The sequence below is a fragment of the Bufo gargarizans genome, chromosome 3 (genome assembly GCF_014858855.1).
Source record: "Bufo gargarizans isolate SCDJY-AF-19 chromosome 3, ASM1485885v1, whole genome shotgun sequence".
In the NCBI taxonomy this organism is placed as follows: Eukaryota; Metazoa; Chordata; class Amphibia; order Anura; family Bufonidae; genus Bufo; species Bufo gargarizans.
The window spans coordinates 543,790,037-543,862,125 of record NC_058082.1 but is presented as its reverse complement, the minus strand read 5'-3'; the positions used below and the strand labels follow the sequence as shown (position 1 = coordinate 543,862,125).

The 72,089-nt window shown below is 43.2% G+C and overlaps 2 pseudogenes; both read left to right on the top strand.

Annotated features, from left to right (window-relative positions):
- The first annotated feature begins 14,882 nt into the window (after window positions 1-14,882).
- On the top strand, window positions 14,883-22,788 carry LOC122931753 (annotated as a pseudogene).
- A 15,614-nt stretch (window positions 22,789-38,402) lies between these two features.
- LOC122931752 lies at window positions 38,403-57,261 on the top strand (annotated as a pseudogene).
- The last annotated feature ends 14,828 nt before the right edge of the window (window positions 57,262-72,089 follow it).

Below are 72,089 nucleotides of genomic sequence, written 5' to 3'. Positions count from 1 at the left end.
GGCACGGCTCTCTTGGAGAAGTAGTGCCGGCTGGGAACTACATACTGTGGGACAGCAAGCGACATGAGCTGTTTGAAGCTGTCTGTGTCCACCAGCCTAAATGACAGCATTTCATAGGCCAGTAGTTTAGAAATGCTGGCATTCAGGGCCAGGGATCGAGGGTGGCTAGGTGGGAATTTACGCTTTCTCTCAAATGTTTGTGAGATGGAGAGCTGAACGCGGCCATGTGACATGGTTGAGATGCTTGGTGACGGAGGTGGTGGTGTTGGTGGTACATCCCCTATTTGCTGGGCGGCAGGTGCCAACGTTCCTCCAGAGGCGGAGGAAGAGGCTGCGGCGGCTGCAGCAGAAGAGGCCGAGGCGGCAGCAGCAGAAGAGGCCGAGGCGGCAGCAGCAGAAGATGTAGCAGGGGGAGCCTGAGTGACTTCCTTGTTTTTAAGGTGTTTACTCCACTGCAGTTCATGCTTTGCATGCAGGTGCCTGGTCATGCAGGTTGTGCTAAGGTTCAGAACGTTAATGCCTCGCTTCAGGCTCTGATGGCACAGCGTGCAAACCACTCGGGTCTTGTCGTCAGCACATTGTTTGAAGAAGTGCCATGCCAGGGAACTCCTTGAAGCTGCCTTTGGGGTGCTCGGTCCCAGATGGCGGCGGTCAGTAGCAGGCAGAGTCTCTTGGCGGCGGGTGTTCTGCTTTTGCCCACTGCTCCCTCTTTTGCTATGCTGTTGGCTCGGTCTCACCACTGCCTCTTCCTCCGAACTGTGAAAGTCAGTGGCACGACCTTCATTCCATGTGGGGTCTAGGACCTCATCGTCCCCTGCATCGTCTTCCACCCAGTCTTGATCCCTGACCTCCTGTTCAGTCTGCACACTGCAGAAAGACGCAGCAGTTGGCACCTGTGTTTCGTCATCATCAGAGACGTGCTGAGGTGGTATTCCCATGTCCTCATCATCAGGAAACATAAGTGGTTGTGCGTCAGTGCATTCTATGTCTTCCACCGCTGGGGAAGGGCTAGGTGGATGCCCTTGGGAAACCCTGCCAGCAGAGTCTTCAAACAGCATAAGAGACTGCTGCATAATTTGAGGCTCAGACAGTTTCCCTGATATGCATGGGGGTGATGTGACAGACTGATGGGGTTGGTTTTCAGGCGCCATCTGTGCGCTTTCTGCAGAAGACTGGGTGGGAGATAATGTGAACGTGCTGGATCCACTGTCGGCCACCCAATTGACTAATGCCTGTACCTGCTCAGGCCTTACCATCCTTAGAACGGCATTGGGCCCCACCAAATATCGCTGTAAATTATGGCGGCTACTGGGACCTGAGGTAGTTGGTACACTAGGACGTGTGGCTGTGGCAGAACGGCCACGTCCTCTCCCAGCACCAGAGGGTCCACTAACACCACCACGACCATGTCCGCGTCCTTTACTAGATGTTTTCCTCATTGTTATCGTTCACCACAACAACAAAAATATTATTTGGCCCAATGTATTGAATTCAAATTCAGACCTTTTTTAAAGACACCTAACACTATCTGGCTATCTATTTAGGTACCGTATTACACTAATACAGGCTCAGCAGTAACCACAGATTTAGCTGACTATAAATTTGAGGCCTATTATTTAGGCGCTGGGTGACAGGTATACGTTTACAGACAGAATTAGACTGGGATATGCACAGTAGCGTGTGTGTGAAGTTATTGAGAATGACCCTATCTGCACCTTGAATCTAATATACCCCTTTAGGGATAAATTTAAAGTAGGCCTGATACAGCAGAAACCACTAATTTAGAGAATTGCTAAATTGGGAATTGTATTTCAACCCAGAACAAAAACTGTGCTTTGACGGACACTAAAAAACTTGACCAGCTACAGCAATAACGACAGATTTGGATGACTATAAATTTGAGGCCTATTATTTAGGCGCTGGGTGACAGGTATATGTTTACAGACAGAATTAGACTGGGATATGTACAGTAGCGTGTGTGTGAAGTTATTGAGAATGACCCTATCAGCACCTTGAACCTAATATTCCCTTTTAGGGATAAATTTAAAGTAGGCCTGATACAGCAGAAACCACTAATTTAGAGAATTGCTAAATTGGGAATTGTATTTCAACCCAGAAAAAAAACTGTGCTTTGACGGACACTAAATAACTCGCCCAGCCACAGCAATAACCACAGATTTAGCTGACTACAAATTTGAGGCCTATTATTTAGGCGCTGGGTGACAGGTATACGTTTACGGACAGAATTAGACTGGGATATGGCCAAAAAATAACCACACTATTGATGGTTAAATGCACTTGGTGTGACAGCTTGACCAACCACACTATTGAGGGTTAAATGCACTTGGTGACAGGCTCAGCTTGCCCCTGATGTAGTATATGGCCAAAAAATAAACAGACTATTGCTGGTTAAATGCACTTGGTGTGACAGCTTGACCCTGATGTAGGATTTAGCCAAAAAACAACCACACTACTGAGGGTTAAATGCACTTGTTGGCAGCTTGTGCTGGCGCACCACAAGACACAAAATGGCCGCCGATCACCCCAGAAAAAAGTGACAGAAAAACTGTCTGGGCAGCCTAAAAACAGTGAGCAATTCTATAGCAGCAGTTCAATGATCCACAGCTGCAGATCGATCTCTGAATGAAGTCTTTTGGAGGAGTTAATCACTGCCTAATCTCGCCCTAACGTCGCAGCTGCAACCTCTCCCTACGCTAATCAGAGCAGAGTGACGGGCGGCGCTATGTGACTCCAGCTTAAATAGAGGCTGGGTCACATGCTGCACTGGCCAATCACAGCCATGCCAATAGTAGGCATGGCTGTGACGGCCTCTTGGGGCAAGTAGTATGACGCTTGTTGATTGGCTGCTTTGCAGCCTTTCAAAAAGCGCCAAGAAAGCGACGAACACAGAACCCGAACCCGGACTTTTACGAAAATGTCCGGGTTCGGGTCCGTGTCACGGACACCCCAAAATTCGGTACGAACCCAAACTATACAGTTCAGGTTCGCTCATCCCTACTTGAAATCAATCTAGAAGAGCAATTGAAGAAATGAATGGGAACATCATTGGATCCACCTGATCTACAGGCTGGTTTTATCTTTGTTAGAAAGAGACTATCGTGTATTGTGTGAAGTCCAATTTTCATTTTTTTATAATTATTAGATATTTCATTGTAGAGTAAGAATAGTTAAATGTGAGTTGATTGGAGCAGTGTCAGAAGTGGAGCAAAAGTATATAAAGAATCATCATAAAGTAAAATATTAAAATGGAAGACCATGACAGAATAAATGACTGAGTAGGTTACCCCGGAAAACTTCTGGCTGAGTTAGTTTATAAAAGTAAATCGTTTATAAATGATCTGATAGGAACTATGAAGGAATTTGCAAAATTGCTTGGGACAGACACGGCAGAAGGTGTGTGTGCGCTGTTTAGGAGGATAGTTGTAGTAGTAGTAGTGGCAGCTAAGTAGCAGGTAACGGAAGTGGCAGTAGGGGAAATATCAGCAGAAACATGATAGTAGGAAGGCAGACAGTGGCATGATGGTGGCAGCAGCTGTACAGCACACAACATGGTGGTAGGCAGGCAGACAGGAGCAGTGGCATAATAGGGCACCCTCTGAGCAGATCTAGTCATCGGCCTCAGCCGGAGGATTGTGAAAATCCACATGGATCCATGCCTCATTCTTTTGACAAAAGCTTGGTTTTCTTGGGTGTCATGCCTCCTGCCATGCTGAAAATCCTCTCTGAGATGACACTGGAGGCTGGGCAAGAGAGAACAGACAGCGCATACTGGGCGAGTTCAGGCCACTGTTCCAGTCATCCTGTTGGCAAACAAGGGTGGCCACCAGCATCCGCAACAAGTGTTTCTTCCTTCTCCTGGTCTCTCTTGTGGCAGCTAGGAGACATCCACGGGTGCTACAGTGTCACATTTTCGTCATCACTTTCTGCTTCTTCTGCTCAGATTCCTCCTTTGTCGTCAGCCATTAAAAAATGGAATGCATGGCCATTAGTGTTGATCGAGCATGCTCGGCCGAACACCAGTTCAGCTCGAGCATCTCGATGCCCGGCACATGGCGGTACTCGCAGCCAATAAACGTGTAGGAAAGTACTGCCCAAACTGTGATGCCAATAGCTATGTTGGCTACTGGCATTACAGTGATTGGCTGGCCAAAACACATCATCGGATGCTAAAAAACAGTGTTTCCCAACCTGTGTGCCTATGGCTGTCCAGGCATGCTGGGAGTTGTAGTTTTGCAACAGCTGGAGGCACACTGGTTGGAAAACACTGCTATAAAGCACCCGATGACACGTGCTCGGCTCAGTAAAAGGCCTCGTGCACACAACCGTTTTTATTTACGGTCCGCAAAAACGGGGTCCGTAGGTCCGTGATCCGTGACCGTTTTTTCGTCCATGGGTCTTCCTTGATTTTTGGAGGATCCACGGACATGAAAAAAAAGTCGTTTTGGTGTCCGCCAGGCCGTCCGGAGCCAAATGGATCCGTCCTGACTTACAATGCAAGTCAATGGAGACGGATCCGTTTGACGTTGACACAATATGGTGAAATTGCAAACGGATCCGTCCCCCATTGACTTTCAATGTAAAGTCAGGAGTCCCTTTTATACCATCGGATCAGAGTTTTCTCCAATCCGATGGTATATTTTAACTTGAAGCGTCCCCATCACCATGGGAACGCCTCTATGTTAGAATATACTGTCTGATATGAGTTAGATCGTGAAACTTAAATCCGACAGTATATTCTAACACAGAGGCGTTCCCATGGTGATGGGGACACTTCTGGTTAGAATATACTAAAAGAACTGTGTACATGACTGCCCCCTGCTGCCTGGCAAGTGCTGCCAGGCAGCAGGGGGCAGACCCCCCTCCCTGTTTTTAACTCATTGGTGGCCAGTGCGGCTGGCCCCCCCCCCTCTCTCCCCTGTAGTTAACTCATTGGTGGCCAGTGGGCCCCCCTCCCTCCCCTGTAGTTAACTCATTGGTGGCCAGTGGGCCCCCCTCCCTCCCCTGTAGTTAACTCATTGGTGGCCAGTGGGCCCCCCTCCCTCCCCTGTAGTTAACTCATTGGTGGCCAGTGGGCCCCCCCTCCCTCCCCTGTAGTTAACTCATTGGTGGCCAGTGGGGTCCCCCCTCCCTCCCCCTTCTAATTAAAATCTCCCCCCCTAACATTGGTTGAAGCAGAGAGTACCGATCGGAGTCCCAGTTTAATCGCTGGGGCTCCGATCTGTAACCATGGCAACCAGGACGCTACTGCAGTCCCGGTTGCCATGGTTACTTAGCAATTTGTAGAAGCATTATACTTACCTGCGAGCAGCGATGTCTGTGTCCGGCCGGGAGCTCCTCCTACTGGTAAGTGACAGGTCTGTGCGGCGCATTGCTTAATGATCTGTCACTTACCAGTAGGAGGAGCTCCTGGCCACCAACGAGTTAACTACAGGGGAGGGAGGGGGGGCCGGCCGCACTGGACAACAATGAGTTAACTACAGGGGAAGGAGGGTTGCCCACTGGCCACCAACAAGTTAACTACAGGTGAGGGAGGGGGGCCGGTCGCACTGGACAACAAAGAGTTAACTACAGGGGAGGGAGGGACGGCCGCACAGGCCACCAATGTGTTTACTAAAGGGGGGGCCTCCAGGCAGCAGGGGGCAGTCATGTACACAGTTCTTTCAGTATATTCTAACTAGAAGTGTCCCCATCACTATGGGAACGCCTCTGTGTTAGATTATACTGTCGGATCTGAGTTTTCACAAAGTGAAAACTCAGCTCTGAAAAAGCTTTTATGCAGACGGATCTTCGGATCCGTCTGTATAAAAGTAACCTACGGCCACGGATCACGGATACGGATGCCAATCTTGTGTGCATCCGTCTTCTTTCACGGACCCGTTGACTTGAATGGGTCCGTGAACCGTTGTCCGTCAAAAAAATAGGACAGGTCATATTTTTTTGACGGACAGGATACACGGATCACGATCTCGTCTGCAAAACAGTGCATTTTTCAGATTTTTCCATGGACCCAGTGAAAGTCAATAGGTCCACGAAAAAATACGGAAAACGGCACAACGGCCACGGATGCACACAACGGTCGTGTGCATTAGGCCTTAGTCAGGGAGAGCTGTGCAAAGGAAGGGACAGAGAGTGTAGGAATAGAAATTATTTTTGTACAAAAAACGTTTCAGAGACCCAAAAGTCCTTGTAAGGACTATTCTGTGTGACAGTAGCAATATACGTTTATAGTGCAACCTGCGATAAATTGCTCAGTGTTAGGGAGAGCTCTGCATAGGAAGGGATAGACAGTGTAGGGAGTGTAATTGGAAGATTTTTATACAAACTTTTTTTAGAGACCCAAAAGTCCTTTTAAAGACTATTGTGTGTGACGTAGCAATATATATTTTTAACGCATTCTGAGCTAAATACCGTGTAATATGTTGCTGCGGACAGTTAAATTATTCGCGCCACATCTCCTGTGTAACGTATGCGCATCCCTAAAATATCTGTGACATCCAGTGCACTTTTTCCGTAGACGGTGTCCGCTGAGGACAATGACATTAGCTGCGCCATATCTGCAGTGTAACGTGTGCGCTGAAAAAATGTATCTGTGACATACAGTGTACTTTTTCAATAGACGGTGGCCATTACCAGGCCTACATCTACAGTGTAAGGTGTGCGTCTAATCTTTTTTTTTATCAGTGACATACAGTGTACTTTATCCGTAGACGCTGCGAACAGTGACATTACCTGTGGTACCTGTCCTGTATAACGTTACCTCATCCCAAATACTTTTTGACTTTTGCGCATACACTCCCAAATCCTACGCTACTGTACGTGTGACATACTTTCAAGCATATATAACATTTAAAATCAAGATGGCAAGTAAGGGACGTCGAAGTGGCCGTGATGCTGATGGTGCACGCAGAGGCCGCGGCCCTGGGCGCGTAGAAACTGTGCATGCTGCCAGAGCACAAATAAAACAATCATCCACCATACCTAGCTTCATGTCCCAGTTTGCTGGGCGGCGCAGGACACCACTCTTGAAGTCAGACCAGTGTGACCAGGTGGTCGGTTGGATTGCAGCAGATAATGCTTCCAGTCGGTTAAGCACCACCCTGTCTTCCACCAAGTCCAGTGAGTCCAGGAGTCTGGTCAACACAATCCTCACCCTAATCCTCCTTCCTCCCACCATGGAGAGTCTGGCCAAACAAGTGATCCCACACTCAGATATTCCCAGGACCTCTTTTCATCGCCATTACTTGATTTGGCCCTCTCGCCATGCACGCTTGAAGAGGGACATGAGATCTTGTGCCCTGATTCCCAACCTCTTGAGCATCCACAGTCACAAGAAGATGACGGTGGGGAACAGCAAGTAGTGTTTAATGAGGTGGATGATGATGAGATACAGTTGCCAATAAGTCAACCGGAATTACTGTTTCAAGAGGTTGATGAACAGGATGAGACACAGTTGTCAATCATTGAGGCTGTGGTTAGGTCACCAACTCAGGAGGATGACCAGAGTGAGCAAGTGAAAGAGGAGTTGGTGGACAATGAGGTCACTGAACCAACCTAAGAAGGTAAAAAGACGAGCAAGGACAGCAGTACAGTGGAGGAGGGATCTGCAGCACCGCAATAGGCTGGAAGAGGCAGTGGGTGGCAAAAAGGGAGAAGGCAGGCCACACCAAAAAGGGCTGCAACTGTTCCACGGAGCATCCACTTGTGGAAATCTCCCTTGCCAAGGGGGAGGTGTTCAGCAGTATGACGCTTTTTTAAGGAAAGTGCAGATGACAAAAGAATAGCAATTTGCAACCTGTGCCGTTCCAAAATGAGCCGGGTCGTGAATACTAGCTACCTCACCACCACCAGCATGATCCGCCACATGGCATCCAAGCACCCTAATAAGTGGGACGAACGCCTAGATCCACAATCTTTGTCTGCGGGTCACACCACTGCCTCCTCTTCCCCTAGGTTATGTGCTGCTAGACAATACCCTGTAAAAGGCGTAGGCCTGGATGCCTGCCGCCCTGCACCTGGACCTTCGCAAGCACCATCAGCGACCAAATCCACTTTCCAGTCTCAGCGCAGCGTCCAAATGTCCTTACCCCAGACATTTTAACGCAAGCGCAAATACCCAGCCACCCACCCACAGGCCATAGCACTAAATGAGCAGCTTTCCAAATTAATAGCCCTGAAAAATATTGCCATTTAGGCATGTGGACACTGAGGCCTTCCGCAGCCTGATGTTGCTTTACGCAGTCCTTAGCCGCCACTATTTTTCAATGCGTGCCTGCCTTACACCAACATGTGTCCCGAAACATTCCACGTGCCCTAACCAACGCAGTTATTGGGAAGGTCGACTTAACCACGGACACATGGACGCGGACACACGGACACAAGTGCTTTCAGCCAGGGACGCTACATTTCCCTGATGGCACACTGGGTGAACGTTGTGGAGGCTGGGAGCTAGTCGTACCCTGGGATTGCACAGGTGCTACCGACGCCGAGGATTGCGGGCCCTACGTCGATCAGTGTTTCCACCAGCACCTACGTTAGTGGCTCCAACCCCCACTTCTCCTCCTCCGCCTCCTCCTCCACTAAGGGGACTTATTTTCTCAAAAAGGGTGGGAATTGGGTAATAAATGTATTTAGATCACTAACAGATTTAACAGTGATCATTCTGATGGGAATACCCCTTTATGAACTGACTATAAGGGATTGATCTTTTGACACCGTGAATATGAAAGCAAAGAGTTTGTAGCAGTTGTTTTTTTTTTATAGCCTTCTGTAATAATGTCACCATCTTCTATAGCCACCGGGACAAATCCATCTTAATTCTCAAATTTACACGTGAACTTCATATTCATCTCATTGATGTTATTTAAATAAGTAACAAAATCTAGAAACTGCACTTCCTCCTCTGAATATATGATGAACACGTAATGGATGTATCTAAAAGAAGCTTTGATCTACTGTACAAAAGGATTTTTTACTGTTAACGCATAAGAGTCTTCAAAAACTGGTAAAAATATATACGCCAAGGCATCGGTCCCCAACCACCGGGCTGCGGCCCAGGACTGGGCCCTGGAAGATTGTTTGCCGTGCTACGGCAATACAGAGGAGGGGAGACGCCAGGTGCATGCGCGCCCGACACGCACATCACACACAACAAGCGGCCATACAGTGGGAAGGAAGGAGAGCGTTCCTTCCTTCTCACTGTGATGCCGGCCAGCCACTGCGACCAATGAAAATGCTTGAAAAGGGCTAGTGAGGCAGGGATTGGTTAGGTCACGTTGCCCCACCAATGGAGATGCTGAAAAGAGCTTGTGAGGGGAGGGATTAGTTAGGTCTTACTGCCACACCAATGGAAATAAACATGACAGCCCGAGGGGGGTTGTCGGCATCTAGTTTCAGCTAGTATCTGAGGGAGTGAGATTTAGATATTTGTTTCAGTTGTTTCTGTGATGTAGTGAACTATAATTACACGCACTTCATACGTTTCAGAGGCTTTTATCGACAATTACATGACATTTATGCAAAGAGTCAGTATTTGCAGTGTTGGCCCTTCTTTTTCAAGACCTCTGCAATTCGACTGGGCATGCTCTCAATCAACTTCTGGGCCAATTCCTGACTGATAGCAACCCATTCTTTCATAATCACTCCTTGGAGTTTGTCAGAACTAGTTGGTTTTTGTTTGTCCACTCGCCTCTTGAGGATTGACCACAAGTTCTCAATGGGATTAAGATCTGGGGAGTTTCCAGGCCATGGACCCAAAATGTCAATGTTTTGGTCCCCGAGCCACTTAGTTATCACTTTTGCCTTATAACACGGTGCTCCATCGTGCTGGAAAATGCATTGTTCTTCACCAAACTGTTGTTGGATTGTTGGAAGAAGTTGCTGTTGGAGGGTGTTTTGGTACCATTCTTTATTCATGGCTGTGTTTTTGGGCATAAATTGTGAGTAAGCCCACTCCCTTGGATGAGAAGCAATCCCACACATGAATGGTTTCAGGATGCTTTACTGTTGGCATGACACAGGACTGATGGTAGCGCTCACCTTTTCTTCTCCGGACAAGCCTTCTTCCTGATGCCCCAAACAATCGGAAAGAGGCTTCATCGTAGAATATGACTTTGCCCCAGTCCTCAGCAGTCCATTCACCATATTTTCTGCAGAAGATCAATCTGTCCCTGATGTTTTTTTTGGAGAGAAGGGGCTTTTTTGCTGCCCTTCTTGACACTAGGCCATCTTCCAAAAGTCTTCGCCTCACTGTGCGTGCAGATGCGCTCACACCTGCCTGCTGCCATTCCTGAGCAAGCTCTGCACTGGTGGCACTCCAAACCCGCAGCTGAATGCTCTTTAGGAGACGATCCTGGCGCTTGCTGGACTTTCTTGGACGCCCTGAAGCCTTCTTAACAAGAATTGAACCTCTTACCTTGAAGTTCTTGATGATTCTATTTATTGTTGATTGAGGTGCAATCTTAGTAGCCACAATATCCTTGCCTGTGAAGCCATTTTTATGCAACGCAATGACGGCTGCACGTGTTTATTTGCAGGTCACCATGGTTAACAATGGAAGAACAATGATTTCAAGCATCACCCTCCTTTTAACAGGTCAAGTCTGCCATTTTAACCCAATCAGCCTGACATAATGATCTCCAGCCTTGTGCTCGTCAACATTCTCACCTGAGTTACCAAGACGATTACTGAAATGATCTCAGCAGGTCCTTTAATGAAAGCAATGAAATGCAGTGGAAAGGTTTTTTGGGATTAAGTTAATTTTCATGGCAAAGAAGGACTATGCAATTCATCTGATCACTCTTCATAACCTTCTGGAGTATATGCAAATTGCTATTATAAAAACTTAAGCAGCAACTTTTCCAATTTCCAATATTTATGTAATTCTCAAAACTTTTGGCCACGACAGTAGTATTATATATTTTAATATCCACCTTGTGTTTTTTTATGCACGTGAATCGGGCAGCGCCGACCAGCACCCCCTAAGCCCTGCCCCAGAACCCCCCACCCCCACCCCACCCGGTCCCTGGGAAAATTGTCTTGCATTAAACTGGGTTTTGGTGCAAAAAAGATTGGGGACCACTGAGCCAAAATACATAGGACAGGAGTGTCCATCATCATAGCAATTTCTGATGCTAGAAAAACCAAAGCATTGCGAGACCAAACAAAAAATTATGTCACACTCTGGATTTTTGTTTTACTCTGTTATGTCTTTGTCTTCTATATTTGGTTTTAATGTGTGTCTCAGAAAATTCATAGATCGGCCAAGAGCTAATTTTTTGTTCTTAAATTGATCAATTGTTATGATGCATCATATATTTGTTTTAAAAGGCTGTAAAATATAGGTGAAACACAAAAAATTAGAATATCATGCAAAAATTCTTTTATTTCAGTAATGCAACTTAAAATTTGAATTTTGTGAAAAGGTTCAATATTCTAGGCTCAAAGTGTCACACTCTAGTCAGCTAATTAATCCATACCCCCTGAGCAAAGGGTACTTCAAAATTGAGACTTTGGGGTTTCATAAGCTGCAAGCCATAATCATCCTAATTATAACAAATAAAGGCTGGAAATATCTCGCTTTGCATGTAATGAGTCTCATATGTTAGTTTCACCTTTTAAGTTGTATTACGGAAATAAATGAACTTTGCACAATATTCTAATTTTTCAAGTTTCACCTGTAGACTGAATTATAGATGGAGAGTCATGTGGTTATATGTCTGGATGGAATGTATCTCATCAGGATGTAAAATGCTCATTATTTACACTGATTCTCATATGAAAAGGTCTCGGAGTATCCCAGGAATCTCTTACAGATGCTAAATAGGAGTGTGAACAATAGGTCTCTACCCTCAAATACAATGTGTAAATGAAGGATCATCTCAGGAGGCCAGAAAATGCTAAATCGGTTGATGAGGAGGTGGCACAATTCTTCTTCTATTGTATATGGTAATGAGGGAAGCCAGATCTGATGATGAAAGGTTTCATTGATAATGAAGGTGGGACTGGGCGTCTCCTGGGGGAAGAAGAGGAGCAGATAGCTATAGCTACCAAAGGGGTATAAAAGACCCAAGCATTACTTGGATCACTGACTTGCTGAGGAGAAGACACAGACTAGAGATCAAGTCCTGAATGTGTGGAGGGTCCATGTCTGGTAAGTGTCACTGAACTGACTGTAAGTGGAAGGAATTATAAGATATTGCAATCTATTTTCACATAAGATGTCGGAGACAGCACACCAGGTGAAGTTGCTATTTGGGCTTTATTCGTACAGTAGTACACACGATTACATTTACGGCTAATGCAACATTTTAGGCCCTGATACTGTGCCCTTTATCAAGCTTAATCTTGGATTGTGGTGGACATAATGGACACACCATGTCCGCCATAATCCAGGCTTAAGCTTGATAAAAAAACACTGTATCGGGGCCGAAACGTAGCATTAGCCGTAAATGTAATCGTGTGTACTACTGTACGAATAAAGCCCAAATAGCAACTTCACCTGGTGTGCTGTGTCCGACATCTTTTGTGAAAATTGTATACAAGACTCCTTGGGTGGGAGGAATTGATAGGAGACGTGCATCCACAAAAGCCTTATATACTAGTGCTGTGGCCACCCTTGATTGGAAGATTTTGCAATCTGTGCTGTGTATAAGGACAATGTGTCTCTGTAATTTCTCTTGTGTCTCCATGTAGATCTCCATATAACTCCCATCATAACTGGACACTGATTTTCCACCGTTTACAATACACATTTTCTACACTTCTTGTATTCCATTTCTTTCTCTGAATAAGACCCAGTAAGAGGGAGGAAATTCTTACAATGGGAATAACTCTTTCCTGGAGGTTCAGTGATGGCAGCGGTGACTGGTGATTGTCCGCACAGTAGTGTGTAAGTGATTGTACACGCAGTGTCCATACATGTGGTAGTACATACCTGTAACTGTGCCGGGAACACGGACAATCACCGATCCTGACTGCCATCACTGGACCGCTCCAAAGCATCAATAATAGGAGAAAAGAAGGGGAATCTTTAATTGGTGTCTGATTTGTCAATACGTTATTTTCCCTGTAGACACTTTTATTTCAAGCACCTCTATAGATATCTGTACATAGTAATATAATAAAGGTCTCTATACAGAAAGCAGTCAGTACAGTATATAGTAAATATCACCCCAAAGTCATCTATTACACACACACTTAGAAATGTCATAAAGCCGCCCAGAATGTCTTTTGAAGGTTTTTTCGTGCCCTTATGACTTGAATAAATCCATCATTAGGAACATGAGCGACTGGAGGACAATTTGCTACTATTTAAACTTCATTTAGATTTCATCATATTCCAGGCACTAGACCAATCTGATATAAAATGTGTATAAAATGCCAGACAGAAACAATGTCAATCAGAAAACAGATTCTACTGATTTTACCATAAGAAATATGTGTCAAAGCCTCACTTCTCCACCTGGGTCAATGTGCCAGTCTCTAGGGGCTGTTGGGATCCATGTACCAATCTGTAACTCCTCATCTCCCACATTGAATTAAATAAAATGGTAGAGAATACTGAAATATTACTTTATTATAAATGCATTACCAGATTCCTCATTATTTATAATGGTAGTGTCATGGTGTGGCTCACTGTGACACGGGTTGCCATGTTTCCTCACATTGGTTGCTCTCGCATACTGGCTACAATGGATGCCGTGTAGGCTGGTTGCCATAGGCAACAGGTATTTTTACGGCGGCCTGTGTGTATATACTGTTCTCCTTGTATTTTCTTTCTCCTCTCCCTGTTGTCTGGTTCTTGGGAGGTTAATGTCTTGGTCTGGCTGTGGTTACTAGGTGCTATACTGTATATTCCTGTTAGCTGTGGACCCGGAGGTCAGTCTGTCTCCAGCTCTGCTGGGTGCAGGAACTATGCACCCGACCTGGGGTTCTTCTATCTGTCCTGTCTGTGTGGTCACCTACTGAGACATAAAAGGTCACCTTGTCCAGTTCCATGTGTTTTGTGCAGCTCTGCCTGTTCTCCCATGAACTAACTCCGAATGGGGAACAGGCATCTGCTAGTCTGGTTCTTTGCCTTTGTGCAGAGGCCTCCTGGGTTCTCCAGAGACCACCATGCATCCGTTCCATATGGGGTGCAGGCATTTGTCTTGTTTTCTGGTTCCTACTATGACTTGTCTAAACAGTGTCCTGAGTTTGTTTGGGTTCCTGTTTGTGTGCCTGGCTTGCAGTCCGTCCTGTGTCTGTCTGGTATGCTGGTGATTGCACCAACATCTGTCTCTGCTTCTAAGTGGCCAATTGTACCTGGACTATCCTGGAAGTGCGACCAGTGAGCCCTTGGCTAAGTTCGTCCCCACCATCAGAGGCTCTGTGAAAAACAGGGATCAGCGAGTTTCCACCCTCTGGGTTTGTCCCAAAGTCAAACCAGTGCACTTGGGTCCAGTGATATGACCTGACACTCTACCCTTACCCTGGTCCAGCTTACTGTCATGTCCTGATCTCTGTTATTAAAGTTTTCATTATGGACCTTGTCTGTCTGCTTGCTTTGGTGTGTTATGCCTGATAGATGTTCTAGGGGTCCGTATGACCCTCACTAGAACATGACAGGCAGTCTGTGTGCCGCCGTCCTCTCTGCACTTCTCTCATCTCTTCATGAGTAGTGTTGAGCGGCATGTCCCATATTCGAATTCGCGAAATTTCGCGAATATTTGAAAGAATATTCGTAAAATATTCGCGAATATTCGAATTTGTTATTATTTCGCATATGCGATAATTCAAATTTTCACATCGCATAATACATATGGCCGATTGTCGTGGGGGTCGTCAAGGCCTTACAAAAAAAAATTGGGCGGACCCACAACGAAATGCAAATTGTTAAAAAATGGTCAGACCTGAAAAGGAGGCACCCGGACTGGGTCAAAGAGCTCAGTGAGAGAGTCTGCCCTTGTACTTTTTTTTTTTATCACCCGTTACAAATTATTACTTATTTTTACCTGTTGTGAAACATAGCAAATCATCCCTTTACCTCATATATCTCTATCTCGCTGTGAGTGTATATATATATATATATATATATATATTTATCCACACAGTGCGGTAGTGATGTATGATGTAACCGGCTGATTTTGTACTTTGCACACACACACACACACATAATAATAAATATATGTGTGTGTGTGTGTGTGTGTATATCTAGATAAACAGCAATCATCAATCTGTATTAGGGCTGTTTCACACGAGCAGATGCCGTGCGTGACATCCGCTACGTGAATGACAGCCAAGACCTGATTCACAAGTGCTCAATTTCATAATTTATTTTTCTGAACTGACTTGAGGACCCATTCATCTCTAAGGGGGCCGCACGATGTGCGTCCCGTCTCCAGAAAAGCGGACCCGCACTTCTGGGTCGACATTTCAGTTCTTAAAAAAAAAAGAACGAATATATTTTTGCACTAAATATAACTTCGTCTTTTATGATTTCTGATTAGATATTCATCATTGTTGTAATAAGTACCCTAGACAGGTACATATCAGCTCAGCTGGCCAATGTCCGATTGATCAGACCCCACACACAATCGCAATACAATCCGATCTTATAACATGAACATTAAATATAATATTTACACCTTCTAACAAATACTTTTTGCTGTATTTCTGATGATATTTATTAATAATCCTTGTATTATTGTCCTCAATTGAGGCCAAGAATAGTCATATTATATTATTGACATTGACGTGCGGTCTTCAAAATGCGTCACGCACATTGCCGGTGTCCTTTTTTTTTTGTGTGGGTGGATATGAAAAAGACATTACGGACGTTTAAATTGAGCCTAAATCCAAATGTTGTGTGATTTCAGGGCTTCCAGCGCCAACGGTCCGCTGCCGTCTAACCACGGCGGATTTGGATGTAGTGGAGGTCTCCACAGAGGAGGATGAGCAGGCGGGCCCCTCCCACAGTCCTCGAGGTGCCACCAATCCACCTGATGTGGGGATTGTTGTGGAGGTGTCTGACGAGCCCGGACCCTCTCAAGGGCCAAAAACATCTGGCCCAGCTCCTGCTGAGGAGGAGATCACCACCCCAGCTCCTGAAGAAGAGGATGAGGCGTTGGTTACCACCCCGCACCAGGAGTTTAAGTTTACAATCGCCATATGCATATATCATGTTTATATAATTTATTAACAGAAATATAATTCAATAACAGTTTGGTTTTGCAGTCACTCTTTGAGGCCTACATAGTGTCAGCGACAAATAAATAACCCCATTTCAGAAACCACACACCCTCTATTTAATCCAAATTTATCCTATAAAGTCTGTTAACGATTTAATTGTCCAACGGTAATCTATTAAAATGTTAAAAAAATTTAAATAATTTGAACAAATTATAAATTACGAACTATTTTATTTGAAAACATTGTAGTGTTTAAATCATAAAAAAATCTTAAACGTATTACAAACAATATGTATATTTACAAACAGTTGTGCACAAAACCCTTAACTTTGGTCGCACAGCAGGCTTCAGACTGCAAGGAGCACAATATGGCTTTAGGCTAAAGGTTTTAAATTAATGGTAATTGGGAGCTATGTCGCATGTTAAGAGAAGACACCCTTATGTGACCCTAGAGTTGAAAACAAAACAAAGTTATTCAATTAGGCAAACTACACCCCTCAATGAATATGCTAAGCAATTAGATCAATCCGCAATCTTACATAATGAGCCAACGATTGTCTTCTAGAAAAAAACTTTCAAATTGACAAAAAAAATAATGAATTTACACACATTTTTTTTATTAAATAAGTGGTTACAGGACTAAATGCACCCCACATTTAGTTCCACTTTTAACATATAATTCACCTGAACACCACCACATATGTTAATTTATTTAATTGGCTGTAGAGTTGTAACAGCCAATGTCAGCACTTGCAGGGGAACAAAACACTGGTGTCCCATGCTTCACCTCTAAGGCAACAGGTGCTGTCGTACAGTCTTTTTTAGCATTTGTCACCTCCACATGACACCTACTTACCCCCCCCCCCCCTTTAGCTACGTAGCAGCAATGCTTATGTCTTTGAAATATGTCCAATAGGAGAGATCTAGACAGCAGGTGTTTGACAAATACCTGAAAAGGCCTTATTTTATATAATTGGCTAGCTGCTCTGGACTAGTAGATCAGCTATTAGACCACGGTTAATGAGCCATTTTGTCCCCAGGGCAAATATTTTATATTTGGCACAAAAATAGTACGGAGCAATTTTGAAAGTCATGAAACACTGCACCCTACAAATATATAGCAGGTGATGAAGATCATAAAAGTAACAATAATAATGGGACAACAAAAACCACAGTAATATCAAACAACAGACATGCACAATAACTCTTTAATCTACATAAACTAATATTATATAACACAAAAAATTGAATTTAAAACTTACTAAAATGTCACTAAATAATCTAATATATAACTACATTTATTATGGTATACTTTAAAAATGACACTCAAATTATCTGCACTTAACTACATACTACACAAAATTCAATAAATGACTTATTGTTAATTGATATATTTATCTCTTGTGTTTTCATAACAGTAATCAAGAAAATTTCTGCAAAAATTGCTCTAATGCAAAAGAGGCATGGGAAAATCAGGCAATTAAGAGCCCTCATTCAAAAATCCCAAAGAATGCTGCAGGGATTTGAATGCCAATATGGGGAGGACCTGAAGGAGCTCGCAAGCCTGCAGGAAGAACTGCAAAAGTTCCCTTAATTTTATTCTAATTTTTTGTTATTAAAAAAGTTTTCTTAAGTTATATTGATTCCATACTTTTTTTTTCTATAAGGTTATGTTTTTGTATAATTTTAACTGCAGACTTATCAGTAAAGGAGCCTTTAGTCCACGTTGAAAGTCAGCAGGGTTCGGACAGACAACAGCAGTAGGTACATCTTAATAGTGTAGTATAAGGCCTACACATAAATACGTTTTTTCATGACAGCAGCAGCAGGTAGTGTTGTATTATGAGTCATATACATAACAAATCAACTTGATCAAGACAGCAGCAGCAGCAGCAGGTAGAGCTATAGTATTCTGAGGGCTACAAGTCACCTTTAAATGTACAGCAGCAGGAGCAGCAGGTATTTATAGTGTTTTATTATGAGGTATATACATAACAAATCAACTTGATCAGGACAGCAGCAGCAGTTATAGCTAACGTTATATTCTGAGGCATACAAGTCAGCTTCATCTGGACAGCAGCCGTTGGTAAAGTTAACATTGTAGGTTGATTTGTAAATTGAAAAATCAACTTTATCAGGACAGCTGATGGTGTTGTATAAGGACTTCACATAGCTACAAAGGACAAACAACTAGCTTGACATAACTCTGTATGATCATGACAGACAGCATCTGCAGCTGGTAGATATTAACGGTCGAGTATAATCTCATCCTAACTCAGCAGGACATGCTGCAGCGGGTAATGTGTATTCTCAAAAGGCTGAATGCTAACTCGCCATGATCAGAACAGACAGCAGCAGAATCCACAGTAGCTAGATATTAACAGTGGATTATACGGCCTACACATAACTCTCAATGATCAGGACAATAGAAGAAGTCAATGCTAACGGTGGAGTATAATGACTACACAGAATTCTGAAGTATCAGGCCAAGATCAGCATGCAGTAGGTAAGTTAAAGTAGTATTCTAATTACTACACAAAGTTTGGCATAACTAAGCAGTACTAGAGAGTGTCAAGTTATTATATTTCAGCAGACAAAAATTTTTAACAGATGGGGATGTGGAAGACCGATTATAAAAGTATAAAAAAACAGATTGAACCCCCAAGTACAGCATGTGTATTCATCGCTTACATATACAATGTTGTCCTAATAAAATAAACTATCTAGATCAAAAAATTATAACAGTTCAATATTATTATATTTTATTGAAAAGGCCAATATAACATTGTACAATAAATCATTTATCAAAAAAAAAAAAGACCGTTGCCCATCTTGGCTCGTATGATGAAAAGTGGGGTTGCAGCGAGTTGTCAGAACTATTGGGTATGAATAAAGTCCATAATTATAAGGCCTATATAAGAGCATGGACATGAGCCTAAGGGACAACCATTTTTGTCTTATTTTAAAAGGCAGAGTGAATTTTTTTTTACTCTGAAATTGCTAACCTAAGGTTTACGATATGTACCAAAGTGTTTACCTAAGTCTGTTTTTGTGAGAAGGAGATGTCCCAAGGTCTAATGAAATGTAATTGCCTAGATAAGACAATGTATTTGAGTTCTGATGATTTTTAGTGAATAGAAAGACTAATCTTTATTTGTGGTTTTATATGAATCAATGTATGAGTAGATTGATTTTATATTATCAATTTTAATAGGTGTGCTGAATATATAGTATATATATAAGAGTATGGTCCTTATAGCTATATTCAGTATTAAGAGTAGAAACGAGGTACATATTCCTCTGTCATTTTTAGAATCTCTCTCAGTGTAACACACAACTTAATTATTTCTTTCCTTGAGGTTTTCTTGAATGGAGAAATGTGGACACAGGTGATCATGAACAAACCCTGTCGCTTCCAAGAACAATGAATTGAGATAGCCCTGTGTATCTTGATTTAATTAGGTCTGGTCAAAAGATTTAAGGATAAACCAGGTGGTTGACGAAGTAAAAAAGCCATTGTCTATTCAATATCTTCTCAATGTTTTGTCTGAAACCATAGATAACATTTATTGCTAGTATATTAGATAAGAGAAATAAGTGAGTGGTTCGATTTTTGTATGGAATACTAGTGCCATCTAGTGTTAGGGTAAAATACTAGAGGGAGGTTATATTGATTATAAAGTGAGGTCACTAGTTAAGGATAAAACTTGGCCAAGCCCTTTCTAAGATAGGATAAAAAGATGGTATGGGCTGACAGAAAGGATCGATCTCTAGAGCTCCCTAGCTCTCTCTCTGAACATCATCAAAAGACCAGATCCAGCCCTGACCACCTTTTCAGTAATTGGAGGCAGCCATCTTAGAACCATTGAAACTGATTTCTGCTAGCTGACATTTTGGTATAGTATAACCTTACCTATATTTTATAGGATAATTAATTAATATAATACATATCTATATATATATATATATATATATATATATATATATCTATACATATATATTCAATTAACCATACTTTGTGTATAGTATCTGTTTTGGAATAAGATTGGGGTGTACCTGCAGCATCATCCTGAAAATTAATCCAATACAGGGATATTGAAAATATACTAGTGAAAGCACGGTATTATCTCCAAGGAACTGAATTCAGTTCTAGACCAGTATGGTTGATAATATATATATATTTATATAGATAAAAGATAAACCAGATTTGGGTTTAAACAAACATTTGTCGGCTGAGAGAAATCAAGTACTAAATTGATTTTAAATATAATTGAGGGGCATTATTATAAGAAGGCATAGACTGTCAATCGGAGACAGCATAAATATTCCGACAGAGTCAGTTTAAAGATCTTCAGGAACCAGAAGCCATAATTGTTGCTCCTACCAGAGAGCTGATCAATCAGATTTACCTAGATGCTTGGAAATTTGCATACGGAACTGTCGTTTGTCCAGTTGTAATCTATGGAGGAACACAAACGTCTAATTCACTGCGCCAGATATTTCAAGGCTGCAACATCCTTTGTGCGACACCTGGGAGGTTACTGGATGTTATTAACAAGGAGAAGATTGGGTTGAGCCAAGTGAAATACCTTGTTCTGTATGAAGCTGATCGTATGCTGGACATGGGTTTTATGGAAGATGTAAGAAAATTGTTGTCAAGTCAAGGAATGCCAAAAGGAGAAGAAAGGCAAACTTTAATGTTCAGTGCCACGTTCCCTACGCCCATACAAAATCTTGCTAGAGAGATTTTGAAGCCAGATTATCTGTTCGTGGTTGTCGGACCAGTTGGTGGCGCGTGCATGTCGAACAGCAGATAATTGAAGTGGAAGAGTATTGAAAGAGGGCTATGTCACGGATGATCCGCAAGAATATTGAACCGTGCTCCCAATATGATCAATATTACTCTCCCTTATTGTAGTGTCCCACTAGGTAGGGGTGGGCACTACACAAGGGTCAATTGGTGTGCGCGTTACTCCTGCTCACAAGGAACAGAAATGTTATATTTAATTGTGCATTTAATGTATGTTCTAATGTGTTTTTTATATGCAATGTTCCCCTGTATGATGCAATAGCAGACCTAGTTGGGTGTAGTTAGACATCCCAGACACTAGAGGGAGGTAGGGAGCCCCTAGTAATAAATGTCCAGGCCCAGACAGGGAGAGTGTGTGCAGAGTCAGGAGTCTGAGAAGACAGAGGTTAGAAAGCCTCCTCCTGACATGCAGCTTGATAGCCCCGGCTGCTAGCTATGACCAGGAGGCTAGTGAGGAGACCTAGCCTGCCTGAAGCCAAGGGAGCCTTAGTTAGCTCTGAAGTCACCCCAGTAGCAGGACAGAACCTCCTGGGAGAAACCCACAGTCCTTCAACAGACAAGTAAGGAAATCCCAGGGAAAGATAAGTAACCCTGATGGGCAGATGCATTAGAAAATAAAGCAAGAATCTAATACCTGAGGAAGATATATTTTACCAAGGATTTAAGCCACCATTTAGGCATCCGGGCCTTGGGATAGAAAGCCAGACAGGAGTTCTAGAAAGAACAGTGTACACTATTTCTGAGGAAAGGTACAACCTGTTTCTGAGTGCATTGTGAATTTACCCTCTGCGTATAACCAAGACCTAGAATCTGTTACAGTTTCGTGACGTATTGTGGCCGCGGCGGTCGCAGTTCGTCACAGGCTAAACTGCTGGAACTTTTACAACTCATAGGCCATGAGCGCACAATGGTTTTTGTGAAAACCAAAAAGATGGCGGATTTAATTGCAACATTTCTTTGTCAAGAAAAAATCCCCTGCACGAGCATTCACGGGGACAGAGAGCAAAGAGAGCGGGAGAAAGCTCTGGGCGACTTCCGCTCTGGACAGTGTCCTGTGATTGTTGCCACAGTCTGTTGCTGCCAGAGGATTAGATATCGAGAACGTCCTTCATGTGATAAATTTTGACATCCCTGGCGATGTTGACGAATATGTTCACAGGATCGGCCGAACCGGACGCTGCGGCAACACTGGAAAAGCCATTTCTTTTTTAATAAGATTGGTGATGACGAGCAAAAAATTGTCCGTGGACTAGTGAAAGTTTTAACCGATGCTCACCAGGAGGTACCTTGTGCCGGCATACATACATAATTCCTCTGGGTAGCCATCTTATATGCTTCTGGCATATGTAAAAAAACAGTGAACTCTCATCTTCCTGAAGCCTGAAGCCTGGGTCACCTATGATATAGATGGACACTTTTATTACCACTACTCTGTGATGCCGGCTATAAAAGGTCATAAATGCCATACCAGGCCCAGCTCATCCCGTCCTTTAAGATATACCCCGGTCACGTGAGGTCTCTGTGTGTGCGCAGACTCCGTCACAGACCACTAGGTCACAGCTGTGGGATCCGGAGCAATCCGATCCTTAGTTCGTGACAGTACCTGCTTGGCTTGAAGAGATGGCGTTCAGTGCCCATGGCATGCCAACCTTTAGTTCACAGCCAAGCAAATTTGCTTCAGTGGATAGCAGGAAGAGAGGTGACTTCCAGGAGGACAACGGTTACAGCAATGCTGGCATTTCAGAACCTGCAGCGCGGGCGGCAGCGGAGGAGGACGAAGATTGGGGCTAGTCGGACGTGGTTAAGCAGATGAGGCATTCTTACAGATTCAGTTTTACATGAAACAATATGTTGTATGTTTGTAAAAATGAGAATTTTGTTTATCGCACTCCAGTATTTAAGGTAGTAATTTGCCGTTAGGAAATTTACTTATTTTGGTTCATTGTAAATGGCTGCTCTGAAAACTTTAGAGCACTAAATTAAAGTTTTCTTTACTTTGAAAAAAAAAAGACCGTAATTTATAATAGAAAATTATTGTTTAACGCACATTAATTAACCTTTGTGTAAACACACTATTACCTTTCAAATGTATTATTGAACAAAACTTTAGATTACAAAATACAAATCTACATTCAAAATGTATAATAAATATATATAGAGTATCAACCAAATTTTAACAAAAAATAAATTTATACTTTTGAAAAAGTATCTTTATATTAAAAAAAGTATTAAATTATCCATACTGTGATCCAAATTTCAACCTCAATAATACAATATTGCATAGTAAAATTGTCTTCAGTTATATTAGTTCCATTATTTAAAAAAAATTGAAACATCAAATGTGTCTGAAAAAAAAAAAAAAAAAAAACAATTGATGAGTCAGCAAAGAAATAACTAGCATGATTCTGATATAGTGTCCGTTTGTTAAACTGGACATGTTGGAGCATAGCTTCCTCAAAAAAGACATCAACATGTGATGCAATGAGTAGAATCACTCACAAAATGGTGACATGGCTTCAAGATTATTATTCTGTCAGCAGTTAATTTTGAAAGATTAAAGTCTATTATTATATTAAACTAGCATGTGAAAATAATCATTATATAATTGTCAAGAAGTAAGATTACATTTAAATGTATATATCTATATATACATGTGGCAATAACGCTCCATTACCAAAACCGGATTACCACACGGATGAGTATAACGCCAGTAACACCCAACCATGTAGAGAGGTCAACACGGAAGCCAGGCATCCTTTCCAGGACAACCGACAACACCATGTTAGAACCTAAGTCCGTATTAAAATAATAAATAAAACAAAAAACTTTCATTAGGTTTATCAATCAGTCTTGTACAATGTTAAGTGCACAAAACCTTTTGAAAATGGAAGGCCACATGCGGTCCCCACCTTGCTAAAGTAAGAACCACAACATGGACGCCAACAACCCAATTAAAGCAAAATTACAATTTTTAAAATAAAATAAAACAAAATAAATTATTTTGGTGAATGAAGCGTAAAACCGCATGAATGTATTAAACGAAAACTTTTTTATTCTATCTATATTCCAATCAAATTCTTGACAATATACGATGAATAGTGCACATTCGCAAATATTAAACATGAACACCATTTTATGAAAATAATAATACTCAATACTTGTCATATTACAAGGGCTAATAAGTGGTCCATGCTGGTTCTCCTTTGCATGATCTTGAAAAAAAAAATTCCACAGTTAGATTTTAATAATTTAGTATATTTCAGACACATTACTTGGCAGCATTAGGCGAGACAGTAGCAGTAAAATAGTAACGCAACAGTAGAAGTTATACAAATCAAAGGGCCAAGCAATTAAGGATAACTACTGAAACTACCATTAAAACTGAAAAATCTGTTATCTAAAGGCCACACATAGCTAAACTAAACTCTGCAGGAACAGGGCAGACAAAAGCAGGTAAATGTAAACACCATAGTAAAAGGTCTACACCAAGTTCGCCTAACCCTGCAGAATAGGCAGCATCATAATTTAATGTTAAAATTGGAGAATAAAGAGTAATTAGAAATACATGTTCAGGACAGACAGATGCAGCATCAACTAGATGGAATTTTGAAATGGTTGAGCATAAGGTCTACACATAACTTGGCACAACTCAGTAGGAAATGCATAATCAACATTTAAATATAACGATGTAGTGTAAGGACTAAACAAAAATCAGCCTGATCAGCAAATTCAATAGCAGCATCAACAGGATGGAAGATGGAAAATGTCTAGTAAAAGGCCTAAACATAGCTCCGAATAACATATCAGGACAGTCAGCAGCACGTTCAAAGTTGGCAGCAGCAATGAGTACTGCTGAATGGGAAACCAACAGGCCATGGGAAGCCCATAAATTAAATATGACATGTCAGTCAGCAGCACGTTCAAATTTGGCAGCAGCAATTTGTAATGCCGAATGGCAAACCAACAGGCCATGGGAAGCCCATAAATGAAATATGACATGTCAGTCAGCAGCACGTTCAAAGTTGGCAGCAGCAATGTGTACTGCTGAATGGGAAACCAACAGGCCATGGTAAGCCCATAACTTAAAAAAAATGCAACTCTGACAGCAGCAGGTATTCAGTGTGCTGAGGAAATTTGATGACATGCATGATAATTAAAAAATTTGGCATTCTAGAATGATTATTTTGATTATATTAAGATTTTGCTTCATAAATAAAAATTTATAATATATAAATAAGTAAATATATAAATAAATATTTAAAATTTTTTAAAAAAACAACGTAGTTTTGGAGGGAGAGACAAGGAGAGGGATGGACAAGGGACCCTTCAACGGCCTGAACCGACAGCGGGGGCCAAGAAGTCACTGCCGATCCAGGACTCGTTCATTTTAATGAATGTAAGTCTGTCCACTGAGTCTGTGGACAGACGGGTCCGCTTGTCCGTGACCACCCCACCTGCCGCGCTAAATGTCCGCTCAGACAGTATGCTGGAGGGGGGGCAAGATAGTAACTCCAGCTCATACTGAGCAAGCTCGCGGCAGATGTCCAGCCTGGCAACCCAGTACTCCATGGGGTCGTCGGTGCTCATGCTGTCGGAAGCACCAACGGACCCCATGTAGTCTGCCACCATGCGGGCCAGCCGCTGGTGGTGACTGCTGCTGCTGCTACTGGGTCGCGCAGACTGGTAGAACGACCGCATCTCACCCATAAGGTAACCTGCTCGGCTGGTGCTGCTGGGGCCAGCCACCTGCTGGGTGAGATGGGCGGGGAGAACTAGAGCGTGAGGCCGAGGGTTGGCCTGCTCCAGACGCTTGATCAGACAGGCCCGCAGTTGATCCATACGGGCCTGTCTACGGCTGGCTGGGATGAACTGCTCCAGTTTCCCCTTGCAGCGAGGGTCTAAAAGGGTGGCCAACCAATAATCTTCCCTCTCCTTTATTCTCTTGATCCGGGGGTCCCTCCGGAGGCATCGCAGCATGTGGGCAGCCATAGGGAAGAGACTGTTCATGGCTGCCCAGGACCATGACTTCTTGGTCCTCCTGCTGCTGTTGCTGCTGCTCCCGTTCGGAGCTGCCCCACCCCCGGACTAACGGTGCCCCCAACACCGTCTCTCCCTCCTGACCAGGCCCAGACTGCTGGATGTCTACAAATTCTTCCTCCTCCTCGTCGTCTTGGGCCTGGTCTTGTTGGAGCATTGCTGCCTCCTCTTGCTCCAACAAGGCACTCTCCCCAGCCTCGAGCAGGCGATCTAGTGTCCTGTCCAGCAGGAACACTAAGGGGAGCACGTCGTTGAGGCCGACATGCTCCCCGCTGACCATCTTGGTCGCCTGCTCGAATGGGGCCAACACGTGGCAGACCCACTCCGCATTAGTGATGTATGGGAGTGGTTGTGCTGGCCCTGGAGTGCCTTGGTCCAGCAGGTATTCCCTCACCGCCCTTCGCTGCTCCCACAACCTCTCCAGCATGTGGAGGGTGGCGTTCCACCGCGTCACACTGTCCACAATCAGCCTGTGAGGTGGCAGGCTGTTGTCCTGCTGTAGTTTGGACAGGGACGCGGCAGCAGTTGGGGAGCGTCTAAAGTGGCTGGCAATCCTCCGTACCCATGGCACAATGTCACTCAACCCTTCGTATGTTCGGAGGAATTTCTGCACAACTAGGTTGAGGACATGTGCCATGCAGGGCACGTGTGTCAGACTGCCAGTTTGGAGGGCGGCGAGGAGGTTGCTGCCATTGTCACAGACAACCATACCTGCCTGGAGCCTTCGGGGTGTCAGCCACTTCTGGACCTGATCCTGTAGTGCGGCCAGAACGTCAGGTCCAGTGTGACTCCGTTCCCCTAAGCTCACAAGCTGGAGCACGGCCTGGCAGCGGACGTGCACCACACTTGCGTAGCTACGGGGACGCTTGCTGGGGGGCTCAGCAGCGGTGGATACAGTGGCTTGTGGGGGGAGAGCAGCAGTTCTCCCCTGGACACCCCGGGGCGGCACCACAAACTCAGATGCCGCCGTTCCCTCCCCGGCGCCTCGGAGGGAAACCCAATGGGCAGTAAAACTGATATAGCGTCCCTGCCCATGCCTGCTGGTCCAAGCATCCATTGTCAGATGCACCCTGTCACTGACAGCATGATCCAGCGACAGGGATACCTTCTGCACAATGTGCTGGTGTAGGGCAGGGACGCCAGTCCTGGCAAAGAAATGGCGGCTGGGGACACGCCATCTGGGTTGTGCCTGCTCCAACATCTGCCGGAATGGATTGCTGTCCACAAGATTGAAGGGCAGCAGATGTTGGGCGATAACCCTTGCCAGGAGCCCATTGAGTGAACGCACTTGTCGGTCCCCGGGGGCATAGGGCACGGTGCGTTCGAAAAGGTCAGCAACCGTGGGCTGGCGCCGGACGGCAGTGGAGGACATAGAGGAGGGTGCGGTGGAGGCAGAGGTCTGGCTGCCGGTACCAGTACCTCTAGGAGAGGGAGCGGGGGAGTGGGAACGCCTTGTTGGAAGTGGTTGGGGTGGCTGCAGAACAGTGGCAGGAGCTGCTGTCCTCTGCACACTGCTGGTGGCGCCACTGCTATGACCACCCCGCATCTGTTCCCACTCCCGCCAGTGGTTGACTCGTAAGTGCTGGGTGAGGGCAGTGGTACCCAGCCAAGCCGCAGACCTCCCTCTCCTCACCCTGGCATGGCACAGATTACAAATGCCAATTGTGGCATTATCTACTGCCAGGGTGAAGTAAGCCCAAACAGGCGACTTACGTACCACCCTCCTGTCAGATGGGGCGGTGCTGACTTGCGCCTGCTCGGGCTCGATGCGTACAGGTGGATCTGGCTGCTGCTGCCTCCTCCTACTGCCATTACCAGTGGAGCCCCTGACGCTGGGCTCACTGGCAACCTGTCGCACCATTTGCCTCTGGTGCCTACCTTCCTCCTCATCAGTGCTGCTGATTCCTGACAAGGGAGGTGGCACCCATTCTCTGTCACCCTCCTCTTCGTCCCCAGTCCCAGTGGTGGACTGAGGGGAACAGCAGAAGTGGGGCCCCTGACCTGGCTCCTCTGTCCCCTCGCTGACGCCTGGGTCTGACTAGGTGTAGGGTTTCGCTGGCTGAAACAGCCCGCACCTGTTGGAAGGGATGTCACTGGGGTACATACAGGTGGTACCCCCTCCATCTCCTCCTCCATCCCTTCCATAAGGTCCTGACCCTCAGGACTGAAGTGCAAATCAGCCTCCTGCATTACCTCCCCAAGGTGTCCCTCTCACTGTCCCTGTCAAACAGGAGCAGGGACGATTCTTGGGGGCTGGGGGTTGGTCCTACAGGAGACGAAGTGCAGCTGCTGCTCGGAGCCGGGGCAGAGGACTCTGTGGCACTGGCTTGTGCCACAAGAGACACAACTTCCTCGGCATCCTGAGAGGAAATTCTCCTGCTGCCAGTGGCAAAAAAATCACGAATAAGGCGGACGCCCCTGACACCTGTGTCCGCACCTCGGTGGGTAGAGGAGCGGCCCCGTGCTGGCAGCTGTCCAGCACTGGGACCAACTACTCTCCTACCCCTGCTGCTCGATCGTGAAGACCTCATTATTATTTTTTATTTATTTATACAAAAATTAAATTATATGATTTGATTTAGGGAAAAAGTTTATTGGGATGGGGACTGTCGCACAATAAAGAAAACCAAATTTATATATGGTAAATCAACGTAAATATATATTTTATTTTAAACTAACAAAGGACGTAGACACTGACAATACACCGAATAACCAGTAAAAGAAAAAAAAGAAAACTAATAAACTTTTTTTGTCTTTTTTTTTTTTTTTAACTAACAAAGGACGTAGACACTGACACGGCACAAACTAAACAGTAATAAACGAAAACTAATAAACTTATTTTTTTTTTATTACAAACACTATACTAAACTAGAAAACAAAAAAAACAACTAAAGCCTACACTATAACTAACCTACACCCTTCACTAGAAACTATCAGCTAACTAATCTATTCACTAACCTAAATAAATTATTATATTTCTCCTAACTATGCCCTACACTGCACCCTGCACTAGAAACTATCAGCTAATCTATTCACTAACCTAAATAAATGATTATTTTTCTCCTAACTCTGTACCCTAATCTTTATCCTATCAGCTACACTATTACCTAACCTAAATAAATGATTATTTTTCTCTAACTAGGCCCTACACTGCACCCTGCACTAGAAACTATTGGCTACACTAATCTATATAAATGATTATTTTTCTCCTAACTCTGTACCCTAGTCTTTAACCTATCAGCTACACTAACCTACCCTATCTAAAACTATCAGATTAATTTGATTTACAATTTGCTTTTAAAAAAGCAAAGCACTGCACAGTTCCAAGATCCTCTCTCAATCACCACCACATGAAACTGCACAAAATGGCTGCCGTGACAAAATCTTATATAGTAATGGGGTGGGCAACTTTCTGATTGGTTGCTAGGGATGTTGCTAACCTGTTGGACTCCTTCTCATTGGCCCACAATCTAAAATGAGGGAGGGATTAGTGTCCTCACGAAGTGCCGATATTCGCATGTGCGCTAATAAAATCGCCTTACGAAGATTCGCAACTCAATTCAATCACTAATGTAAGAATGCAAAGCCCTTTGCCTCTGTTCTGGGACAAGTGCCGATATTCGCACGTGCGCTAATATAATCGCCTTACAAAGATTCGCGCCTCAATCACTTTCTTGGCAATGTGAGTAAGATCTGAGCTTTTGGACTTTTGGTAATCAATCGAGACACAGTGGGGGGTGATGACAGTAGTTGACAGAGTACAGATCAATGTAATCTGTAAGGTGGAAAGTAAAATAAAAAATATGAATATTCGTAAATCAAATTTTACGAAGTTCTAAGTATTCGCGAATATGGTGCTATACTATATGAATGCACAGGCCTTTGCCTTCTCTGTTCTGGGGACAAGTGTAGATATTCGCATGTGCGCTAATAAAATCGCCTCACGAAGATTCGCAACTGAATTCAATCACTAATGTATGAATGCAAAGCCCGTTGCCTCTGTTCTGGGACAAGTGTAGATATTCGCATGTGCGCTAATAAAATCGCCTTACGAAGATTCGCAACTCAATTCAATCACTAATGTAAGAATGCAAAGCCCTTTGCCTCTGTTCTGGGACAAGTGCCGATATTCGCACGTGCGCTAATATAATCGCCTTACAAAGATTCGCGCCTCAATCACTTTCTTGGCAATGTGAGTAAGATCTGAGCTTTTGGACTTTTGGTAATCAATCGAGACACAGTGGGGGGTGATGACAGTAGTTGACAGAGTACAGATCAATGTAATCTGTAAGGTGGAAAGTAAAATAAAAAATATGAATATTCGTAAATCAAATTTTACGAAGTTCTAAGTATTCGCGAATATGGTGCTATACTATATGAATGCACAGGCCTTTGCCTTCTCTGTTCTGGGGACAAGTGTAGATATTCGCATGTGCGCTAATAAAATCGCCTCACGAAGATTCGCAACTGAATTCAATCACTAATGTATGAATGCAAAGCCCGTTGCCTCTGTTCTGGGACAAGTGTAGATATTCGCATGTGCGCTAATAAAGTCGCCTTACGAAGATTCGCACCTCAATCACTTTCTAGGCAATGTGAGACTTTTGGGAATCAATCGAGATACAGTGGGGGGTGATGACAGTAGTTGACAGAGTACAGATCAATGTAATCTGTAAGGTGGAAAGTAAAATAAAAAATACGAATATTCGTAAATCGAATTTTACGAAGTTCTAAGTATTCGCGAATATGGTGCTATACTATATGAATGCACAGGCCTTTGCCTCTCTGTTCTGCGGACAAGTGTAGATATTCGCATTTGCGTTAATAAAATCGCCTTAGGAAGATTCTCAACTCAATTCAATCACTAAAGTATGAATGCAAAGCCCTTTGCCTCTGTTCTGGGACAAGTGCCGATATTTGCATGTGCGCTAATAAAATCGCCTTACGAAGATTTGCACCTCAATCACTTTCTAGGCAATGTGAGTAAGATCTGAGCTTTTGGACCTTTGGGAAACAATCAATTATATGTGTACTGTAATTTTGTGAAAAAAAAAAAAAAAAAAGAATATTCGTTTTTACGAATATATAGCACTATATTCGAAATATTCGCGAAATCGCGAAGTTGCGATATTCGTGAAAAAAAATCGCTTTTAGAATATTCGTGCTCAACACTATTCATGAGCTCCGTTATTACAGAGTCTCAGCTAAGATCTCACCAGTTGTATGGAGGATGGTGATCATTGACAATAGAGCAGAGAGGAGGCTGAGGCAGGTCTGTAGATCCCTGTTCTGAGATAACTAGAGATGAGCGAATTTCATAATTCGTTCACACTTCGTTTGGTGGTGAAAAGTGAAATGCATTATGGATTCCGTTACCACAGACCATAACGTAATTCTATGACGGAATGCATTTGGAGGCATTCAGCTATTAATTCTGTCATAATAGAAGACTATGGACCGCAAAATTGATCCGTCCTGTTTCCGTTATGTAGAGGAGTCCTGTCGTCATAGAACTGCGTTATAGTCTGTGGTAACGGAATCCATAATGCAATTCACCTTTTACCACTAAACGAAGTGTGAATAAATTTCATAAGCTAAAATTCCCTCGTCTCTAGAAATAACCCATCCTGCTCTGTGATTTGGACCGGTTTTCTTTGTACTTGTAGGATTGTGGCCATTTTATTTCAGACTGATGATTGCCCTGTAAATAAGACAAGCCATTATAAATAACAAAATGTTTGATAAATTTATAGAAAAGTGATATTTTTGTATAATAATGTTATTCCCACAGTGGGACAAATAAAAAAAAAATAGAGAAAATTTTTTTTTTTAATTACTGTGTGCTGTCCGTATCCGCAATTCCAGAGCGCGCCCCCAATCTTCCGGTCCGTGGATCCATAAAAAAATAGAACATGTCCTATTCTTGTCTGCAATTGTGGACAAGAATAAGCAGTTCTATGGGGGTGCCAGCCGGGTGCATTGCGGATCCGCAATACACTACGGACGTGTTGATGAACCCTTAATATGACTTTAGTGATCAATGTCAATGATGCTCTTGTGTGTGTCAAACAGAATTTGGTGACAGATTTATTTTATTTAATACATTTCATGTCTTATTAGCAGTTAATATTTAGAACATTGGGATATTTTTATCTGCATGCTAATTACATTTTATATTTTAACTGTTTGTGTGTAATTAGGAAAAAGAGAACCTTTTATCTTATAACATTTTTCTTTCTCCAGGTGAAGACTGGATAAAAGGCTCCCAAGGTCATCTAATTCTATCTCCATCTATATAGAAATAGAAGGTAATCAATCCAAAATAACCAATAATAGCACTGGACATAATCTGGGTGAGATGTCTTCAAATTTTGAATATGGGAAAGATTTTGAAAATAATGCTAATCTTTCTGTGCACAAAGAAATTCTGAAAGATGAAAGGTCATGTTCTGAAAGAGAGAAAACTTTTAATGTGATATCAAGTGTTGCTGAAAATAAGAGAAATAACTCATGAGAGAAGCCATATTCACATTCAGAATGTGGGAACTGTTTTTGTCGGAAATCGCATCTTGCTGATCATCAGAAAACTCACACAGGAGAGAAGCCATTTTTATGTACGGAATGTGGGAAATGTTATAGTGATAAATCAAGTCTTGTGCAACATCAGAGAATTCACACAGGGGAGCGGCCATTTCCATGTCCGGAATGTGGGAAATGTTTTAGTACGAAATCAATTCTTGTAAAACATCAGAAAATTCACAGCGGGGAGAAGCCATTTGCATGTCCTGAATGTGAGAAATGTTTTAATCGAAAACCACATCTTGATATACATCTGAGAACTCACACAGGAGAGAAGCCATATTCATGTCCTGAATGTGAGAAATGTTTTAATCAAAAACCACTTCTTGATACACATCTGAGAACTCACACAGGAGAGAAGCCATATTCATGTCCTGAATGTGAGAAATGTTTTACTCAAAAACCAAGTCTTATTAAACATCAAATAATTCACACTGGAGAGAAGCCATTTCCATGTCCTGAATGCAGGATGTCATTTAAATGTAAAGATCAGTTTGAGATTCATCTGAAAATTCACACAGGAGAGAAGCCATTTTCATGTTCTGAATGTGAGAAGTGTTTTAGTCAGAAATCAAATCTTGTGCAACATCAGAGAATTCACACAGGAGAGAAGGGATTTTCATGTTCTGAATGTGAGAAGTGTTTTAGTAAGAAATCAAATCTTGTGCAACATCAGAGAAATCACACAGGAGAGAAGCCATTTTCATGTCCAGAATGTGAGAAGTGTTTTAGTATGAAATCACATCTTGTTCGACATCAGAAAACTCACAAAGGAGAGAAGCCATTTTCATGCTCAGAATGTGGGGAGTGGATTGGTGAGAAATCAAGTTTTGTGAGACACCTGAGAATTCACACAGGAGAGAAGCCTATTTAATATACAGAATGTGAGAAATGCTTTGGCTGTAAATTAAAGGGGTTGTGCGGGCTTTTAACCCCTTCATGTATTATGACGTAACTTTATGTCATAATTGGAGATGAGCGAATGAACTTGAAATTAAAATCCGAATACACTGTATTGGCTCAGATGAGCCAAAGTTATTACTTAAATAGTATTGGACCGGCACTCAAACATATGGTTTCACGCAAAGAACCCATAAAGTAAAGTAGTGCAATTTATTAGAACATAAAAAACATACATACACGTAATAGTGGGATAAATGAGATAATGGGTGGACTATCTCGTGTATAAAGTCCATACAATGCAGGTTATTGGAGAAAATGAATAATATCCTGTACTTATGCAAATATTACCTATAGATGTAGCAACGCTACCGCTCCCTTCACAATCGCGAAAGCGAAGAACGATAACGTAAGTAAAAATAGTAACTAAAAAACTAAAAGAACATTTTAAGATTTTAACATATTTACAGATATTTTACAATGAATATACTAACAATTTAAATAATTTTAAATCTATCATTATACTATTTTATAAACTAATAAATTATATAGTTTTTATTTAACTTTTAATTTATAATTATTTTATTTAAATGATTTCTGCTTAAATGCCCATTTATAACAAAGCACACACGCTATATACCAAAAGGTAGGTATAATGCAGGCCAGCACCTATTTATAAAACAGGTAACTGGTATAGCTTACAGTGGCAGCCTGGTACATTATGAGATATTTAAAACCATCTCTCATCAGTCAGTAAATCTCAAAATATGTCTATGAGCTCTTGGATACCTTGGGGGAACATGCACCTAAATCTTTATCATTCGGGTGACTAAATTATAATTTTTTTAAATTTTTTTTTAAATTTAATTACATTTTTTATTGTTAGCTAATTCTTCTCTAACTGTTTATGAAGGCTGTATAAAAATTTACGGCTTTCTAATTGTTCTAATATATATTTAATAACCCATCTATGCTGTTTTGTTATGTACACTAATTTGCATAAATATGCATATTAGCCTACTTTCCATTATGAACAGCGCCATCTATTGGATGCATAGTCTTATGTCCTACAGTCTGCAGACTATTATCAATTTCCTCATGGACAGCGCCATCTATTGGATACATAGTCTTCTGTCCTACAGTCTGCAGACTATTATCATTTTCCTCATGGACAGCGCCATCTATTGGATACATAGTCTTATTGCCTGTAGAGATGGGAACTTCGGATTTTCGATTCATGAATCGAATCTTCGGCTCATTCGCTGAGCTAAGGGCTCTTTCACACTTGCGTTCTTTTCTTCCGGCATAGAGTTCCGTCGTCGGGGCTCTATGCCGGAAGAATCCTGATCAGTTTTATCCTAATGCATTCTGAATGGAGAGAAATCCATTCAGGATGCATCAAGATGTCTTCAGTTCCGGACCGGAAAGTTTTTTAGCCGGAGAAAATACCACAGCATGCTGCGCTTTTTGCTCCGGCCAAAAATCCTGAACACTTGCCGCAAGGCCGGATCCGGAATGAATGCCCATTGAAAGCCTTAAGCTAAAGGTCGTTTTGGCGCATTGCCGGATCCGACGTTTAGCTTTTTCTGAATGGTTACCATAGTTGCCGGGACGCTAAAGTCCTGGAAGCCATGGTAAAGTGTAGTGGGGAGCGGGGGAGCAGTATACTTACCGTCCGTGTGGCTCCCCGGGCGCTTCAGAGTGACGTCCGGGCGCCCCACGCGCATGGATGACGTGATCGCATGGACATGTCATCCATGCGCAAGGGGGGCTCTGACGTCATTCTGGGGCGCCCCGGGAGCCGCACGGACGGTAAGTATACTGCTCCCCCGCTCCCCACTGCTACTATGGCAACCAGGACTTAAATAGCGTCCTGGCTGCCATAGTAACACTGAACGCATTTTGAAGACGGATCCGTCTTCAAATGCTTTCAGTTCACTTGCGTTTTTCCAGATCCGGCGGGTAATTCCGGCAAGTGGAGTACACGCCGGATCCGGACAACGCAAGTGTGAAAGAGCCCTAACAAGAAGCAAGTGAACCGAAGCTTAGGTTGCGCAATGCGTGGAAGCTTCGATCCACTTCCTGACTCGGCTCTTGGTCTGAGTCAGGAAGTTTATTCTTTAAAGGGAACCTGTGACCGGGATTTTGGGTATAGAGCTGAGGACATGGGTTGCTAGATGGCCGCTAGCACATCCACAATACCCAGTCCCCATAGCTCTGTGTGCTTTTATTGTGTAAAAAAAACGATTTAATACATATGCAAATTAACCTGAGATAAGTCCTGTCCCTGACTCATCTCATGTGCAGGACTCATCTCAGGTTAATTTGCATAATAAAAGCACACAGAGCTTTGGGGACTGGGTATTACAGATGTGCTAGCGGCCATCTAGCAACCCATGTCCTCAGCTCTATACACAAAATCCCGGTGACAGATTCCCTTTAAAACCCTGTCTTTAAGGGTCCATTCACACGTCCGTGGTGTGTTGCGGACCTGAAAATTGCAGGGTCCGCAACACACCCGGCCGGCACTTGCTATAGAAATGCCTATTCTTGTCCGCAGTTGCGGACAAGAATAGGACATATTCTATCTTTTGCCAAGCTGCAGACCGGAAGTTCGCGGCCGCGCTCCGCAAATGCGGAAGCAGAGAGCACATAATGATCTCTCCGCTTCACGTCCGGGCCCATAGAGAATGAATGGGTCCGCACCCGTTCCGCAAAATTGCGGAACGGGTGCGGACCCTTTTGCAGATGTGTGAATGGAGCCTAAATGTGCAATTGTCTACCCCACTGTAGGGGGGGAAAAAAACAAGCATCCAGGGGGGTAAATATAATTAAAATTGAGGATTTAAAAAAAAAAATACATCTCTTTCAATAGTTCTAGAGCTACTGAATGAGACAGAAGAAGGGATGCCATTAACATATATCTCCTTGAGAAGACAATTTGACCCTAAAGGGTTAATTCAACCTATAATCTAAACTGTGTGTCCTGCCACTTCTCTTATCTCTCTGCTGCCTGTCCCTTAACATCATCACTGCTGCAGCCTGGTCATCAGCCTCAGTGTAAACTGTTCGAGTGACTCACAATTCTTTTAACTCAAAGAATGGAATGAGTGTACAGACTCCCTCCTGTACAGTGTGTGACTCAGAGCTGCTTGCCTGAGCCTGATTGGTTGCAGGCCGGGGTGGGCGGGGCTGGCTTCCACTCTAGAATCAGATTAAGCTCCTCCCTGCTGCGGCGTCTCTCTGCTCTGCTATTTGACTGAGCTCTGATTGGTTGCAGGCTAGGGTGGGCGGGGCTAGCTTCAACTCAAGGATCAGATTACACTCCTCCCTGCTGCGGTGTCTCTCTGCTCTGCTACCTGCCTGAGCTCTGATTGGTTGCAGGCCGGGCTAGCAGTAGCAGCTTCCACTCTAGGATCAGATTACGTGATTAGGTGTCCGCCCAACTCTACTCTTAACGTGTGAGCCCAAGGCTATAAATTCTCCCCGAATGACCGCTTTATGCGCCTCCCACATAATGACAGGTGTAGTTGCAGTATTTACATTAACATCGAAGTGCTCCTGCAATTTCTGAGAAATCGCGTTTACCTGCGATTGAGTGTCCAGTAACGTATGATTTAATCTCCATGACCACTCCTTCTCTCTCAGACTAGAAAACTGTATAGCGCAGCGAACCATCGCGTGGTCGGACACCGTTATGCAATCTATAGTAGCAGACTGCACTAGAGTGAGACAATTCTCCTGAATCATAAGGTAGTCCAATCTCTGATAAGAAGATTTTTTATTTGAATAAAAAGTGTAATCTCTCTTATCTCCATGTACCGACCGCCATATATCTACAACATGGACATCCCTAAGACGTGTCTGCAGTGCCTTCAGTGTCCTGAACGAGATAGCTGACCTCCCAGAGGAAGAATCCAGTAGAGGGTTTAGAGTTAAATTGAAATCTCCAACAATTAACAAACAGCCAAAGGCAAATGCAGCTATCTTGTCCAGGGTTTCAAGCAGCCAGTGGACCGTTTTTACATTTGGAGCGTATAAATTACACAAAGTGATTTTTGTATAATCTATTTCACAGTTCACCATGAGATACCTGCCTTTTGGGTCAACCAGTTGTGAGTGAAATGTGAACGGGACACTCTTCTTTAATCCAATACTGACCCCTTTAGCCGCAGATGTATCTGTACAGGAATGGTACCAGTAATGAAAAGCTGAGTTACCTAGACTTGGTACATGGTGAACTGCAAAATGTGTCTCTTGCAGCATAATGATATCTATGGCCTCTTTTTTATTAGACCTAAAAATGCGGCTCCTCTTGACAGGGCCATTACAGCCATGTACATTGTAGGAAGCAACATTAAGTATTAACGGCGCCATTCATGTGCCAAAATATGATATAGCATCCTTGCAAATAAAAGTGTGACCAAAAGGTGGAGCATAAACTTATAACAATAAAACTATGCATAAATGGGGTATTACCAGAATCCCCCATGTAATTCTTCTTACGGGGGGGGGGGGGGGGAATCGATTTCCATCAGTATTCCCTGATCGGCCTAGATTCCTACTACAGCCCAGTGAACATTTAACCCTGCTAATTAACTACCCATCACTACGCATTATCAATTATTGATTATTAATCCCTCCAGACTGTGCAGATACTGTTTACCATAAAACAAAAAACAACTATGGGATCCTCACTGTTTGAGTGAACAGTGAATTAGGTAAGCGCGGGAGGGGTTAATAACGAACATAAAGGTACACTGTAGGTTGAACGACTACTAGAGCAACATGACCGTAAGCATCCGAGTTTCGGCAAAAGTCTCAGGTGTCTATCCCTCTACTTGCCGCTCTCTTGCTACGTCCGTTTCTCGGCTGCCTCGGTTTCAGCCATGGTGAGGCTTGCGGCAAAGGTGGTAAGTCCTCCTCTGAAGGGACTGGAAGCCAGGATGGAACTTCAACTGGTGCAATGTCCAGCATTTCCCAAACAGGTGGTAAGTCGGCAGGCGATCTGACTATGAACTTACGGTTCCCCGCTGTTATCAGGATGCCAAAAGGGAATAACCACCTGTTGTATGGTATCTTAGAAGACCGAAGGAGATCTGTCAGCAGTTTAAGCAATCTTCTTTTTTGAAGTGTAGATGCCGCTATATCTTGATATATTTGCACGCTTCTCCCCAGTAGGTGAATCTCTCCTTTCTCCCTTGCTTTCTATAGAACTTCTTCTGTGTCCCTGTAGCTCAATATGCCACAGATAATGTCCCTGGGATTTTCAGAGGAGCTAGGCTTAGGCCGTAATGCTCTGTGCACTCTCTCCACAGTAATACCTTTAGCCCGTTCTGGGCCTAGTAGCGAGGTGAAAAGTAAACTCATAATATTCATCAGGTCATCTTTCTCCTCTGCTTCTGGAAGCCCTCTGATACGTATATTTCGCCGTCGGCTTCTATTCTCTTGATCCTTCATCTGTAGGAGTAGGCTATTCATGGCCCTGGTATGAGCCCCCAACGAGTCTTTGACCACTGTGTTAAAAGTCAGCATGGCGTCTTGTACGTTTTCTAGGGATTCAACTCTATCCCCAATATGGCGGACATCCGCTTTGATAGTGGCTAGGTCTGCCACGATCGGGGCCAACGCTTTGTGCAGTGTCTTCTCTAAGGCTGTAGTATAATCTAGTAGCGGGAGCTCCGCTCTCAGGCAGCCGCCATCAAGCTCGGTCAGGTCACGCCCCAGCTCACCGTCTGTTGTGCGACGTGAGCACGTGCTGGAACTTCGCGTTCCACAAGTTGGCCAGGCTTTGTGAGCAGCAGAGGGCAGTAGTGTTATACCAGCTGCAACATGGTCATCGCCTTTCCAGTCAGCTTCCGCTCTTCAGAAGTGAGGAGTGGGCATGGATGTCTGACCTCTGTGAGGTTTTAAGAAACTTTGACGAATCCACACAGATGGTGAGCGGCGATAACGCTATTATCAGCGTTACCATCCCACTTCTGTGTCTACTCAAACACTCACTGCTCACAATTAAGGCTGATGCTTTGCATGTGGAAGAGGGGGAAATGGGGGAAGAAGACATTACACAGGGTGATAGCCAGAGCACCCTCAGTTTGTCTTTTCAGCGCGAATTGGACGATGAAGAGGGGGAGGAGCAGGAGACAGTTGCCTCGGCTAAAGAGGGTAGTACCCATGGAAGTTTAATTCCATCGGTTCAGCGTGGTTGGGCAGAAGAGGAGAAAGAGGATGAGGAGTTTAAGAGTCCTCCTCCTGATTACGACAGCAAAGTCTTGCCTGTTGGTAGTCTGGCACATATAACAGAATTCAGGCTAGGTTGCCCGCCTAGCGTTATATGCATTTTAGACAACACGGATTACTGGGTGTTCACTAGGGTTGAGCGAACTGTAAAGTTTGGGTTCGTACCAAACTTTAGGATTTTTGGATCTTGGACCCGTACTTTTCAGTAAAGTTTGGGTTCAGGTTTGGTGCTCGGAAAGTTAATGGTGCTTTTTGAAAGGCTGCAGAGCAGCTAATCAACAAGCGTTTAACTCGTGTGCCCTTAGAAGCCATCACAGCCGTGCCTACTAATGGCACGGCTGTGATTGGCCAGTGCAGCATGTGACCCAGCCTCTATATAAGCTGGAGTCACGTAGTGCTGCACGTCACTCTGCTGTTACTAGTGTAGGGAGAGGATGCTGCTGCTGTAAGGGAGAGAATAGGAAAGAATATTTAATCTGAAGTGTTTGTTAACTCAGCGATCTACATAGATTTTGTTGTGTGTGTGCAGTGCACAATCTTTTTGCCCTGCCCTGAGCCCAGTGACACAGAAAAATTACTTTTATCCGTCTGTTAGTTAGGTGGGCATCAGCGGCCATTTTATGCAAATTCAGTGCACCAGAACAGCATATGAATACTGCAATTATATTCTAGGTTAAAAAAAAAACACCCATTCTTTGCAAGACCCTACATCTGCAGCATTTGTCAGTGTGAAATACAAGCTTGAAATACTGCAATAATTTTCTGGGTTTAAAAAAAACACATTTTTGCCAAAATACTAAATTTGGGGCTTATGCTGCATTTGTTAGTGTGAAATACAAGCTTGAAATACTTCAATAATATTCTTGATTAAAAAAACACCCATTTTGGCAAAATCCTACATGTGGTGCCTTTGTAGCATTTGTCAGTGTGAAATACAAGCTTGAAATACTGCAATAATTTTCAGGATTTAAAAAAAACACCCATTTTTAGCAATACCCTACATCTGGAGACTTTCACTGACACGTATAGGACATGTTTTATTTATTTTGTGGGGCCGTAGAACGGAAGAAAAGATGTTTTGGGGCCTTATAGAAGTAAATGGGTCTGTGTCTTATGTGCAAAATTACGGATCAGATGCGGAAAGCAACATGTGTCCTTCTGAATGAGCCCTAACAAGCATATTTTTAAAGACTTTACCTGTTTCCCAAATGCATTGTTAATGATATTAATTCTACTCAACCTTAAAGGGGTATTCCCATCTTCAGTTTTAATACTTACCTTCGTCCAGCGCGACGTCCACTTCCTGGATTCGGCTGGGCTTGAGTGACGTCTTCTCCCGGCCAGGCCGCACTTGCGCAGGACACTGAAGTTTTTCTCCCGGCCGGGTCGCGCAATGTCCTGAACGTGCAGGCATGCCGCGCATGCGTCATTTGTGACTTATTCCTGGCCTGCATAGGACAGAGCCGGCGTGCGCGTTCACAGCTCTGTACTATACTGCCAGGAAGAAGTCATCATGGCGCATGCGCAGCGGCGTGCGTGTTCAGGACATTGCCCGGCCTTGAGAGAATCTTCAGTCTTCTGTGCAAGCGCAGCCCGGCAGGATTCGACAGGAAAGGTGGCTGTAACCAGGAGAGACAACAGACAACATCAGGTAAGAGGGGACTATTTTTCTCCAAAAAGGGTCAGAATTGGGTAAAAAAATGTATTTAGATCACTAACAGAGTTAACAGTGATCATTCAGATGGGAGTACCCCTTTATGAACTGACTATAATGGATTGATCTTTTGACACCGTGAATATGAAAGCTATTAAAATGACGTAAAGAGTTTGTAGCAGTTGGTTTTCTATAGCCTTCTGTAATAATGTCACCATCTTCTATAGCCACCGGGACAAATCCATCTTCAGTGTCAAATTTACACGTGAACTTCATATTCATCTCATTAATGTTATTTAAATAAGTAACAAAATCTATATATATGATGAACACTTAATGGATGCACCTAAAAGAAGATTTGATCTACTGTACATAAGGATTTTTTACTGTTAACTCATAAGAGTCTTCATAAACTGGTAAAAATATATACGCCAAGGCAGCGGTCCCCAACCACCGGGCCGCGGCCCAGGACTGGGCCCTGGAAGATTGTTTGCCGGGCTACGGCAATACAGAGGAGGGGAGACGCCAGGTGCATGCGCGCCCGACACGCACATCACACACAACAAGCGGCCGGACAGTGGGAAGGAAGGAGAGCGTTCCTTCCTTCTCACTGTGATGCCGGACAGCCACTGCGACCAATGAAAATGCTTGAAAAGGGCTAGTGAGGCAGGGATTGGTTAGGTCCCGTTGCCCCACCAATGAAAATGCTGAAAAGAGCTTGTGAGGGGAGGGATTGGTTAGGTCTCACTGCCACACCAATGGAAATAAACATGACAGCCCGAGGGGGGGGAGGGGGGTTGTTGGCATCCAGTTTCAGCTAGTATCTGAGGGAGTGAGCGGGAGGATGACCTGCAGATCCTCTTCCATGTCACCTTGAAAATATCAGGAGTGTAGCAGAGCCCTGTGGAGCAGAGCCCTGTGTAGCAGAGCCATGTTATATATTTTAATAGCCACCTTGTGTTTTGTTATGCACGTGAATCAGGCAGCGCCGACCAGCACCCCCTAAGACCTGCCCTGCCCCAGAACCCCCCCACCCCACCCAGTCCCTGGGAAAATTGTCTTGCATTAAACTGGTCCTTGGTGCAAAAAAGATTGGGGACCACTGAGCCAAGGTACATAGGACAGGAGTGTCCATCATCATAGCAATTTCTGACACCAGACAAACCAAAGCATTACGAGACCAAACAAAAAATAATGTCACACTCTGGATTTTTGTTTTACTCTGTTATGTCTTTGTCTTCTATATTTGGTTTTAATGTGTGTCTCAGAAAATCCATAGATCGGCCAAGAGCAAATGTTTTGTTCTTAAATTGATCAATTGTTATGATGTAAAATATAGGTGAAACTCTAAAAATTAGAATATCATGCAAAAATTCATTTATTTCACTAATGCAACTTAAAATTTGAATTTTGTGAAAAGGTTCAATATTCTAGGCTCAAAGTGTCACACTCTAGTCAGCTAAATGACCCATACCCCCTGAGCAAAGGGTACCTCAAAATTGTGACTTAGGGGTTTCATAAGCTGTAAGCCATAATCATCCAAATTATAACAAATAAAGGCTTGAAATATCTCGCTTTGCATGTAATGAGTCTCATGTTAGTTTCACCTTTTAAGTTGTATTACTGAAATAAATGAACTTTGCACAATATTCTAATTTTTCAAGTTTCACCTGTAGACTGAATTATAGATGGAGAGTCATGTGGTTGTAGGTCTGGATGGAATGTATCTCATCAGGATGTAAAATGCTCATTGTTTACACTGATTCTCATATGAAAAGGTCTCGGAGTATCCCAGGAATCTCTTACAGATGCTAAATAGGAGGGTGAACAATAGGTCTCTACCCTGCAAATACAATGTGTAAATGAAGGATCATCTCAGGAGGCCAGAAAATGCTAAACTGGTTGATGAGGAGGAGGCACCATTATGCTTCTATTGTATATGGTAATGAGGGTGAATAATGAAGGTGGGACTGGGCGTCTCCTGGGGGAAGAGGAGGAGCAGATAGCTATAGCCACCAAAGGGGTATAAAAGACCCAAGCATGGCTCAGAAAGCTGGAATTCACCAAGGGAATTTACTTGGCTCACTGACTTGCTGAGGAGAAGACACTTGCTGGAGATCAAGTCCTGAGTGTGTGGAGGGTCTATGTCTGGTAAGTGTCACTGAACTGACTGTAAGTGGATGGAATTATAAGATATTGCAATCTGTGCTGTGTATAAGGACAATGTGTCTCTGTCTGTAATGTCTCTTGTGTATGTCTCCATGTAAATCTCCATATAACTCCCATCATAACTGGACACTGATTTTCCACCTTTTACAATACACATTTTCTACACTTCTTCTTGTATTTCATTTCTTGCCCTGAACCTTAGAATCAGACTCAGTAAGAGGGAGGAAATTCCTACAATGGGAATAACTCTTTCCTGGAGGTTCAGTGATGGCAGCAGTGACTGGTGATTGTCCGCACAGTAGTGTGTAAGTGATTGTACACGCAGTGTCCATACATGTGATAGTACATACCTGTAACTGTGCCAGGAACACGGACAATCACCGATCCTGACTGCCATCACTGGACCGCTCTAAAGCATAATTAACAGCAGGAAAGAAGATTAATGACAGGGGGAATCTTTAATTGGTGTCTGATTTGTCAATACGTTATTTTCCCCGTAGACACTTTTATTTCCAGCACCTCTATAGATATCTGTACATAGTAATATAATAAAGGTCTCTATACAGAAAGCAGTCAGTACAGTATATAGTAAATATCACCCCAAAGTCATCTATTACACACAAGCTTAGAAGTGTCATAAAGCCGCCCAGAATGTCTTTTTAAGTTTTTTTGTGTCCTTATGACTTAAATAAATTTATCATTAAGAACATGAGCGACTGGAGGACAATCTGCTACTATTTATACTACATTTAGATTCCATCATATTCCTGGCACTAGACCAATCTGATATAAAATGTGTATAAAATGCTGTACAGAAACAATGTCAATCAGAAAACAGATTCTAGTGATTTTACCATAAGAAAAATGTGTCAAAGCCTCACTTCTCCACCTGGGTCCATGTGCCAGTCTCTAGGGGCTGTTGGGATCCATGTACCAATCTGTAACTCCTCAGCTCCCACAATTAATTAAATAAATTGGTAGAGAATACTGAAATATTACTTTATTATAAATGCATTACCAGATTCCTCTCATTATTTATAATGGTAGTGTCATGGTGTGGCTCACTGTGACACGGGTTGCCATGTTTCCTCACATTGGTTGCTCTCACATACTGGCTACAATGGACAACTGACAAATAATCCATTTGGAAATTTACTTTGAACTGTGCGAACATATTTGAATTCAGGACTATTAGTCTCTGCAAAAGATCCCAGGATATCGGATCGACTATTTCATCCGTCCTTTTTGTATATGGCACACTTCTGATATTGGACTGAACATTCGGATAGTTTTGGATTGTTCTCATCCTCCATATATGCGAATTATTGGTCACATCCGATTTTTTTTATATATATCAAATAGGTACTTTTACCATTGTGTTACAGTGATTATATATATTTTAGATATTATTATCGATGTGTATGAATGTGTGTTAGAATATGTGTTTTTAATAATATAATAATTGATTTTATTCAATAAAGTACCACGGCTACTAGATATAGTGAGTGCCCAGCCCTTTCTATTGTATAATTTTTTGCTTGTTAGATTGGGTGAATCTGCGGGCTGTGAGCACCCATCCAGGTTTCCCCATACAGTAGTGCGACCCATCATCTGTGAATTAACCCATATTTTTATCTGCATGCTAATTACATTTTATATTTTAACTGTTTGTGTGTAATTAGGAAAAAGAGAACCTTTTATCTTATAAAATTTTTCTTTCTCCAGGTGAAGACTGGATAAAAGACTCCCAAGGTCATCTAATTCTATCTCCTTCTATATAGAAATAGAAGGTAATCAATCCAAAATTACCAATAATAGAACTGGACATAATCTGGGTGAGATGTCTTCAAATTCTGAATATGGGAAAGATTTTGAAAATAATGCTAATCTTTCTGTGCACAAAGAAATTCATAAAAATGAACGGTCATGTTCTGAAAGAGAGAAAACTTTTAATGTGATATCAAGTGTTGCTGAAAATAAGAGAAATAACACAGGAGAGAAGCCATATTCACATTCAGAATGTGGGAACTGTTTTTGTCGGAAATCACATCTTGTTGAACATCAGAAAACTCACACAGGAGAGAAGCCATTTTCATGTACGGAATGTGGGAAATGTTATAGTGGTAAATCAAGTCTTGTGCGACATGAGAGAATTCACACAGGAGAGAAGCCATTTTCATGTACGGAATGTGGGAAATGTTATAATGATAAATCAAGTCTTGTGCGACATCAGAGAATTCACACAGGAGAAAAGCCATTTTCATGTACGGAATGTGGGAAATGTTATAGTGATAAATCAAGTCTTGTGCAACATCAGAGAATTCACACAGGGGAGTGGTCATTTCCATGTCCAGAATGTGGGAAATATTTTAGTAAGAAATCAATTCTTGAGGTACATCAGAGAATTCATACCGGGGTTAAGCCATTTTCATGCCCTGAATGTGGGAAATATTTTATTGGGAAATCAAATCTTGTAATACATCTGAAAATTCACAGCGGGGAGAAGCCATTTGCATGTCCTGAATGTGAGAAATGTTTTAATCAAAAATCAAGTCTTATTAAACATCAAATAATTCACACAGGAGAGAAGCCATATTCATGTCCTGAATGTGAGAAATGTTTTAATCTAAAATCAAGTCTTTTTAAACATCAAATAATTCACACAGGAGAGAAGCCATATTCATGTCCTTAATGTGAGAAATGTTTTACTCAAAAATCAAGTCTTATTAAACATCAAATAATTCACACAGGAGAGAAGCCATATTCATGTCCTGAATGTGAGAAATGTTTTAATCTAAAATCAAGTCTTTTTAAACATCAAATAATTCACACAGGAGAGAAGCCATATTCATGTCCTGAATGTGAGAAATGTTTTACTCAAAAATCAAGTCTTATTAAACATCAAAGAATTCACACTGGAGAGAAGCCATTTCCATGTCCTGAATGCAGGATGTCATTTAAACGTAAAGATCAGTTTGAGATTCATCTGAAAATTCACACAGGAGAGAAGCCATTTTCATGTTCTGAATGTGAGAAGTGTTTTAGTATGAAATCAAATCTTGTGCGACATCAGAAAACTCACACAGGAGAGAAGGGATTTTCATGTTCTGAATGTGAGAAGTGTTTTAGTGAGAGATCAAATCTTGTGCAACATCAGAGAATTCACACAGGAGAGAAGCCATTTCAATGTCCTGATTGCAGGACGTCATTTAAAAGTAAACAGTATCTTGAGTGTCATCAGAGAATTCACACAGGAGAAAAGCCATTTTCATGTCCAGAATGTGAGAAGTGTTTTCGTATGAAATCACATCTTGTTCAACATCAGAAAACTCACAAAGGATAGAAGCCATTTTCATGCGCTGAATGTGGAGAGTGTTTTAATGAGAATTAAAGTTTGAGACACCTGAGAATTCACACAGGAGAGAAGCCTATTTAATATACAGAATGTGGGAAATGCTTTGGCTGTAAATTAAAGGGGTTGTCCGGGCTTTTAATCCCTTCATGTATTATGACTTAATTGTATGTCATAATTAGAGATGAGCGAATCAACTTCAAATTAAAATCCAAAGTTAATTTAAATAAAACTTTGGTCCAATACTGTATGGAGTGAGCGCTCCGTACAGTATTAGTCTGTATTGGCTCAGATGAGCCGAAAATATTACTTAAATAGTATTGGACCGACACTCAAACATATGGGTTCACGCAAAGAACCCATAAAGTAAAGTAGTGCAATTTATTAGAACATAAAAAACATACATACACATAATAGTGGGATAAATGAGACAATGGGTGGACTATCTCATGTATAAAGTCCATACAATGCAGGTTATTGGAGAAAATGAATAATGTCCCGTACTTATGCAAATAATACCTATTAGGCAAAATCGATAGCAAACAGTTTCATAGTGTGATGAGTATAATACTCACTATTTACTGCGCAACTCAGTGGCGTCCCACATGTAAGGGCGCTTACCTGGGTGTCGATTCAATCCAATGCAAACGGCAGAGTGTAGTTGCTTACTGACGTTATAAAATCGTATCTCCGTAAGATCCCTTCAATTATCGTGAGATGAGCTATTACTTTTTCTTTCTCTTTCGTATAATACAGACTCTTCAATCGCTGCTAAAAATCGTAGTGAAGCTTCGATCTTGTGATCATGGATTGTTATCAGTAGCCAGCCGTTAATAAAGTCGACCACCAGTCGGTTTGCTTTCGTTTGTTTCAGAAGATAATTTCCTTGGTGTCTTTCAATGTTGCATGGCCATGCTCAAAATTTCTGACTCTTTATGAATATCCCATCAATCCCATTTTTGGACATTGGCACCTATCCGTGTATATAGAGAGTGAGCCGTCCCATTACTATTCATTTACTTGAACTTATTACTTAGCAAAGTCTCGCGTGACTTTGCGTAATAACTTAATAGATTCATTTTTATTGCAAAAAAACATTTCCCGAACTTGCTTTCCGTTCCAAGGTACCAATTGGAACCGAACCCGAGTTGGGGGAAATGGGTTTTTCACATTATAAATGAATCTATGAAGTTATTACGCAAAGTCACAAGAGACTTCGCTAAGTAATAACTTCAGGTCATCTGGGCCAGTACAGACTAATACTGTACGGAGCGCTCGCTCCATACAGTATTGGACCGAAGTTTTATGCAAATCGACTTCAGATGTTTTATCCAAAGTCGATTTGCTCATCTCTAGTCATAATGCCTGAGGGAATGTATCTGACCTGACAGGGAGCGGAGATTGCGTCGCACCCTTCATTTAACCCCTGCGGTGCCTGTGAATGAAGGCAGAGGGATGCTGCTTCCTCTGGGTGCTGGCACACAGTGCAGTTCTGACTTGCATTTAGGATGCAGTTTTTTTATTGTAGCTAGCTGGAATTACTTAAATCATTCCCACTATGCAGAACACCAGGGGTTAACAAAACTGCATCTTGAATTCATGTCAGAACTGCACTGTGTGCCAGTACCCTCTGCTTTATGATCGGTTGCCATGGCAGCCCGCAAGCTGCTTAAGTGGTCCAGGCCTGCAATGGCGTTCTCCATACTGAGCTATGCACGAGGCACAGCTCAGAATGGAGAGAGTAAAAATCCTATTCACCCTAAGGGCTCATGCACACAAACGTATTTTCTTTCCGTGTCTGTTACATTTTTTTTTTTGTTGACCATATGCAGAACTATTCAGTTCAATGGGTCCGTAAAAAATGGAAGTGTGTATTCCGTTTCCATATGCCCGCTCCTTAAAAAAATAGAACATGTCCTATTATTGTCTGCATTACCAACAAAGATAGGACCGTTCTTATAGGGGCCAGAATGCACACGGACGTCATCCATGCTTTTTGTGTATCAGTTGTTTTTTTTCGCACCTCAAATTACATACGGTCATGTGCATGAGCCCTGATAGAGATCTATTAGTGTGAATTGGAGACGGGATCAAGAGATCCCATGTACTAAGGGACATATTGGTGTTAAATTTATTTTTTTAATAAAATAAAAAAAAAATATATAACTATAAATCCCCCCTTTCCCAATTTTACATATAAAAATATATAAACAACAAAAAAAAAACATATTTTGTATCGCTGTGTGAAAATCTCTAAACTATAAAAAAAATCCTGTACAGTGAACGCCGTACATACTGCAAAAATGGTACCAATAAGAAATAGTTAGTTACAAAAAACAAGCCCTCCTACAGCTTTGTAGACCGAAAGATAAAAAAAAGTTATATGGCAATGCAAGGAAAATGTATATATTTTTTTCAAATGTTTTTATGTTGATTAAAGTAGTAAAATAAAAAAACCTATACAATTTGGTATCGCTGCATTTGTATGGAGCCACAGAATAAGGATGTTAGGACCTTTTTAGAGCACAATGAACGATGTTATATCAAAACCCAAAAAACCTTGACAGAATTCATTATTATTTATTTTTCACACAAATAATTTTCTTCCCATTTTCCAATGCAAGAAATTGTAAATTAAATGATGACATTAGAAAATGCACCATATCCTGCAAAAAATCAGCCCTCCTATAGCTATGTGAACGGAAAAATATAAATGTTATGGTTATTGGATTGTGGGAAGGAAAAATCCAAAATACAAAAATGAAATTAGGCCTCAACCTCAAAGGGTTAATATTGATAACCTATCCTCAGAATAGGTCATCGATATCAGATCAGTAGGGGTCTGACACCCGGATCCCCCACTGATCATCTGTACGAGGAGACGGCTCGCGCAGTGCACACGTGCCTTCTCCCTCTCTCTTCCTGCTCTCCGCTGTATGTCTATGGGACAGTAGCGGTGAACATAAAGAAAGAAGGGAGAGGGTACATGCACACTGCGCGAGCCGTCTCCTCAAACACCTCATCAGCGAGGGTGCCGGGTGTCGGACCCCCGCCAATCTGATATTGATGACCTATCCTGTAATCAATAGTGTATAAATAATCCCAGTAGGCGTTTCTCTGTTCAGCACAGTGTATTCTTTATTGTAGCATATAAATCAAAGTTTTTCAGGATGCGTTTCGGCCCGTCCAGCCGTCCTCAGCTGATGGATATGCTACAATAAAAAAAAAACGTGCTGAACAGAGAAACGCCTGCTGGGATTACTTATACACTGTTTGTGGGGATTGCCCCTTCCCGTGCAGCGCGGACTACGGATCGAGTGCCGTGGGATTTCCTATAAGACTATTCTGAGGATAGGTCATTAATGTAGGAGATCCCGGACAACATCTTTAAGTCTAGTGAGACATCTGAATATTCATATGAGGGAGAATCCATACGTGCTTAGAGTCTAGGAGGGATCCATTGTAATGTTCAGAGTGTAGAAAATGTGGAAGGTGTGGAGCTTAGTTTTAGGACCTGCTGCTTCACCTTGATTTCTGATCTATAACATAAAGGTGTTTCCAGGATTAGAAGAAGAACTTCTTTACTCCAAAACATCTCCTCTCCTGTCCAAGGGTTGAGCGCAGCATTGTAATTTTGCCATATTAACTTTAATAGAGCCATACTGCAATACCAGACATAACCTGTGGACAGATGTGGAGCTGTTTATCTAAGAAAGCAGCCACAAGTTCTAATCCTGTACAACCTCTACAAATATCTGAATATAATGCAGAAAACTATTATTACTACAACTATAGATCAGCAAATCTTTTAAGGTTAGTTGGAGATCTATTTGTCCAAAGTGACCTTGTGATTCAATTAGGGTGGAATCAGTTCTGTTGTATTTGCATGTAATTATAATGTAATATGGCCGCTGAGTTATTTAATAAAATGTACCTGAATAGCGCCACCTGCTGTTTGTTGTTTTCCTTATTTCTCTATCCACCTAAGTAACATTGCTGAGGAGGACGCACATGCTCACTTCTATCCGTCATTGGTCACCAGCTTTTTTCATGGTTAGAAGCCATCACAGGTGCCGGCAGGAATAACATGGACAGGGCGAGAGCTGCGGCAGAAAGGACATGCTCTGTGAGAAAGGACATGCACCTGAGCTGCCAGCTTGAAATCAATCTAGAAGAGAAATTGAAGAAATGAATGGGAACATCATTGGATCCACATGATCTACAGGCTGGTTTTATCTTTGTTAGAAAGAGACTATTGTGTATTGTGTGAAGTCCAATTTTCATTTTTTAATAATTATTAGATAATTCATTTAATTGTAGAGTAAGAATAGTTAAATGTGAGTTGATGGAAGCAGTGTCAGAAGTGGAGCAAAAGTATATAAAGAATCATCATAAAGTAAAATATTAAAATGGAAGACCGTTACAGAATAAATGACTGAGTAGGTTACCCCGGAAAACTTCTGGCTGAGTTAGTTTATAAAAGTAAATCGTTTATAAATGATCTGATAGGAACTATGAAGGAATTTGCAAAATTGCTTGGGACAGACAAGGCAGAAGGTGTGTGTGCGCTGTTTAGGAGGATGGTTGTAGTAGTAGTAGTAGTAGTAGTAGTAGTAGTAGTGGTGGCAGCTAAGTAGCAGGTAACAGTAGTGGCAGTAGGGGAAATATCAGCAGAAACATGATAGTAGGAAGGCAGACAGTGGCATGATGGTGGCAGCAGCTGTACAGCACACAACATGGTGGTAGGCAGGTAGACAGGAGCAGTGGCATAATAGGGCACCCTCTGAGCAGATCTAATCCTCGGCCTCAGCAGGAGGATTGTGAAAAAATCTGCATGGATCCATGCCTCATTCTTTTGACAAAAGCTTGGTTTTCTTGGGTGTTATGCATTCTGCCATGCTGAAAATCCTCTCTGAGATGACACTGGAGGCTGGGCAAGAGAGAACAGACTGCGCATACTGGGCGAGTTCAGGCCACTGTTCCAGTCATCCTGTTGGCAAACAAGGGTGGCCACCAGCATCCGCAACAAGAGTTTCTTCCTTCTCCTGGTCTCTCTTGTGGCAGCTAGGAGACATCCACGAGTGCTACAGTGTCACATTTTCGTCATTACTTTCTGCTTCTTCTGCTCAGATTCCTCCTTTGTCGTCAGCCATCGAAAAATGGAATGCATGGCCATTAGTGTTGATTGAGCATGCTCGGCCGAACACCAGTTCAGTTTGAGCATCTCGATGCTCGGCACATGGCGGTACTCGCAGCCAATAAATATGTAGGTAAGTACTGCCCAAACTGTGATGACAATAGCCATGTTGGCTACTGGCATTACAGTGATTGGCTGGCCAAAACATGTCATCGGATGCTATAAAGCACCCGATGACACGTGCTCGGCTCAGTATTAGTCAGGGAGAGCTGTGCAAAGGAAGGGACAGAGAGTGTACGGATTAAAATTATTTTTGTACAAAAACGTTTCAGAGACCCAAAAGTCCTTGTAAGGACTATTCTGTGTGACAGTAGCAATATACGTTTATAGCGCAACCTTAATTGCTCAGTGTTAGGGAGACCTCTGCATAGGAAGGGATAGACAGTGTAGGGAGTGTAATTGGAAGATTTTTATGCAAAAAATTTTCAGAGACCTAAAAGTCCTTTTAAAGACTATTGTGTGTGACACAATAGCGCATTCTGCGCTAAATACCGTGTAATATGTCGCTGCAAACAGTTAAGTTATTCGCGCCACATCTCTTGTGTAAAGTGTGCGCATCCCTAAAATATCAGTGACATCCAGTGCATTTTTCCCGTAGACGGTGTCCGCTGAGGACAATGACATTAGCTGCACCATATCTGCAGTGTAACGTGTGCGCTGAAAAAATGTATCTGTGACATAGTGTACTTTTTCAATAGACGATGTCGGCTTCTGAGAGTGACATTACCAGGCCTACATCTAAAGGGTAAGGCTACTTTCACACTTGCGTTAGGAGCGGATCCGTCTGGTGTCTGCACAGACGGACCCGCTCCTATAATGCAAACGCTTGCATCCGTTCAGAACGGATCCATTTGCATAACTGTTTATTTCAGATCAGATTTTTCACTTCGGAAAACTCAGATCCGACAGTATATTCTAAACACAGAAGCGTTCCCATTGTGATGGGGACGCTTCAAGTTAGAATATACTGAGAACTGTGTACATGACTGCCCCCTGCTGCCTGGCAGATGCTGCCAGGCAGCAGGGGGCAGACCCCCCCCTCCTGTATTTAATTTATTGGTGGCCAGTGCAGCCCCCCCCCCCAGTATTAATTGTAACCAGTGCGGCCCCCCTCCCTCTATATTCATCGGTGGCCGGCCAGTGCGGATTCCAAGTATTAAATATGACCAGTGCGGCCCCCCTCCCTCTATATTCATTGGTGGCCGGCCAGTGCGGATTCCAAGTATTGTGACCAGTGCGGCCTCCCCTCCCCCCCCTTAATTAAAATCCCCCCCCCATCATTAGTGGCCGCGGAAAGTACCGGTCGGAGTCCCAGTTTAAATCGCTGGGGCTCCGATCGGTTACCATGGCAGCCAAGACGCTATTGCAGTCTTGGCTGTCATGGTTACTTGGCAATAAATACAAGCATTATACTTACCTTAAGAGCTGCGATGTCTGTGTCCGGCCGGGAGCTCCTCCTACTGGTAAGTGAAAGGTCTGTGCGGCGCATTGCCTATAGCACAGACCTGTCACTTACCAGTAGGAGGAGCGCCCGGCCGGTCAGACATCACAGCTCTTCAGGTAAGTATAATGCTTGTATTTATTGCCAAGTAACCATGGCAGCCAAGACTGCAATAGCGTCTTGGCTGCCATGGTAACCGATCAGAGCCCCAGCGATTTAAACTGGGACTCCAATCGGTACTCTCCGCTGCCACCAATGATGGGGGGGGGTTTAATTAGGGGGGGGGGAGGCCGCACTGGTCACAATACTTGGAATCCGCACCGGCCGGCCACCAATGAATATAGAGGGAGGGGGGCCGCACTGGTCATATTTAATACTGGGGAGGGAGGGAGAGGCCGCATATATATTTAGAATCTCTCTCAGTGTAACACACAACTTAATTATTTCTTTCCTTGAGGTTTTCTTGAATGGAGAAATGTGGACACAGGTGATCATGAACAAACCCTGTCGCTTCCAAGAACAATGAATTGAGATAGCCCTGTTTATCTTGATTTAATTAGGTCTGGTCAAAAGATTTAAGGATAAACCAGGTGGTTGACGAAGTAAAAAAGCCATTGTCTATTCAATATCTTCTCAATGTTTTGTCTGAAACCTTAGATAACATTTATTGCTAGTATATTAGATAAGAGAAATAAGCGAGTGGTTCGATTTTTGTATGGAATACTAGTGCCATCTAGTGTTAGGGTAAAATACTAGAGGGAGGTTATATTGATTATAAAGTGAGGTCACTAGTTAATGATAAAACTTGGCCAAGCCCTTTCTAAGATAGGATAAAAAGATGGTATGGGCTGACAGAAAGGATCGATCTCTAGAGCTCCCTAGCTCTCTCTCTGAACATCATCAAAAGACCAGATCCAGCCCTGACCACCTTTTCAGTAATTGGAGGCAGCCATCTTAGAACCATTGAAACTGATTTCTGCTAGCTGACATTTTGGTATAGTATAACCTTACCTATATTTTATAGGATAATTAATTAATATAATACATATCTATATACATATATATATATATATATTCAATTAACCATACTTTGTGTATAGTATCTGTTTTGGAATAAGATTGGGGTGTACCTGCAGCATCATCCTGAAAATTAATCCAATACAGGGATATTGAAAATATACTAGTGAAAGCACGGTATTATCTCCAAGGAACTGAATTCAGTTCTAGACCAGTATGGTTGATAATATATATATATTTATATAGATAAAAGATAAACCAGATTTGGGTTTAAACAAACATTTGTCGGCTGAGAGAAATCAAGTACTAAATTGATTTTAAATATAATTGAGGGGCATTATTATAAGAAGGCATAGACTGTCAATCGGAGACAGCATAAATATTCCGACAGAGTCAGTTTAAAGATCTTCAGGAACCAGAAGCCATAATTGTTGCTCCTACCAGAGAGCTGATCAATCAGATTTACCTAGATGCTTGGAAATTTGCATACGGAACTGTCGTTCGTCCAGTTGTAATCTATGGAGGAACACAAACGTCTAATTCACTGCGCCAGATATTTCAAGGCTGCAACATCCTTTGTGCGACACCTGGGAGGTTACTGGATGTTATTAACAAGGAGAAGATTGGGTTGAGCCAAGTGAAATACCTTGTTCTGTATGAAGCTGATCGTATGCTGGACATGGGTTTTATGGAAGATGTAAGAAAATTGTTGTCAAGTCAAGGAATGCCAAAAAGAGAAGAAAGGCAAACTTTAATGTTCAGTGCCACGTTCCCTACGCCCATACAAAATCTTGCTAGAGAGATTTTGAAGCCAGATTATCTGTTCGTGGTTGTCGGACCAGTTGGTGGCGCGTGCATGTCGAACAGCAGATAATTGAAGTGGAAGAGTATTGAAAGAGGGCTATGTCACGGATGATCCGCGAGAATATTGAACCGTCCTCCCAATATTATCAATATTACTCTCCCTTATTGTAGTGTCCCACTAGGTAGGGGTGGGCACTACACAAGGGTCAATTGGTGTGCGCGTTACTCCTGCTCACAAGGAACAGAAATGTTATATTTAATTGTGCATTTAATGTATGTTCTAATGTGTTTTTTATATGCAATGTTCCCCTGTATGATGCAATAGCAGACCTAGTTGGGTGTAGTTAGACATCCCAGACACTAGAGGGAGGTAGGGAGCCCCTAGTAATAAATGTCCAGGCCCAGACAGGGAGAGTGTGTGCAGAGTAAGGAGTCTGAGAAGACAGAGGTTAGAAAGCCTCCTCCTGACATGCAGCTTGATAGCCCCGGCTGCTAGCTATGACCAGGAGGCTAGTGAGGAGACCTAGCCTGCCTGAAGCCAAGGGAGCCTTAGTTAGCTCTGAAGTCACCCCAGTAGCAAGACAGAACCTCCTGGGAGAAACCCACAGTCCTTCAACAGACAAGTAAGGAAATCCCAGGGAAAGATAAGTAACCCTGATGGGCAGATGCATTAGAAAATAAAGCAAGAATCTAATACCTGAGGAAGATATATTTTACCAAGGATTTAAGCCACCACATTTAGGCATCCGGGCCTTGGGATAGAAAGCCAGACAGGAGTTCTAGAAAGAACAGTGTACGCTATTTCTGAGGAAAGGTACGACCTGTTTCTGAGTGCATTGTGAATTTACCCTCTGCGTATAACCAAGACCTAGAATCTGTTACGGTTTCGTGACGTATTGTGGCCGCAGCGGTCACAGTTCGTCACAGGCTAAACTGCTGGAACTTTTACAACTCATAGGCCATGAGCGCACGATGTTTTTTGTGAAAACCAAAAAGATGGCGGATTTAATTGCAACATTTCTTTGTCAAGAAAAAATCCCCTGCACAAGCATTCACGGGGACAGAGAGCAAAGAGAGCGGGAGAAAGCTCTGGGCGACTTCCGCTCTGGACAGTGTCCTGTGATTGTTGCCACGTCTGTTGCTGCCAGAGGATTAGATATCGAGAACGTCCTTCATGTGATAAATTTTGACATCCCTGGCGATGTTGACGAATATGTTCACAGGATCGGCCGAACCGGACGCTGCGGCAACACTGGAAAAGCCATTTCTTTTTTAATAAGATTGGTGATGACGAGCAAAAAATTGTCCGTGGACTAGTGAAAGTTTTAACCAATGCTCACCAGGAGGTACCTTGTGCCGGCATACATACATAATTCCTCTGGGTAGCCATCTTATATGCTTCTGGCATATGTAAAAAAACAGTGAACTCTCATCTTCCTGAAGCCTGAAGCCTGGGTCACCTATGATATAGATGGACACTTTTATTACCACTACTCTGTGATGCCGGCTATAAAAGGTCATAAAGGCCATACCAGGCCCAGCTCATCCCGTCCTTTAAGATATACCCCGGTCACGTGAGGTCTCTGTGTGTGCGCAGACTCCGTCACAGACCACTAGGTCACAGCTGTGGGATCCGGAGCAATCCGATCCTTAGTTCGTGACAGTACCTGCTTGGCTTGAAGAGATGGCGTTCAGTGCCCATGGCATGCCAACCTTTAGTTCACAGCCAAGCAAATTTGCTTCAGTGGATAGCAGGAAGAGAGGTGACTTCCAGGAGGACAACGGTTACAGCAATGCTGGCATTTCACAACCTGCAGCGCGGGCGGCAGCGGAGGAGGACGAAGATTGGGGCTAGTCGGACGTGGTTAAGCAGATGAGACATCCTTACAGATTCAGTTTTACATGAAACAATATGTTGTATGTTTGTAAAAATGAGAATTTTGTTTATCGCACTCCAGTATTTAAGGTAGTAATTTGCCGTTAGGAAATTTACTTATTTTGGTTCATTGTAAATGGCTGCTCTGAAAACTTTAGAGCACTAAATTAAAGTTTTCTTTACTTTGAAAAAAAAAAAGACCGTAATTTATAATAGAAAATTATTGTTTAACGCACATTAATTAACCTTTGTGTAAACACACTATTACCTTTCAAATGTATTATTGAACAAAACTTTAGATTACAAAATACAAATCTACATTTAAAATGTATAATAAATATATATAGAGTATCAACCAAATTTTAACAAAAAATAAATTTATACTTTTGAAAAAATATCTTTATATTAAAAAAAGTATTAAATTATCCATACTGTGATCCAAATTTCAACCTCAATAATACAATATTGCATAGTAAAATTGTCTTCAGTTATATTAGTTCCATTATTTAAAAAAAATTGAAACATCAAATGTGTCTGAAAAAAAACAAAAAAAAAAAACAATTGATGAGTCAGCAAAGAAATAACTAGCATGATTCTGATATAGTGTCCGTTTGTTAAACTGGACATGTTGGAGCATAGCTTCCTCAAAAAAGACATCAACATGTGATGCAATGAGTAGAATCACTCACAAAATGGTGACATGGCTTCAAGATTATTATTCTGTCAGCAGGTAATTTTGAAAGATTAAAGTCTATTATTATATTAAACTAGCATGTGAAAATAATCATTATATAATTGTCAAGAAGTAAGATTACATTTAAATGTATATATCTATATATACATGTGGCAATAACGCTCCATTACCAAAACCGGATTACCACACGGATGAGTATAATGCCAGTAACACCCAACCATGTAGAGAGGTCAACACGGAAGCCAGGCATCCTTTCCAGGACAACCGACAACACCATGTTAGAACCTAAGTCCGTATTAAAATAATAAATAAAACAAAAAACTTTCATTAGGTTTATCAATCAGTCTTGTACAATGTTAAGTGCACAAAACCTTTTGAAAATAGAAGGCCACATGTGGTCCCCACCTTGCTAAAGTAAGAACCACAACATGGACGCCAACAACCCAATTAAAGCAAAATTACAATTTTTAAAATAAAATAAAACAAAATAAATTATTTTGGTGAATGAAGCGTAAAACCGCATCAATGTATTAAACAAAAACATTTTTATTCTCTCTATATTCCAATCAAATTCTTGACAATATACGATGAATAGTGCACATTCACAAATATTAAACATGAACACCATTTTATGAAAATAATAATACTCAATACTTGTCATATTACAAGGGCTAATAAGTGGTCCATGCTGGTTCTCCTTTGCATGATCTTGAAAAAAAAAATTCCACAGTTAGATTTTAATAATTTAGTATATTTCAGACACATTACTTGGCAGCATTAGGCGAGACAGTAGCAGTAAAATAGTAACGCAACAGTAGAAGGCATACAAATCAAAGGGCCAAACAATTAAGGATAACTACTGAAACTACCATTAAAACAGAAAAATCTGTTATCTAAAGGCCACACATAGCTAAACTAAACTCTGCAGGAACAGGGCAGACAAAAGCAGGTAAATGTAAACACCATAGTAAAAGGTCTACACCAAGTTCGCCTAACCCTGCAGGATAGGCAGCATCATAATTTAATGTTAAAATTGGAGAATAAAGAGTAATTAGAAATACATGTTCAGGACAGACAGATGCAGCATCAACTAGATGGAATTTTGAAATGGTTGAGCATAAGGTCTACACATAACTTGGCACAACTCAGTAGGAAATGCATAATCAACATTTAAATATAATGATGTAGTGTAAGGACTAAACAAAAATCAGCCTGATCAGCAAATTCAATAGCAGCATCAACAGGATGGAAGATGGAAAATGTCTAGTAAAAGGCCTAAAGATAGCTCCGAATAACATATCAGGACAGTCAGCAGCAATGAGTACTGCTGAATGGGAAACCAACAGGCCATGGGAAGCCCATAAATTAAATATGACATGTCAGTCAGCAGCACGTTCAAAGTTGGCAGCAGCAATTTGTAATGCCGAATGGCAAACCAACAGACCATGGGAAGCCCATAAATGAAATATGACATGTCAGTCAGCAGCACGTTCAAAGTTGGCAGCAGCAATGTGTACTGCTGAATGGGAAACCAACAGGCCATGGTAAGCCCATAACTTAAAAAAAATGCAACTCTGACAGCAGCAGGTATTCAGTGTGCTGAGGAAATTTGATGACATGCATGATAATGAAAAAATTTGGCATTCTAGAATGATTATTTTGATTATATTAAGATTTTGCTTCATAAATAAAAATTTATAATATATAAATAAGTAAATATATAAATAAATATTTTTTTTTTTTAAAAAAAACAACGTAGTTTTGGAGGGAGAGACAAGGAGAGGGATGGACAAGGGACCCTTCAACGGCCTGAACCGACAGCGGGGGCCAAGAAGTCACTGCCGATCCAGGACTCGTTCATTTTAATGAATGTAAGTCTGTCCACTGAGTCTGTGGACAGACGGGTCCGCTTGTCCGTGACCACCCCACCTGCCGCGCTAAATGTCCGCTCAGACAGTATGCTGGAGGGGGGCAAGATAGTAACTCCAGCGCATACAGAGCGAGCTCGCAGCAGGTGCCCAGCCTGGCAACCCAGTACTCTATGGGGTCGTCGGTGCTCATGCTGTCGGAAGCACCAACGGACCCCATGTAGTCTGCCACCATGCGGGCCAGCCGCTGGTGGTGACTGCTGCTGCTTCTGCTGCTACTGGGTCGCGCAGACTGGTAGAACGACCGCATCTCACCCATAAGGTCACCTGCTCGGCTGGTGCTGCTGGGGCCAGCCACCTGCTGGGTGAGATGGGCGGGGAGAACTAGAGCGTGAGGCCGAGGGTTGGCCTGCTCCAGACGCTTGATCAGACAGGCCCGCAGTTGATCCATACGGGCCTGTCTACGGCTGGCTGGGATGAACTGCTCCAGTTTCCCCTTGCAGCGAGGGTCTAAAAGGGTGGCCAACCAATAATCTTCCCTCTCCTTTATTCTCTTGATCCGGGGGTCCCTCCGGAGGCATCGCAGCATGTGGGCAGCCATAGGGAAGAGGACAGCCCGCTGTGACAGTTCATGGCTGCCCAGGACCATGACTTCTTGGTCCTCCTGCTGCTGTTGCTGCTGCTCCCGTTCGGAGCTGCCCCACCCCCGGACTAACGGTGCCCCCAACACCGTCTCTCCCTCCTGACCAGGCCCAGACTGCTGGACGTCTACAAATTCTTTCTCCTCCTCCTCGTCTTGGGCCTGGTCTTGTTGGAGCATTGCTGCCTCCTCTTGCTCCAACAAGGCACTCTCCCCAGCCTCGAGCAGGCGATCTAGTGTCCTGTCCAGCAGGACCACTAAGGGGAGCACGTCGTTGATGCCGACATGCTCCCCGCTGACCATCTTGGTCGCACCGCGTCACACTGTCCACAATCAGCCTGTGAGGTGGCAGGCTGTTGTCCTGCTGTAGTTAGGACAGGGACGCGGCAGCAGTTGGGGAGCATCTAAAGTGGCTGGCAATCCTCCGTACCCATGGCACAATGTCACTCAACCCTTCGTATGTTCGGAGGAATTTCTGCACAACTAGGTTGAGGACATGTGCCATGCAGGGCACGTGTGTCAGACTGCCAGCTTGGAGGGCGGCGAGGAGGTTGCTGCCGTTGTCACAGACAACCATACCTGCCTGGAGCCTTCGGGGTGTCAGCCACTTCTGGACCTGATCCTGTAGTGTGGCCAGAACGTCAGGTCCAGTGTGTCTCCATTCCACTAAGCTCACAAGCTGGAGCACGGCCTGGCAGCGGACGTGCACCACACTCGCGTAGCTACGGGGACGCTTGCTGGGGGGCTCAGCAGCAGTGGAGACAGTGGCTTGTGGGGGGAGAGCAGCAGTTCTCCCCTGGACACCCCGAGGCGGCACCACAAACTCAGATACCGCCGTTCCCTCCCCGGCGCCTCGGAGGGAAACCCAATGGGCAGTAAAAATGATATAGCATCCCTGCCCATGCCTGCTGGTCCAAGCATCCATTGTCAGATGCACCCTGTCACTGACAGCATGATCCAGCGACAGGGATACCTTCTGCACAATGTGCTGGTGTAGGGCAGGGACGCCAGTCCTGGCAAAGAAATGGCGGCTGGGGACACGCCATCTGGGTTGTGCCTGCTCCAACATCTGCCGGAATGGATTGCTGTCCACAAGATTGAAGGGCAGCAGATGTTGGGCGATAACCCTTGCCAGGAGCCCATTGAGTGAACGCACTTGTCGGTCCCCGGGGGCATAGGGCACGGTGCGTTCGAAAAGGTCAGCAACCGTGGGCTGGCGCCGGACGGCAGTGGAGGACATAGAGGAGGGTGCGGTGGAGGCAGAGGTCTGGCTGCCGGTACCAGTACCTCTAGGAGAGGGAGCGGGGGAGTGGGAACGCCTTGTTGGAAGTGGTTGGGGTGGCTGCAGAACAGTGGCAGGAGCTGCTGTCCCCTGCACACTGCTGGTGGCGCCACTGCTATGACCACCCCGCATCTGTTCCCACTCCCGCCAGTGGTTGACTCGTAAGTGCTGGGTGAGGGCAGTGGTACCCAGCCGAGCCGCAGACCTCCCTCTCCTCACCCTGGCATGGCACAGATTACAAATGCCAATTGTGGCATCATCTACTGCCAGGGTGAAGTAAGCCCAAACAGGCGACTTACGTACCACCCTCCTGTCAGATGGGGCGGTGCTGACTTGCGCCTGCTCGGGCTCGATGCGGACAGGTGGATCTGGCTGCTGCTGCCTCCTCCTACTGCCATTACCAGTGGAGCCCCTGACGCTGGGCTCACTGGCAACCTGTCGCACCATTTGCCTCTGGTGCCTACCTTCCTCCTCATCAGTGCTGCTGATTCCTGACAAGGGAGGTGGCACCCATTCTCTGTCACCCTCCTCTTCGTCCCCCGATATGTCAGACACAGGGCCAACCAGTGGTGGACTGAGGGGAACAGCAGAAGTGGGGCCCCTGACCTGGCTCCTCTGTCCCCTCGCTGACGCCTGGGTCTGACTAGGTGTATGGTTTCGCTGGCTGAAACCGCCCACACCTGTTGAAAGGGATGTCACTGGGGTACATACAGGTGGTACCCCCTTCATCTCCTCCTCCATCCCTTCCATAAGGTCCTGACCCTCAGGACTGAAGTGCAAATCAGCCTCCTGCATTACCTCCCCCAAGGTGTCCCTCTCACTGTCGCTGTCAAACAGGAGCAGGGACGATTCTTGGGGGCTGGGGGTTGGTCCTACAGGAGACGAAGTGCAGCTGCTGCTCGGAGCCGGGGCAGAGGACTCTGTTTCACTGGCTTGCGCCACAAGAGACACAACTTCCTCGGCATCCTGAGAGGAAATTCTCCTGCTGCCAGTGGCAAAAAAATCACGAATAAGGCGGACGCCCCTGACACCTGTGTCCGCACCTCGGTGGGTAGAGGAGCGGCCCCGTGCTGGCAGCTGTCCAGCACTGGGACCAACTACTCTCCTACCCCTGCTGCTCGATCGTGAAGACCTCATTATTATTTTTTATTTATTTATACAAAAATTAAATTATATGATTTGATTTAGGGAAAAAGTTTATTGGGATGGGGACTGTCGCACAATAAAGAAAACCAAATTTATATATGGTAAATCAACGTAAATATATATTTTATTTTAAACTAACAAAGGACGTAGACACTGACAATACACCGAATAACCAGTAAAAGAAAAAAACTAATAAACTTTTTTTGTCTTTTTTTTTTTTTAACTAACAAAGGACGTAGACACTGACGCGGACAAAAAACACGGAATAACCAGAAAAAGAAAAACACTAAAACTAATAAACTTTTTTTTGTCTTTTTTTTTTATCTAACAAAGGACGTAGACACTGACGCGGACAAAAAACATGGAATAACCAGAAAAAGAAAAACACTAAAACTAATAAACTTTTTTTTGTCTTTTTTTTTTATCTCACAAAGGACGTAGACACTGACGCGGACAAAAAACACGGAATAACCAGAAAAAGAAAAACACTAAAACTAATGAACTTTTTTTTGTCTTTTTTTTTTTAACTAACAAAGGACGTAGACACTGACACGACACAAACTAAACAGTAATAATCGAAAACTAATAAACTTATTTTTTTTATTACAAACACTATACTAAACTAGAAAACAAAAAAACAACTAGAGCCTACACTATAACTAACCTACACCCTTCACTAGAACTATCAGCTAACTAATCTATTCACTAACCTAAATAAATTATTATATTTCTCCTAACTATGCCCTACACTGCACCCTGCACTAGAAACTATCAGCTTATCTATTCACTAACCTAAATAAATGATTATTTTTCTCCTAACTCTGTACCCTAATCTTTATCCTATCAGCTACACTATTACCTAACCTAAATAAATGATTATTTTTCTCTAACTAGGCCCTACACTGCACCCTGCACTAGAAACTATCGGCTGCACTAATCTATATAAATGATTATTTTTCTCCTAACTCTGTACCCTAATCTTTAACCTATCAGCTACACTAACCTACCCTATCTAAAACTATCAGATTAATTCGATTTACAATTTGCTTTTAAAAAAGCAAAGCACTGCACAGTTCCAAGATCCTCTCTCAATCACCACCACATGAAACTGCACAAAATGGCTGCCGTGACAAAATCTTATATAGTAATGGGGTGGGCAACTTTCTGATTGGTTGCTAGGGATGTTGCTAACCTGTTGGACTCCTTCTAATTGGCCCACAATCTAAAATTAGGGAGGGATTAGTGTCCTCACGAAGTGCCGATATTCGCATCTGGGGCCTGTGCAGCATTTGTCAGTGTGAAATACAAGCTTAAAATACTGCAATAATTTTCTGGATTTAAAAAAAACACACATTTTTGCCAAAATACTAAATTTGGTGCCTTTGTAGCATTTGTCAGTGTGAAATACAAGCTTGTAATACTGCAATAATTTTCAGGATTTAAAAAAAAACACACATTTTTAGCAATACCCTACATCTGGAGACTTTTACTGACACGTATAGGACATGTTTTATTTATTTTGTGGGGCCGTAGAACGGAAGAAAAGATGTGGACAGCAGACAATGTTTTGGGGCCTTATAGAAGTAAATGGGTCTGTGTCTTATGTGCAAAATTACGGATCAGATGCGGAAAGCAACATGTGTCCTTCTGAATGAGCCCTAACAAGCATATTTTTAAAGACTTTATATGTTTCCCAAATGCATTGTTAATGATATTAATTCTACTCAACCTTAAAGGGGTATTCCCATCTTCAGTTTTAATACTTACCTTCGTCCAGCGCGACGTCCAATTCCTGGATTCGGCTGGGCTTGAGTGACGTCTTCTCCCGGCCAGGCCGCACTTGCGCAGGAGACTGAAGTTTTTCTCCCGGCCGGGTCGCGCAATGTCCTGAACGTGCAGGCATGCCGCGCATGCGCCATTGGTGACTTATTCCTGGCCTGCATAGGACAGAGCCGGCGTGCGCGTTCACAGCTCTGTACTATACTGCCAGGAAGAAGTCATCATGGCGCATGCGCAGCGGCGTGCGTGTTCAGGACATTGCCCGGCCAGGAGAGAATCTTCAGTCTTCTGTGCAAGCGCTGCCCGGCAGGATTCGACAGGAGAGGTGGCTGTAACCAGGGGAGACAACAGACAACATCAGGTAAGAGGGGACTTATTTTCTCCAAAAAGGGTGGGAATTGGGTAATAAAATGTATTTAGATCACTAACAGAGTTAACAGTGATCATTCAGATGGGAATACCCCTTTATGAACTGACTATAAGGGATTGATCTATTTAAATAAGTAACAAAATCTATATATATGATGAACACTTAATGGATGCACCTAAAAGAAGATTTGATCTACTGTACATAAGGATTTTTTACTGTTAACTCATAAGAGTCTTCAAAAACTGGTAGAAATATATATACGCCAAGGCAGCGGTCCCCAACCACCGGGCCCTGGAAGATTGTTTGCTACGGCAATACAGAGGAGGGGAGACTCCAGGTGCATGCGCGCTCGACACGCACATCACACACAACAAGCGGCCGTACAGTGGGAAGGAAGGAGAGCGTATCTTCCTTCTCACTGTGATGCCGGCCAGCCACTGCGACCAATGAAAATGCTTGAAAAGGGCTAGTGAGGCAGGGATTGGTTAGGTCCCGTTGCCCCACCAATGTAAATGCTGAAAAGAGCTTGTGAGGGGAGGGATTGGTTAGGTCTCACTGCCACACCAATGGAAATAAACATGACAGCCCGAGGGGGGGGGGGGGTTGTCGGCATCCAGTTTCAGCTAGTATCTGAGAGAGTGAGTGGGAGGATGACCTGCAGATCTTCTTCCATGTCATCTTGAAAATATCAGGAGTGTAGCAGAGCCCTGTGTAGCAGAGCCCTGTGTAGCAGAGCCCTGTTATATATTTTAATAGCCACCTTGTGTTTTGTTATGCACGTGAATCGGGCAGCGCCGACCAGCGCCCCCTAAGCCCTGCCCCAGAACCCCCCACCCGGTCCCTGGGAAAATTGTCTTGCAATAAACTGGCCCTTGGTGCAAAAAAGATTGGGGACCACTGAGCCAAGGTGCATAGGACAGGAGTGTCCATCCTCATAGCAATTTCTGACACCAGAAAAACCAAAGCATTACGAGACCAAACAAAAAATACAGGGAGTGCAGAATTATTAGGCAAGTTGTATTTTTGAGGATTAATTTTATTATTGAACAACAACCATGTTCTCAATGAACCCAAAAAACTCATTAATATCAAAGCTGAATATTTTTGGAAGTAGTTTTTAGTTTGTTTTTAGTTTTAGCTATTTTGGATATCTGTGTGTGCAGGTGACTATTACTGTGCATAATTATTAGGCAACTTAACAAAAAACAAATATATACCCATTTCAATTATTTATTTTTACCAGTGAAACCAATATAACATCTCAACATTCACAAATATACATTTCTGACATTCAAAAACAAAACAAAAACAAATCAGTGACCAATATAGCCACCTTTCTTTGCAAGGACACTCAAAAGCCTGCCATCCATGGATTCTGTCAGTGTTTTGATCTGTTCAGAGAGGTGTACTGTTTTCCCTCCTTGTAAATCTCACATTTGATGATGGACCACAGGTTCTCAATGGGGTTCAGATCAGGTGAACAAGGAGGCCATGTCATTAGATTTTCTTCTTTTATAACCTTTCTTGCCAGCCACGCTGTGGAGTACTTGGACGCGTGTGATGGAGCATTGTCCTGCATGAAAATCATGTTTTTCTTGAAGGATGCAGACTTCTTCCTGTACCACTGCTTGAAGAAGGTGTCTTCCAGAAACTGGCAGTAGGACTGGGAGTTGATCTTGACTCCATCCTCAACCCGAAAAGGCCCCACAAGCTCATCTTTGATGATGCCAGCTCAAACCAGTACTCCACCTCCACCTTGCTGGCATCTAAGTCGGACTGGAGCTCTCTGCCCTTTACCAATCCAGCCACGGGCCCATCCATCTGGCCCATCAAGACTCACTCTCATTTCATCAGTCCATAAAACCTTTGAAAAATCAGTCTTGAGATATTTCTTGGCCCAGTCTTGACGTTTCAGCTTGTGTTTCTTGTTCAGTGGTGGTCGTCATTCAGCCTTTCTTACCTTGGCCATGTCTCTGAGTATTGCACACCTTGTGCTTTTGGGCACTCCAGTGATGTTGCAGCTCTGAAATATGGCCAAACTGGTGGCAAGTGGCATCTTGGCAGCTGCACGCTTGACTTTTCTCAGTTCATGGACAGTTATTTTGCGCCTTGGTTTTTCCACACTCTTCTTGCGACCCTGTTGACTATTTTGAATTAAACGCTTGATTATTCGATGATCACGCTTCAGAAGCTTTGCAATTTTAAGAGTGCTGCATCCCTCTGCAAGATATCTCACTATTTTTGACTTTTCTGAGCCCGTCAAGTCCTTCTTTTGACCCATTTTGCCAAAGGAAAGGAAGTTGCCTAATAATTATGCACACCTGATATAGGGTGTTGATGTCATTAGACCACACCCTTTCTTATTACAGAGATGCACATCACCTAATATGCTTAATTGGTAGTAGGCTTTCGAGCCTATACAGCTTGGAGTAAGACAACATGCATAAAGAGGATGATGTGGTCAAAATACTCATTTGCCTAATAATTCTGCACTCCCTGTAATGTCACACTCTGGATTTTTGTTTTACTCTGTTATGTCTTTGCCTTCTATATTTGGTTTTAATGTGTCTCAGAAAATCCATAGATCGGCCAAGAGCAAATGTTTTGTTCTTAACCACTTCAGCCCCGCTAGCTGAAACCCCCTTCATGACCAGAGCACATTTTACACTTCGGCACTACACTACTTTCACCGTTTATCGCTCGGTCATGCAACTTACCACCCAAATGAATTTTACCTCCTTTTCTTCTCACTAATAGAGCTTTCATTTGGTGGTATTTTATTGCTGCTGACATTTTTAATTTTTTTGTTATTAATCGAAATGTAACGATTTTTTAGCAAAAAAATGACATTTTTCACTTTCAGCTGTAAAATTTTGCAAAAAAAAACGACATCCATATATAAATTTTTCGCTAAATTTATTGTTCTACATGTCTTTGATAAAAAAAAATGTTTGGGCAAAAAAAAATGGTTTGGGTAAAAGTTATAGCGTTTGCAAACTATGGTACAAAAATGTGAATTTCCGCTTTTTGAAGCAGCTCTGACTTTCTGAGCACCTGTCATGATTCCTGAGGTTCTACAATGCCCAGACAGTAGAAAACCCCCACAAATGACCCCATTTCGGAAAGTAGACACCCTAAGGTATTCGCTGATGGGCATAGTGAGTTCATAGAACTTTTTATTTTTTGTCACAAGTTAGCGGAAAATGATGATGATTTTATTTTTTTATTTTTTTATTACAAAGTCTCATATTCCACTAACTTGCGACAAAAAATAAAAAATTCTAGGAACTCACCATGCCCCTCACGGAATACCTTGGGGTGTCTTCTTTCCAAAATGGGGTCACTTGTGGGGTAGTTATACTGCCCTGGCAATTTAGGGGCCCAAATGTGTGAGAAAAACTTTGCAATCGAAATGTGTAAAAAATGAATGGTGAAATCCGAAAGGTGCACTTTAGAATATGTGCCCCTTTGCCCACCTTGGCTGCAAAAAAGTGTCACACATCTGGTATCGACGTACTCAGGAGAAGTTGGGGAATGTGTTTTGGGGTGTCATTTTACATATACCCATGCTGGGTGAGAGAAATATCTTGGCAAAAGACAACTTTTCCAATTTTTTTATACAAAGTTGGCATTTGACCAAGATATTTTTCTCACCCAGCATGGGTATATGTAAAATGACACCCCAAAACACATTCCCCAACTTCTCCTGAGTACGGCGATACCAGATGTGTGACACTTTTTTGCAGCCAAGGTGGGCAAAGGGGCACATATTCCAAAGTGCACCTTTCGGATTTCGCAGGCCATTTTTTACACATTTTGATTGCAAGGTACTTCTTACACATTTGGGCCCCTAAATTGCCAGGGCAGTATAACTACGCCACAAGTGACCCCATTTTGGAAAGAAGACACCCCAAGGTATTCCGTGAGGGGCACGGCGAGTTCCTAGAATTTTTTATTTTTTGTCGCAAGTTAGTGGAATATGAGACTTTGTAAGGAAAAAAGAAAAAAAAAGAAAAATCATCATTTTCCGCTAACTTGTGACAAAAAATACAAAATTCGAGGAACTTGCCGTGCCCCTCACGGAATACCTTGGGGGCACGGCGAGTTCCTAGAATTTTTTATTTTTTATCACAAGTTAGCGGAAAATGATGATTTTAAATTTTTTTTTCTTACAAAGTCTCATATTCCACTAACTTGCGACAAAAAATAAAAAATTCTAGGAACTCGCCGTGCCCCTCAATTCTAGGAACTCGCCGACACCTTGGGGTGTCTTCTTTCCAAAATGGGGTCACTTGTGGCGTAGTTATACTGCCCTGGCAATTTAGGGGCCCAAATGTGTAAGAAGTACCTTGCAATCAAAATGTGTAAAAAATGGCCTGCGAAATCCGAAAGGTGCACTTTGGAATATGGGCCCCTTTGCCCACCTTGGCTGCAAAAAAGTGTCACACATCTGGTATCGCCGTACTCAGGAGAAGTTGGGGAATGTGTTTTGGGGTGTCATTTTACATATAACCATGCTGGGTGAGAGAAATATCTTGGCAAAAGATAACTTTTCCCATTTTTTTATACAAAGTTGGCATTTGACCAAAATATTTTTCTCACCCAGCATGGGTATATGTAAAATGACACCCCAAAACACATTGCCCAACTTCTTCTGAGTACGGCGATACCAGATGTGTGACACTTTTTTGCAGCCTAGATGCGCAAAGGGGCCCAAATTCCTTTTAGGAGGGCATTTTTAGACATTTGGATCCCAGACTTCTTCTCACACTTTCGGGCCCCTAAAAAGCCAGGGCAGTATAAATACCCCACATGTGACCCCACTTTGGAAAGAAGACACCCCAAGGTATTCAATGAGGGGCCTGGCGAGTTCCTAGAATTTTTTGCATAAGTTAGCGGATATTGATTTTTTTTGTTTTTTTTCTCACAAAGTCTCACTTTCCGCTAACTTAGGACAAAAATTTCAATCTTTCATGGACTCACCATGCCCCTCACGGAATACCTTGGGGTGTCTTCTTTCCGAAATGGGGTCACATGTGGGGTATTTATACTGCCCTGGCTTTTTAGGGGCCCTAAAGCGTGAGAAGAAGTCTGGAATATAAATGTCTAAAAATGTTTACGCATTTGGATTCCGTGAGGGGTATGGTGAGTTCATGTGAGATTTTATATTTTGACACAAGTTAGTGGAATATGAGACTTAGTAAGAAAAAACTAAAACAAAAACAAACAAAAAATGTCCGCTAACTTGTGCCAAAAAAATGTCTGAATGGAGCCTTACAGGGGGGGTGATCAATGACAGCGGGGTGATCAATGACAGTACAGGGGGGTGATCAATGACAGGGGGGTGATCACCCATATAGACTCCCGGATCACCCCCCTGTCATTGATCACCCCCCTGGTAAGGCTCCATTCAGACGTCCGTATAATTTTTACGGATCCATGGATCGGATCCGCAAAACACATGCGGACGTCTGAATGGAGCCTTACAGGGGGGTGATCAATGACAGGGGGGTGATCAATGACAGGGGGGTGATCACCCATATAGACTCCCGGATCACTACCCTGTCATTGATCACCCCACTGGTAAGGCTCCATTCAGACGTCCGTATAATTTTTACGGATCCATGGATCGGATCCACAAAACACATGCGGACGTCTGAATGGAGCCTTATAGGGGGGTGATCAATGACAGGGGGGTGATCAATGACAGGGGGGTGATCACCCATATAGACTCACTGATCACCCCCCTGTCATTGATCACCCCCCTGTAAGGCTCCATTCAGACGTCCGTATGATTTTTACGGATACATGGATCGGATCCGCAAAACACATGCGGACGTCTGAATTGAGCCTTACAGGGGGGTTATCAATGACAGGGGGTGATCAGGGTGATCACCCCCCTGTCACTGATCACCCCCCCTGTAAGGCTCCATTCAGACATCCGTATGATTTTTACGGATCCATGGATCGGATCCGCAAAACACATGCGGACGTCTGAATGGGGCCTTACAGGGGGGTTATCAATGACAGGGGGTGATCAGGGTGATCACCCCCCTGTCACTGATCACCCCCCCTGTAAGGCTCCATTCAGACGTCTGTATGATTTTTACGGATCCATGGATACATGGATCGGATCCGCAAAACACATGCGGACGTCTGAATGGAGTCTTACAGGGGGGTGATCAATGACAGGGGGTGATCAGGGAGTGTATATGGGTGATCACCCGCCTGTCATTGATCAGCCTTCTGTAAGGCTCTATTCAGACGTCCGCATGTGTTTTGCGGATCCGATCCATGTATCCATGGATCCGTAAAAATCATGCGGATGTCTGAATGGAGCCTTACAGGGGGGTGATCAATGACAGGGGGGTGATCAATGACAGGGGGTGATCAGGGAGTGTATATGGGTGATCACCCGCCTGTCATTGATCACCCCCCTGTAAGGCTCCATTCAGACGTCCACATGTGTTTTGCGGATCCGATCCATGTATCCATGGATCCGTAAAAATCATGCGGACGTCTGAATGGAGCCTTACAGGGGGGTGATCAATGACAGGGGGTGATCAATGACAGGGGGTGATCAGGGACTGTATATGGGTGATCACCCGCCTGTCATTGATCACCCCCCTGTAAGGCTCCATTCAAACGTCCGCATGTGTTTTGCGGATCCGATCCATGTATCCATGGATCCGTAAAAATCATACGGACGTCTGAATGGAGCCTTACAGGGGGGTGATCAATGACAGGGGGTGATCAGGGAGTGTATATGGGTGATCACCCGCCTGTCATTGATCACCCCCCTGTAAGGCTCCATTCAGACGTCCGCATGTGTTTTGCGGATCCGATCCATGTATCCGTGGATCCGTAAAAATCATACGGACGTCTGAACGGAGCCTGACAGGGGGGTGATCAATCACAGGGGGGTGATCAATGACAGGGGGGTGATCAATGACAGGGGGGTGATCAGGGAGTTTATATGGGGTGATCATGGGTGATCAGGGGTTCATAAAGGGTTAATAAGTGACGGGGGGTGTAGTGTAGTGTAGT